This window comes from Capra hircus, chromosome 2 (assembly GCF_001704415.2).
Source record: "Capra hircus breed San Clemente chromosome 2, ASM170441v1, whole genome shotgun sequence".
Classification (NCBI taxonomy): Eukaryota; Metazoa; Chordata; class Mammalia; order Artiodactyla; family Bovidae; genus Capra; species Capra hircus.
In genome coordinates, this window is record NC_030809.1 from 7,563,978 (window position 1) to 7,635,691 (window position 71,714).

General features: G+C 47.0%; 1 protein-coding gene across 2 annotated transcripts; it reads left to right on the plus strand.

Moving 5' to 3' along the window:
- NCMAP (non-compact myelin associated protein) lies at positions 1,103–50,672 on the plus strand. 2 transcript variants are annotated; one of them, XM_018055915.1, is made up of 4 exons: positions 1,103–1,148; positions 40,433–40,523; positions 45,080–45,164; positions 49,539–50,672. In XM_018055915.1, the coding sequence occupies exons 2-4, from the start codon at positions 40,442–40,444 to the stop codon at positions 49,678–49,680; spliced, it is 309 nt and encodes a 102-aa protein (XP_017911404.1). In that variant the 5' UTR covers positions 1,103–1,148; positions 40,433–40,441; the 3' UTR covers positions 49,681–50,672. The 2 variants fall into 2 exon arrangements, with proteins under 2 accessions (XP_017911404.1, XP_013827845.1); XM_013972391.2 differs by lacking the exon at positions 1,103–1,148 and adding an exon at positions 36,278–36,386.

The following is a 71,714-nucleotide window of genomic DNA, read 5'->3' on the forward strand; positions in this document are numbered from 1 at the left end:
AAGCGACTTAGCAACAACAGCAGCATACAGGTACAGCCACTACTGAGACTAGTACGGAGGTTCCTTAAAACACTAAAAACGGAACTACCATATGATCCAGCAATTGCACTTGTAGGCATAAACCCAGAGAAATCATGCTTGAGGAGGTGCCTGCACGCTAGTGTTCACTGTAGCACCATTTACAATAGCCAGGACATGGAAGTAACCTATATGTCCATGGTAGAGGAATGGGTAAAGACATGGCTTGTATATTGCTCAGCCATTAAAAAAAGAAAAGAACAAAATTACTGCCATTTGCAGCAACATGGATGGACCTAGAGACTGTCTTACTGAGTGAAGTCAGACTCAGAAAGACAAATATATGATTCAGCTTAATGTGTGATCTGAAAAAAAGGATACAAATGAACTTATTTACAAACCACAGGTAGAGTCACAGGTGTAGAGAACAAACCAGGGGCTGGGGGAGTGGGGAGGGATAAATTGGGAGATTGGAATTGACATTTACACACTGCTGTATATAAAATACATGGCACTAGCATAGATAGAGTAGATGCTAATGAGAATCTATTGTATAGAATAGGGAACTCTATTCAGTACTCCGTAATGGCCTATATTCCAAAACAACCTAAATAAAGGGCGGATGTATCTATTTGTGTAATTGATCCACTTGGCTATATAAGTAAAAGTAACACAACTTCGTAAATCAACTATACGCCAAAAAAAAAAAAAAATTAAGGCTACAAATACTATTAAAAAAAAAAAAAAGACACCTAACAAACTCCCTGCAGTTCACATCTAGCTAGCCTGGCATATTTGTAAAGCTCCTTCTTTTCGGCCCTGGCTGAAGTGGCCTTGGTGGACCGAGGGGCTGGGGTGGGCGAACTGGAACCCCAAGAAGGACCTGGGCAGGAAGAAGCTGAGGACACGGCCGGGAAGCGCCGCCCAGCCAGTGCCCCGGGCCTGGCGCCCCTGGGGCGGCCCCCAAGGCAGGGACCGAGGGGGCAACGGGGCCCCTCCCGGGATCACCTGCGCGCGATGGGGCGGGGCCGGGGGCGGGATCCCGGGGCAGCCCGAGCCGCGGCGGCTTCTGCGGCGCTGGCGGGAGGCGGAGCGGGGCGGCGGCCGGAGCGCGGGGCTCCCCCGAACAGGTAGGAGGAGCGGGAAGCGGGGGACCCCGAGTCTCCGGGGGCACGGGCGGTCCGGCTCGGGCGCGGCGGGTCACAATCCACCTGCCGGCCTCGATCCTCGGAGGGGAGCCGGGAGAGGGGATGTGAGGGGTCCCCAAGTCCCACCCACCCCCGTCCCCCTTCGTTGGAGGAGGTGCCTGGGGTCTGCGCCCGGAAGGCGGTGGTTTGTGGTCCGAGTGGAGAGGGAGGTCGGTTGTCTTCTTCGGGCTTTGGAAGTGGGGATGGGGCAGGCGACGCAAGCTCGACCCTCGCAGAGAAGCCTGCGTTTGGGGCGTGTTATTCCGAGCATCCGGCAGGCAAGTCGTTTCCTTGTCCCACCTCCCTCACTAAGCCTTTGGCAGAGGGACCGAGACTCCCCGGAAGAAAAGAGACCCGGCCAGCCAGGAGGTAGAAGAGATTTTAAACCGCTCAGGACCTCTGTTGGCTTCATCTGTGAAATGGGCGTCTGGAAGGGTCGGCCCTGTGCGGAAGCCCCTCTTGGAGGAGGATCTATGACAACCCACGGCTAGGAGGAAGAACCCAGGGTTCTGGTTCAGATCAGCCAACTCCGCAGCTCCGGAGAAAGGAGGCGGGGACGCGTTCTGTGGTCTGGGTACCTGTCAGGAGGAGGACATGGGTGTGTCATATACTAGGCGGGCTTCGAGGGATCTAGGAATCCCTCTAGTCTGGGAGGAGGGTCGGGAAGGTTCCTTGGAGGAAGTGGGATTGAGTGGCGCTAGTGGTGAAGAATCCGCCAGCCAGTGCAGGAGCTGCGGGAGACAGGCTCAGTCGCTGCATGGGGAAGATCCCCTGGAGAAGACTGCCTGGGAAATGCCATAGACGGAGGAGCCTGGCAGGCTACAGTCCATGGGGTCGCAAAGAGTCAGACACGACTGAGGGACGAAACAACAGCCGTGAAGAAAGAAAGCATAGTGCTAAGAGCTGCTGCTTTGCAATCAGTCAGCCTGGGCTTTGGAATCCCTGCTTTGCTCCTTAAGTGTTAGTCGCTCAGTCGTGCCTGATTCTTTGCGACCCCATGGACTGCAGCCCACCAGGTTCCTCTGTCCATGAGATTTTCCAGGCAAGGATACTGGAGTGGGTTGCCATTTCCTTCTCCAGGGGATCTTCCCAACCCAGGGATCGAACCTGGGCCTCCTGCACTACAGGCAAATTCTTTACTGCCTGATCTACAAGGGAGTCTTGGGCAGGACTTTGCATTTCTCTGCGGTTTGCTTTACTCCGTAAACAAGGCAATTTCTTTGACAGATTATCAGATAGTCCATATAAAGTGCTTAGGACAAGCTCTGTATATTATAGGCACTCAGTAAAAATGAGCTGTTAATTTCCACTAGGCTTCTTGGGGTCAGGGGCCATGCCTCTTTGGTTCACCATTATATGGTGCCCCATGGACAGAGGAGCCTGGCGGGCTCCAGTCCCTGGGGTCACAAAAGAGCTGGACACAACTTAGAGACTAAACAACAACAAAAACAGTAGGTCTCACCGCACATTTGTTGAATGAATGGACGATGAGTGAGTATGTAGTACTGCAGTTGGTGTGTGGCAAGTAGTCAATAAATAGTGAATTTAGAGATGGCCAGACCCTAACAGATGGGTATGGATAGGAGACGGTGGTCTAGGTGGATAGAGCAGTGTAACAGACTAAGATAAGCCCAGAGCAACAGATTTGGGGCACCCCTTCTTGAGGGGGGCAAGGGAGTAACATGATTAGCTCAGCCAGAGCGCAGAGTAGGGGAAGGCACACAGAATGCTGGAATCCTGACCTGGCGGCCACATGGAAGTAGATGGAGCAGCTGGAACTCTAGGTAGGTCAGATGCCTTTCTCGCGTCCTCTAAGTGTCCATCCCCAAGTTGCAGGGGTCAGGGGTGCCAAGAGGCAGCAAAGGACGGTGTGTGCCTGATGAGAACGGAAGAGGAAACGGGAAAGGGGCTCCCGTGGCCCCCTCGTGGCAGCGGGACCTTCCTCACCTGGTCCTGCTGTGTCCTGGCTGCTGGTGACGTAGCTGAAGGGGGCAGTGTGGGGCCAGGTGGGCCGACCCCCCCGGGTGTGCGTGCTCAGCCAGGCTCGTGGGGAGCTGGGCCAGGGGATCGTGCTGGGTCTCTGGGGAAATCTGCTCTAGTGGAATCAAAGCTTATCCCCACAGCTGGTTCTCACGTCCTTCGTCTCCTCTTGTGGACCGTGGCCACTGCCGTCTCAGGCCGGGAGGGAGCTGTGTCCTCGAGGTGGAACCACTCTTAGTCAAGTGAGGAGCCTACAGCCTGTCTGACGTCCTGGCAGGCAGCCTGTTGAGGGTTCCATCTCCCTGCGGTGACTAGGAAAGCAGAGATCTGAAGGGGAGGTGAGAGATTTGGGCAAACACATCAAGAGGACATGGGAGGCACTGTATCTCTCTGAAGAGCCAAGTTCAAAGCGTTTCCTCTAAGCGCTTCCATAATTGCTCATAATCATTCAATATCTGTGTTTCCCACTGACTTGTAAACTCAGGGAATAAGCCTGCCTCCTTTCTCACCATGCCCCACCTACAACAGTGCCCCGCACATAGCAGGCATTCAGTGGAAGTCTGTGGAATGCATGAACCCAGGCTGAGGACTGGGGCTCTTGGCTTTGAGAGGAGAGCTTTGATTTTCCAGGGAGAGCATCTCTTTACAGAAGTGATGTAGACACCCCAAGTTCTCCCCTCCTACCCACCCCCTCACCGCCACCCTCGTCTCCCATCCAATCCCCACCTCCTAGCTTGAAAGGCGTGTCCCCCATCACATGTTCTGAGCCTCTGCCTTCTCTCCTGCCACCATCAGGGTCTTTTCTCAGGGAAGAATCCCCTGCTGGTAGAATTTACACCTGAGAGACAGGCCTGGACACTGTGCTGCTCCTCCCAGCATGATAGTCAGCCCCCTAAAGACCCCCTAGGCTCTGAGAGGAGGAAAGCAACATCCAGTCTGATCCCTATCCTGCAGGATCACAGGGTGTAGGAGCTACAGTTCAGTTCAGTTCAGTAGCTCAGTTGTGTCCGACTCTTTGTGACCCCATGGACTGAAGCACAAAAGGCCTCCCTGTCGATCACCTACTCCTGGAGTTTACTCAAATTCATGTCCATTGAGTCAGTGATGCCATCCAACCATCTCATCCTCTGTCACCCCCTTCCCTCCCACCTTCCAGCTTTCCAAGCATCAGGGCCTTTTCAAATGAGTCAGTTCTTCACATCAGGTGGCCAAAGTTTTGGAGTTTCAGCCTCAGCATCAGTCCTTCTGATGAATATTCAGGACTGATTTCCTTTAGGTTGGACTGGTTGGATCCCCTTGCAGTCCAAGGGACTCTCAAGAGTCTTCTCCAACACCACAGTTCAAAAGCATCAGTTCTTTGGCACTCAGCTTTCTTTATAGTCCAACTCTCACACCCATACATGACTCCTGGAAAAACCATAGCTTTGACTAGACGGACCTTTGTTGGCAAAGTAATGTCTCTGCTTTTTAATATGCTGTCTAGGTTGGTCATAATTTTTCTTCCAAGGAGTAAGCGTCTTTTAATGTCATGGCTGCCGTCACCACCTGCAGTGATTTTGGAGCCCAAAAAGATAAAGTCTGTCACTGTTTCCACTGTTTCCCCATCTACTTGTGATGAACTGATGGGACCAGATGTCATAATCTTAAGTTTTCTGAATGTTGAGATTTAGGCCAACTTTTTCACTCTCCTCTTTCACTTTCATCAAGAGGTTCTTTAGTTCTTCTTTGCTTCCTGCCATAAGGGTGGTGTCATCTGCATATCTGAGGTTATTGATATTTCTCCCGGCAAACTTGATTCCAGCTTGCGCTTCATCCAGCCTGGCATTTCACATGATGTACTCTGCATATAAGTTAAATAAGCAGGGTGACACTATATAGCCTTGACATACTCCTTTTCCTATATGGAACCAGTCTGTTGTTCCATGTCCAGTTCTAACTGTTGCTTCTTGACCTGCATACAGATTTCTCAAGAGGCAGGTCAGGTGGTCTGGTATTCCCATCTCTTTCAGAATTTTCCACAGTTTGTTGTGATCCACGCAGTCAAAGGCTTTGGCATAGTCAGTAATGCAGAAGTAGATGCCACAGGGACCCTTAAAGGTAATAGAGGCTCCTTCAGGTGAGGACACTGGAGTGCAGAAAAGATGAGATACACCCGGTGAAGAACTGTTAGGGGAGACCTCAAGCCTCCTTATCCAAGTGCTTTGTCACTACAGTGATCGGGGAGATTCTCTGGGAATGTGAATACTACAACACTTCCCTTTACTTTCCAGTCTTGCAATAAAATAGAATGGAAAGTTAAAAAAGGAAAGGTAAAGTGGATTTTTAAGTTGCCCAGTAAACGCTTTTAATTAAAAAGAAGAAAAAAAAACCCCTCATATATATTGAAAATAAAGACCCCAAATTATATATGTTCAATTTACTTTTTAAAAGATATGTTTGGTATTGAAGAAAAATAATCCAAAGCAGGAGCCTCTCTAACCTGGGCCAGGTATTGCTGGCCAAGCAGTGCCTGTGCTGGGGTGTACCCTGCAGGCTACCATACCAGGGCCTCTGCAGGCAGCCCAGAACCAGTGGTGGGTTTGTTTCTCCTGGACCACCTCCAAGCACAGAGCGCACTGCCCTATCGATTTCTGCATCTCCATCCATCCGGCCTCCTGATGCAGTCGTTGGCGTCTGGGTTTCTGATATCCCACTCTTTGCTTTGGGATCTGGCAGGGTGGATCCTGCTTTGTCTTCTTTCAAAGGAGTTCCTCATCAGGACGATAAGTCCTCCGTGGGCAGGAGGAGGCAGGAAGGGAGAAAGGGGACCAAGCCAAGGCCAGAGCCTGCCAGTCAGCAGGTCTCCGTGGATTCCTCAGCAGGGCTGGGTGTCAGTACAGTTGAGGGGTAGGACCAGAGCGTGGCAGCTGGGCTGGAACCTCTCCTGTGGTTTGAAGCTCCCGGGGGTGTTGGCTGCAGTTTGGCCTAAGGAAGGGAAAGGGGGTGTGGCGATCTCTAAAGACAGGAGAGGCCTGTTCTTCAGCCAGCTGCCAGGCCTGTGGTGAGGGGCCTCCCGCCTGGGTCGGACACTCCTGAGCAGTTGGGGCCCTCAGCAGGGCTGCCAGGTCCTATGACACCCCGTGGACGGCTCGAGGAGGTGGAGGGGGCAGTGTTGGAAGCTCCTGGCATGTCAGGGGTCCATGCAGACCCTGGATGGCCAGGGCAGCCTCAGCCAGCAGGGAGGATGGGGTGCAGAGCTGGGAAGGAGGCCTCGGTTTTCGAGCTATGGGATTTTGTTCAAGCCACATCACCTCCCTGAGGTTCAGTTTCCCAATTTATTAAAGGGGATGCTATCCAAGGCCCTTACTTATAAAGATGAGTTTCCCTTCCCCTTCAGAGAAGCTTGTGTCTTGGTACCTATTGAGTCAGCTGTTCGGGCCAACGAGCATCAGGGTGGTTCAGTTCTTCCACAGTTCGCACATCATTCATTCATTCACTCAGTCACTCACTCATTCGTCAAGACTAACACCTGCCTCTGGCTTGTGCTGAAAGTTCAGAGAGACCTCTCTTTCCTGCTCTATGTCTGGTTTCTTGCAGAGCTCCCAGCACATGGGGCCTGGCCTTCTGCAGCTTCCACCTTTTCCTCCACCGGGGATCATCTCTTTCAGTCTGCTGTACAATAAAAAGCAATAGTGTGGGACTTCCCTGGCGGTCCAGTGGTTAAGTCACTGTGCTTCCAATGTAGGGGGGCATGGGTTTGATCCCTGGTTGGGGAACTAAGTTCCCACATGTCCTGTGGCACAGCCAAAAAAAATTAACCCTACGAGGACTTCCTTGGTGGTTCACAAGTGGTTAAGACTCTACTCTCCCAATGCAGGGGGCCTGGGTTTGATCCTTGGTTGGGGAACTAAGATCCCACATGCTGCACTGCATGGCCAAAAAATAAATAAAAATAAATGAATAAAAAATTAAAAATGCAATTGTGTAACTTGTTCCCCCAGCTGCTGTCCCTGATCCCCTAACTCTCCTTCAGATATTCCTAAGGTTTTAGCCTTCAGGTCTCAGAGAGAAATAAATGGTCAATGGTTAATGCCTGCTTGCTGTGGGTTTACTGGGGCCCACACAGCACTAAATGCTCCTCGTGCCTCAGTCCCTCTCCTACCCACGGCAGCCCAGGAAGTGAGTAGTTTCCCCTCGCTCCCTGCTGAGGGTCACAGAGGGCTGGCGGTCGCAGAGCTAACCCAGGACGCCAGTTTGCCTTCATGGGCCCCTTCCTCCATAACAAATATTCAGTTATCTTAATAACTGTATTGGTACATTAAAACATTTTCTTCATCCTAAAAGTTCCTGTTTTCTTCTGATTTTGAAAGAAATAAGAAACATTTTTTGTGAGCCCCCAAAAGTCCTGTGAGCCCTAGGCACTTGGTCTCCTGGGTCCTGGAGAGACACAGGCCCTGAGGCTAGGCAGAAGCTAGGCTGAGATTCTAGGAAGTCCTAACCTCCTCCCTGTACTGCCCTTCAGCAATTAAGAAAAAAAAAAAGAACAGGCAAGAAACTGCAGAAAAGGGACTAATTAGCCAAACTCCTAATGCCTGTGGCGGTATTAGTAGTCCTTTCTGGAAAATGTCACTTGGTTTATTTCCTCACCTCCCCCTCAACTCCTAACCCCTTTCTCACTATTTCTTGACCAAAACTTTTTTCCAAGAGCCAAGTCCGCTCTGTCCTCTTTTGTGGAATCTGTAGATGCCCTACGTTGGTCTTTGCTCCGGTCTCAGACCTTAACGGTAAGTGGTTTGCCCAGAGGACAAAAGAGGATTTATTTATTGTACAGAAGCAGCTCCATGTTCCTACCTAATCCCCAGAAATGATGTCACTGATCATAGTAATAATAACAATAGCAATTCATATTTTTGAGAGCGCTGAGTGTGCTGGGCATCTGCTAATCATTTGTAATCACTTGGCATGAACTGTCTCCTGAAAACCTAACCCTATGGGAGAGTGGGGAGAAAATGAGATAGCTTGTCAGTCCTCCAGAAGAAAAGGTGGCAGAATGTGAATCTCGAATCAAGGCTGACAAATTCAGCTATCCTTATGCATGAGGTATGTCGATTAAAGAAAAGCAAGATGCTATTTTTATCATCTCCATTTTGCAGATGAAGAAACTGAGGCTTAGAAAGACTAAGTGAGATGCTCAAAAGGCAGGACGAGGATGGGGGCCTTAGTAGGGAACTGGGCTGAGTCTGTTAGTCTGTTGTCAGAGTGTGAACCCCGTGAGGGCAGGGACCATACCCCACGGTCTCCCCCATCATCTGGCACAGTGCCGTGGTACACACGCTTCCAGTGTGGAATGAGTGACTGGCCTCTGCACTGTCCTCTAATGACACTTACCCGCTTTGGGTCCCTGCTGCTCGTCTTGGGAGAGTCACTGCTTCCTGTCCCTGTAGTGCCGAGGTTGGCAGCTACAGCCCTGGGGGAGTCTGTTGTTGTTTCAGTCGCTGAGACATGTCCGACTGTTTTGTCACCCCATGGACTGCAACCCACCAGGCTCCTCTGTCCGTGGGGTTTCCCAGGCAAGAATGCTGGAGTGGGTTGCTATTTCCTTCTCCAGGGGATCTTCTTGACCCAGGGATCGAATCTTGAGTCTCCTACGCTGGCAGGCAAGTTCTTGACCACTGAGCACCACGGAAGCCCTTGGAGCAGCTCCAAGCCCTGCTGAGATGAGGAATCAGTCAAATCAGACCAAGGCTCAGGCATTCACTTGCCCATCGATGCTCTTCCAACCCCAGCCCCCACCCCAGTCTGTAGAATCCCACCGAAGGAGTTGACCTCCTACCAAGGCTGCTGCTGCCTGGAACTCAGAGATGAAGCCTGGCAGACACACAGGCAGCGTGCCAGCCAGAAGAGAGTGGCTGACGGAGTCTGTGTCTCTCTGCCCCTGGGCTCATTTTTTCTTTTCCAAGTGCCTCTGGCTCTTCCACAGGGCACATTACCAGGCTGAGAGCAAGTACCCCCAGGGGAACTTGAATTCACTCACCAAAATAATTAGATGCCTAAGAAGTACAACAACTGTTATAAAAGACAGTAAATCCAGCAGCATATGTCATCTGGAGCAGAATGATGAGGGAGATGGACCAAGATCTTGAAGCAAAGCATGATAATTTTGTTAATATTTAAAAAGATTAGGGAAGAGCTTTGCAGAATAATACAAGGACAAGAAGTCCTAGGAGGCAACGAAAGCACAAGATTAGCCGTGAAACTTGCCGTTGTTGTTGGTTAGTTGCCAAGTGGTGTCCCACTCCTTTGCTACCCCATGGACTGCAGCCCCCAGGGTCCTCTGTCAGTGGGATTTTCTAGGCGAGAAGACTGGAATGGATTGCCATTTCCTCCTCCAGGGGATCTTCCTGACCAGGGATCAAACTGTGATGCCTGCTCGGCAGGCGGACTCTTTACCCCTGCACCACCAGGGAAGCCCATGGAAGATACACTAGTTAAAATAAAGGACACACCTGGCAGAAGTCCTAGCCTCCCCTCTACTTGGCCTCAGGTCAGAAGCGCCACAGAGGAAGGCGCTCTGTTCTCACGGTCTGTAAACAGAACAGAGCTCTGCAATCCAGCTGGACCCTGTGCCCCAGCGACGAAAGAGACATTGCCGTCTTTCAGCCTGTTCCGTTCTCCACTTCTTTCTTCAGAAATGGTCACATTGCCTCGTTATATGTTTTGGGCCAATATGGCTGTCAAATCAACTCTGAATCAGGCTCTGGCAACAAAAGAAAATAAAACAAATTTGTGGTAAAAAAAAAAAGGACACAATAGATGGTTAAAATATCAGGTTGGATACAATTAAATTAACATTTCCCAGGTGGTGCTAGTGGCAAAGAGCCTGCCTGCCAATGCAGGAGACATGAGAGACGTACGTGGGTTCGATCCCTGGGTCAGGAAGATCCCTTGGAGGAGGGCATGGGAACCCACGTCAGTATTCCTCATGGACAGAGAATCCTGGCCAGGCTATGGTCCATAGGGTCACAAAGAGTCGGACACAACTGAAGTGTTAGCACGCATACGTGCAGTAAAGAGGAGAATCAGATTGAGAACTGTCCCAGAAGGAAGCAGGAAAAAATAAAGAGATAACAAATGAAAAAGAAAATCCAAGAGGGGAGGAGAGTAGAAGTAGGTGTCCTGAAAGGAGAGGAGACGAAAAAATGGAGAATAAGGGAGAACTGAAGAAATAATAGAGATTAAACGTTCCAGGATTAAAGGAAAATGAATGAAATCAGACTGAAAGGACTCATGGAGTCGCCAACAGCAGAAAAATCCACACAAAATATCATGATAAAATCGAAAATCTGCAATACAAAGAAGAAGGGCAGAGAGAAATAGCCTCCCTTACAAAGCACCAAGATTTAGACTGATGTTATACATCTCAATAACAACACTTGATCAAGGAAGTCAAGGAATAATGTTATTATAAGAATTGAAAGAAGACAACCCTTTCAATCCAGAATTTTAAAGGCCAAATCATCATTCAAACATGAGGTCATACTAAAAATATTCTTAGACAAATAAAGCCTTAGAAGGTGGAATACACAAAGACCCACATTGAAAATACTCTGAAGGAACTACTTGAATAATAAAAGAAACAAACCCAGGAGCTGCTGCAGGAGCTGTCAGAAGTCAGGGTGTTTAAGTCTGGGGTCAATGCAAGAAACAGAAATAGAACTCAACAGTTTTGGTAGGAAGGGATTTTATGCACCCGATTCTTTTAAGATCTTAGAAAGGCTGGAGGCTTCCAAAACACTGCAGACTGGAGAGCTCTGGCACCTGCCATAGTCAGGAAGGTGAAGGAATCACGAAGCTTCATGGAAGTACTGAATTGAAGGATACATGACCACGGTCATGTGATCCAGGGATCCAGACGCTTGTCTGCTGTAACTGCCTGGATTCTGAATCTCAGAGTCTGACTACAACACCCACTCCATGTTTTAAACAGAAGACCTGCCGTGGGCCTAGACATTTCAGGAAGTAACACTGTCCAGCTAGAATGACATTGATCTGTTTCATCGAATTTATTTTGTTGCTTTCTATTGATGGCAAGTTTTCCATTTTCAGAAACAATAGAACATTTCTGTTTACAGGTTATTTTTTAATGTTTTAAAAGAAAAGTCGGTCCAGGGATCTCAAGCCATCATGATTGGTGCAAACAATTATTATAAGTAATCAGAGGTGGAAGAGGTGTCCTGGGGAGAAGACAGTCGGGTGTCATGACCAAGGAAGGTTTAGACTGGGGTAGCATTGGGAAGATGGCACTGGAGAAAAGGCCAATTTCCTGATTATCTGTCCCTGTGTAGCCAACTGCTGCAAGACTTAGTGGCTTGATGGCTCCATGGGTTGAGCAGACTCAGTGGAGAGGTCCTTGCTTGGGGTCTGACACGTGGTTTCTGCCTGACATTCACATCTCAAGGCTCAGCTGGTCTGGGTGTCTGTGGTGGCTCACTCATGTGGCAGCTTAGTGACACGTGGCTGTCAATTGGGAGTACAGCTGGAGCTGTCAACTAGCATATCTACCCATGACCTCTGCACAAGCTTGGGGCTTCTCAGAGCATGTCAGCTGGGTTCCAAGAAGGAGCGAGCATTCTGAGACGCAGGAAGCAGAAGCTTCCCTGAAGGGCTTTAACCCCAACAGCCATTGTTGCTTCTGCCATATCCTAGTGATCCCAGCAGTCATGGGGCCCACCTAGATTCAAGGGAGTGGAGAAACAGACTCCATCTCTTCAGTGGGGAGATAACTGTGTAGCTAGTAATAGCTTCCCAGTGTGGGAGGCACAGGTGAGGCATGGGTAAGTTTAAGGAGACAGGAAGTTGCTCATTCCCTGCCTAGGGTTGGGAAGAAAGGGAGGAGACAGGTGCTGGTGGATAAAACTGGAAAAGGTTCATGGAAGATTTTGGATGATAAAACAAAGAATGATGGCTTTATTCTGTGACCAGCCAGAAGTAGATGGATGGTATTGGAATAAAAGAGAGACACCATGCAGAAGGCCAAGGTCTCAGCCATTTTTTCTCCAACAAAGGATCCTTAGGGAAGACAGCTAGTAGCTTCTGTTCATTTACAGTAGAATATCCCAGCAGCATGAAGGAGTGGAAAACACACACACACACACACACTGCCCTCAATCCACTAAGCACTTGTTAGACAATTATTGTATGGCAGGTGCATGGCCAGACCAGGCACTGTGGAGAGAAGTCTGCGATTCAGAAACCGCTGGGCTATCCTGCAAATACTGGTGTTTCTACATTCATTCTATAGCTTCTAGTTCTCCTCTTGGACTCCTCGTGGACCCCAAATCCTTTGCTAGGACAATGAAAAGGCAAAAAGATAGGACACTGAAAGATGAATTCTCCAGGTGGGTAGGTGCCCAGTATGCTACTGGAGATCAGTGGAGAACTAACTCCAGAAAGAATGAAGAGATGGAGCCAAAGCGAAAACAACACCCAGTTGAGGATGTGACTGGTGATGCAAGTAAAGTCCGATGCTGTAAAGAGCAATATTGCATAGAAACCTGGAATGTTAGGTCCATAAATCAAGGCAAATTGGAAGTGGTCAAACAGGAGATGGCAAGAGTGAACATCGACATTTTAGGAATCAGTGAACTAAAATGGACTAGAATGGGTGAATTTAATTCGGATGACCATTATATCCACTACTGTGGGCAGGAATTCCTTAAAAGAAGTGGAGTAGCCATCATGGTCAACAAAAGAGTCCCAAATGCAGTACTTGGATGCAATCTCAAAAACGACAGAATGATCTCTGTTGATTTCCAAGCCAAACCATTCAATATCACAGTAATCCAAGTCTATGCCCCAACCAGCAATGCTGAAGAAGCTGAAGTTGAATGGTTCTATGAAGACCTACAAGACCTTCTAGAACTAACACCCAAAAAAGATGTCCTTTTCATTATAAGGGACTGGAATGCCAAAGTAGGAAGTCAAGAGATACCTGGAGTAACAGCAAATTTGGCTTTGGAGTACAAAACAAAGCGGGTCAAAGGCTAACAGAATTTTGCCAAGAGAACACAATGGTCGTAGCAAACACCCTCTTCCAACAACACAAGAGAAGACTCTACACATGAACGTCATCAGATGGTCAATACTGACTTCAGACTGATTATATTCTTTGCAGCCAAAGATGGAGAAGCTCTATACAGTAAGCAAAAACAAGACTGGGAGCAGATTGTGGCTCAGATCATGAACTCCTTATTGCCAGATTCAGACTTAATTTGAAGAAAGTAGGGAAAACCACTAGACCATTCAGGTATGACCTAAATCATATCTCTTATGATTATACAGTGGAAGTGACAAATAGACTCAAGGGAATAGATCTAATAGACAGAATGCCTAAAGAACTATGGACAGAGGTTCATGACATTGTACAGGAGGCAAGGATCAAGACCAGCCTCAAGAAAAAGGCAAAATGGTTGTCTGAGAAGGCCTTAGAAATGGCTGAGGAAAGAAGAGAACCAAAAGGCAAAGGACAAAAGCAAAGATATACTCATTTGAATGCAGAGTTCCGGAGAATAGCAAGGAGAGATAAGAAAGCCTTCCTCAGTGATCAATGCAAAGAAATAGAGGAAAACAACAGAATGGGAAAGACTAGAGATCTCTTCAACAAAATTAGATATACCAAGGGAACATTTCATGCAACGATGAGCACAATAAAGGACAAAAATGATAGGGACCTAACAGAAGCAGAAGATATTAAGAAGAGGTGGCAAAAATACACAGAAGAACTATACAAAAAAGATCTTCATGACCCAGATAACCACAATGGTGTGATCACTTACCTAGAGCCAGACATCCTGGAATGTGAAGTCAAGTGGGCCTTAGGAAGCATCACTGCGAGCAAAGCTAGTGGAGGTGATGGAATTCCAGCTGAGCTACTTCAAATCCTAAAAGATGATGCTGTCAAAGTGCTGCACTCAGCATGCCAGCAAATTTGGAAAATTCCGCAATGGCCACAGGACTGGAAAAGGTCAGTTTTCATTCTAATCCCAAAGGAAGGCAATGCCAAAGAATGTTCAAACTACCACACAATGGCACTCATCTCACATGCTAGCAAAATTCTCCAAGCCAGGCTTCAGGCGAACTGAAGCCAGGTGAACTGTGAACTTCCAGATGGCCAAGCTGGTTTTAGAAAAGGCAGAGGAACCAGAGATCAAATTGCCCACATCTATTGGATCATCGAAAAAGCAAGAGAATTCCAGAAAAACATCTACTTCTGCTTTATTGACTATGCCAAAGCCTTTGACTGCATGGATCACAATAAACTGTGGAAAATTCTGAAACAGGTGGGAATACCAGACCACCTGACCTGCCTCCTAAGAAATCCGTATGCAGGTCATGAAGCAACAGTTAGAATTGGACATGGAACAACAGACTGGTTCCAAATCGGGAAAGGAGTACGTCAAGCCTGTATATTGTCGCCCTGCTTATTGAACTTACATGCAGAGCACATCATGCAAAATGCCGGGCTAGATGAACCACAAGCTGGAATCAAGTTTGCTGGGAGAAATATCAATCACCTCAGATATGCAGATGACACCACCCTTATGGCAGAAAGCAAAGAAGAACTAAAGAGCCTCTTGATGAAAGTGAAAGAGGAGGGTGAAAAAGTTGGCCTATACTTCAACATTCAGAAAACTAAGATCATGGCATCTGGTCACATCACTTCACGGCAAATAGATGGGGAAACAGTGAGAGACTTTATTTTGGGGGGCTCCAAAATCACTGCAGATGGTGACTGCAGCTATGAAATGAAAAGATGCTTTCTCCTTGGAAGAAAAGCTGTGACCAACCTAGACAGCATATTAAAAAGCAAAGACATTACTTTGCCAACAAAGGTCCTTCTGGTCAAAGCTATGGTTTTTCCAGTAGTCATGTATGGATGTGAGAGTTGGGCTATAAAGAAAGCTAAGCACTGAAGTATTGATGCTTTTGAACTGTGGTGTTGGAGAAGACTCTTGAGAGTCCCTTGGACTGCAAGGAGATCCAACCAGTCCATCCTAAAGGAAATCAGTCCTGAATATTCATTGGAAGGACTGATGCTGAAGCTGAAACTCCAAAACTTTGGCCACTTGATGTAAAGAACTGACTCAAGACCCTGATGCTGGGAAAGATTGAAAGCGAGCGGAGAAGGGGACACCAGAGGATGAGATGGTTGGATGGCATCACAGACTCGACGGAAATGAGTTTGAGTAAACTCTGGGAGTTGGGGATGGACAGGGAAGCCTGGTGTGCTGCAGTCCATGGGGTCGCAAAGAGTCGGACACTATTGAGTGACTGAACTGAACTGAGGACAAGTGTCCTGAGTTTTGACTAAAAAATTATGGTGCGAGTGCAAGTGCAATTATTTAGCCTTATTGTATAAATAAATCCGGCATTTGTGAGGGTTTTGCTTGCATAAGGCGTTTAGCAATGCTTTTCAAGCCTCTAGGAGAGTGACTGATGCTTGTTGTTTTCCAGTTGCTAAGTCGTGTCTGACTCTTTGTGACCCCATGGACTGTAGCATACCAGTCTCCTCTGTCCTTCACTGTCTCCCAGAGTTTGCTCCAATTCATGTCCATTGAGTTGGTGATGTTATCTAACCAGCTCATCCTCTGCCACCCCCTTCTCCTTTGGCCTTCAGTTTTTCCCAGCATCAGGGTCTTTTCCAATGAATTGGCCTTCACATCAAGTGGCCAAAGTATTGGAGCTTCAGCCTGAGGCATAGTGGGCATTAATAAATACTAGTTTCCCCCTCCAGGATCTGTCCAAAGTCTCCCCTGGATCTCAAGTAGGTCAATCTTTTCTGAGAATCCCCAGCACCTCATAGGTACTTTGCTTATAGCACTTATCACATGAAAGTGTTATAATTAGCAAACAGGTCTGTCTTCCCTTCTATTTTAGGAGCTCCTTGGGAAATGAATTCATGAACACATAGAGGCTGCATGGAAGAGATGAGTCCGATTATTGTTAGGAATCATTATCTCATTTGATTATTGCAACCAGGAAAGAGACAGGAATCACCAAGTCTAGTTTACAGATGAGGAAACAGGCTCAGAGAGCTTAAGTCACAAGCCTAAAGACACTCAGGTTAGGATTCAAGCCCATCGTTGTTCAGTTATCAAGTCGTGTCTGACTCTTTGCAACCCCATGGACTGCAGCGTGCCAAGCCTCCCTGTCCCTCACTCTCTTCCGGAGTTTGCCCAAGGTCATGTCCATTGCATCCGGGATGCCATCCATCTCACCCTCTGTCTCCCTCTTCTCCTTCAAGCTCATGTCTAACTGTAAACCCCCGCCTCTGTTGCCTTCACCACAGCACCATGTCACAGGAAGGGGAGGACTTTCCAGGAGAGGGACAAATCCTGTGGGGTTGTGGGGAACTCAGTAGTCCCAGAGAACCAAGGTTAGGGGTCTGTGGGTGCCAAGAGGGAATGGGGGAGGAGACAGGAGAGAGATGGGAAGGGCTTCAAATGCCAGGCCGGGATGTAGGGAGCAGGCTGGAAAGACCTTCCCCGAGGGTCCCAGCATTCCCCAGATCACACCGTGATCTCTCCTCCCAGCTCACTAGTCGCCTGATGTCCACGTCCTCCCAGTCAGGACTGGGCCTGGAACACAGGTCTCCTGACTCGCAGCCCTGAACTCACCTCCCCCAGCTTCCTCCTTGTCACGGCCTCCCTTTCAGGCTGTGGTGTTTGCTCAGAACCCAAGCCCAGGGCAGAGAGCAGAGAAATATTTATTTATGTCACCGCCAACCCTGCCTCCTGGAGGCCCCCAAGGGCTCCCTCACAGAGAAGTTCAGTTATATAACCCCGAGTTGACACAGCAGGAAGGAGAAGGACATAAATTTTAATTACTCATTTTTCCGCAGTCTCGGACGCGCTTTGGATAGCTTGACACTTTGGATACCTCTCTTCTGCCTCATCGTACTGACCTGGGGCCTCCAGGGGGACCTTGGTGGTTCTCAGTCAGCCGATTTTAGCCTCATTTTGGGTGAGCCTGGGACTTTGAGGAGACCTTCCTAGAGGCTGGAGAAGGGAGAGAAATGAGATCTCAAAGGGCTGCTTTATTCCAAGCACTCTGCCAGGGGCTTTATATTCATAACCTTGTTTTTGCCTCATGAAGAAGGTCCTGTTTATTACCTCCATGGTGCGGGAAAGGCATGGAGGCTCAGACAGGTTCAGTAACTTCCCAAAAGGTGCTCGGCAGAGCCAGGTCAGGAGCTCTGAGGCTCCTAGTTTTCAAACAGCTCACGTGGAATCTGCGACGTAGGGATTCTGGAGAGAGTAAAGTGTGCTAGCATCTGCCTGTGCAGGAAATTCTTTCATAGCTTAATCCCAAACATCCCTCACATTCACTCTCCACTCTGACCTTCCCTGAACACTCAGCTCTGCTGTGTGGGGACCCTCACAGCCCCGCCCCACTCGCTGCCCCAACCCCTCCCCGGTCTGACACTTCCCTTTCTAAAGTGTTCATCCTCACCCCCATCTCCCAGTCTTCATGCCCACTGTTCTCCCCAGCTACAGTGTCCCTTCTCCTTTCTCCACCTGACAAAATCCTAGTAAAATAACAACAATAGTGCACCTTCATAGAGCAGAAGGTGTGGAGTGGAGTGGTTAAAACAATGAACTCTGAAAAGAGTTAACAGAATGAAACTCCAGCTAGTTTCATCACTTTTGCAGGCTGTGTGACCTCAGGCAAGTTAGTTAACCTTTCTGCACTACCGTTTCTTCACTTGTAAGATGGAGATAGTGATACCCAGCTGACCTGGAAGAAGGAGAAAAAATGGGATGAAATGAGTTCTAAAAATAAAAAAGATACAAATAAAAGCTTCTTTGTAAATTTCTTAGAAAAGTTCTTGGCACCGAGTAAGTGATCAAATGCTCTTTCTGATGGTCAACCCTTTGAAATCTGGAGCAGACTCTGAAGTCGGGTTGCTTGAGTACACAGCTCACCTTGGTTGGTGACCTTAGACCAGTTAGTTAATCTCTCTGGGCCATGGTTTCCTCTGTAAAAAAAAAAATTCAACAGCAATGTGCTTTCCACTTAGGGTGGAGGAGACAGTCAAGTAGACTTAGAGTGCCAGAGGCCTTGGCACTTAGTGACAGGTAAATACGGGGGTTCAGATACAGATCTCCAAGCCCTTATTTAATTAAACCCTTGTTTAATGTTAATTAAACCCTTGTTTAGCTTCCCTGGTGGCTCAGATGGTAAAGAATCTGCCTGCCATGCAGGAGACCCGGGTTTGATCCCTGGGTTGGGAAGATCCCCTGGAGAATGGAATGGCTACCCACTCCAGTATTCCTGCCCGGAGAATTCCATGGACAAAGCAGTCCATGGGGTCACAGAGTCAGACACAGTGACTAACACTTGTTTAATGACCACATGGCGCCACTCAGCTTTTCCCTCTCTGTGTAACTTGCCCTTTCTTCTCATCCCCTGCTCAGCACCCTCGCCCACACTGGGCTCCATAGCATTCACAGCCTGTCTGTGTCTTAGTGTCTCATTACTGGTGGCCCCTTGTAGTGGAAAGACTCAAGCCCTATGACCTGTGCTTGGTCCTTGCTCGATGCTTTGGTTCAGCCAGCAGTTATTAAACACCAAGTGCTGTGAGGGTGCACAGCATGGGAATTTGAAGTGATGTTTGAGTTGAAGTATCAGAAGTGCCAGGAGGTGAGGAAAGAGGGCTCTGGCGTATGCAAAGGTCCGGTGGCCACAACGGGACAGAGTGACAGGGCAGAATTCAGACAGGGAGGAGACTGGAGGGGTCTGCAGAATCCAGATCCTGTACAGAGGACTTGCTGACCATCGTAAAATTCTCGTGTGAAGTAGAATGGGGTTTTGAAAGATCACTGCAGCTGCTGTGGAGGACTGCAGGGACCCAGAGCAGAGGCAGCCCTGGCCCACTGGGCAGCGACGGCAGCATCCAGGTGAGAGAAGACAGAAGCCTGGACCCCAGCAGGGATAGGGGTGCTCGAGGAGACTGGTAAGGAGATGTGTAGGAAATGAAGGTAGATCTGAAAGGGCTTGGTGGTGGGCGTGGCAGACTGCTGACAGGCGGTGACCTTAGTGGGCTTCTGGCCTCAGAGGCTACGTGGATGGCAGCGACATTTCCTGCCTTGGGGAACTCTGGAAGAGACTAGATTCTGTGACGCGCTGGGGCATGACCAAGCCCAAGAGCTGCCCAGGCCCTCAGGAGGGGGAAAGCAGACGTATAATGATGATCATGATGGTGACCACAGTGGCTAACTGAGTGCAGGATCTGAACCCAGCGGTCCAGCTCCAGAACCTTTGCTGTAACACCCTGCACCATGTAGCCAACAGCCATCATCTTCATTTTCCTTTTGTTTTTTTTTTCCTTTTGGCTGTGCTGGGTCTTCGTTGTGGACATGGGTTTAGTTGCCCTGAAGCATGTGGGATCTTTTTTTAAAATTAATTTATTTATTTTAATTGGAGGATAATTACTTTACAATACTATGCTGGTTTTGCCACACATCGACATGAATCAGCCACAGATACACATGTGTCCCCCCATCCTGAGCCTCCCTCCCACCTCCCTCCCTACCCCATCCCTCTGGGTTGTCCCAGAGCGCCGGTTTTGAGTGCCCTGCTTCATGCATTGAACTTGCGCTGGTCGTCTATTTTACATATGGTAATATACATGTTTCAGTGCTATTCTCTCAAATCATCCCACCCTTGCCTTCTCCCACAGAGTCCAAAAGTCTGCTCCTTAACATCTGTGTTTCTTTTGTTGCCTTGCATATAGGATTGTCGTTACTGTCTTTCTAAATTCCATATGTATGCATTAATATACAGTATTTGTGTTTCTCTTTCTGACTTCACTCTGTATAATAGGCTCCAGTTTCATCCACCTCGTTAGAGCTGACTCAAATGTGTTCCTTTATAGCTGAGTAATATTCCACTGTGTATATGCACCACAGCTTCCTTATCCATTCATCTGCCGATGGACATCTGGGTGGCTTCCATGTCCTGGCTGTTGTAAACAGTGCCACGGTGAACACTGGAGTACATGTGTCTCTTTCAGTTCTGGTTTCCTCTGTATGTGTGCCCAGCAGTGGGATTGCTGGGCCGTATGGCAGTTCGGTTCCCAGTTTTTTAAGGAATCACCACTCTGTTTTCCGTAGTGGCTGTACCAATTTGCATTCCAGCATGTGGGATTTTAATTCCCAGATCAGGGATGGAACCCGAGTCCCCTGCATTGGAAGGTGGATTCTTGACCACCAGGAAAGTCCCATCTTCATTATCTAAGTGCCTACTAAGTGCCAAGGACTGTACTGCGCACTGGGATGTCATCTCTGAACAGCAAAGACAAGTGCCTGCTCTCACAGATCTTAGGGTCTGGAGGGTTGGATGGGTCCCAAACGAGATAGTTTCTGCTGGTGGTTGATGTAATAAGGTTAAAGAGTGAGACAGTTCCAGGGGTTGGGGAAAGTGAGCATCTTAGAGTGATGACATTTAAATTGACACACTGGTAAAATTGCACGGTCACAGTTAACAGTTCAGATCCCCAGCAGGGATTGGGGGTAGGAGTGAACAAACTGTATGAGGTAATTTTTTTTAACTGAAACATTTGACATAAGTGCTTAAAGTGTTGGAAGGTTTGGGCTTTGAAGTATAAATAGGAGTTCACCAGGTAGACAGGATTAAGAGTCATTTTACAGAGAAGCATGAATATGAGCAGCAGCATGTAACGCTGTGGGATATATGTGAGTTATTGTTCAGTCGTTCGGTCGTGTCAGTCTTTGGGATCCCATGGACTGCAGCACGCCAGGCTTCCCTGTCCTTCTCCATCTCCCAGAGCTTGCTCAAGCTCATGTCCCTTGAGTCAGTGATGCCATCCAACCATCTCATCCTCTATGGTCTCCTTCCCTTCCTGCCTTCAATCTTTCCCAGCATCAGGGTCTTTTCTAATGAGTCAACCCTTCCCATCAGGTGGCCAAAGTATTGGAGCTTCAGCTTCAGCGTCAGTCCTTCCAATGAATATTCAGGGTTGATTTCCTTTAGGATGGACTGGTTGGATCTCCTTGCAGTCCAAGGGACTCTCAACAGTGTGTAGATCACAAGTATAGTTCATGAGCTCCATGTGAGCAAATGCCAGGCCTGTATCGTTTCCTCATTGCCTCTAGTGTTTAGCATATAGCAGATGATTAGTGAATATTTACTGAATGAATACATGCATGAAGAAGTGAACAAATGGGGACTCCCCTGGTGGTCCACTGGTTAAGCTTCCACACTTTCACTGCCAAGGTCCCAGGTTCAATCCCTGGTTGGGGAACTAAAGGAACAGATGAATAAGCTAATGTGGGTAGGAGAGGCAGCAAAGAAAGGACAGAGTATAAATGAGTGTTGTTCAGTGCATTAAAAGCCACATACATAATTTTAAATGTGGCTACGTTAAAAAAGTAAAAAGAAACATTAAATTTTGATAACATATTCTATTTGACCCAATGTATGCGAAGGGCCTATGACTCATTGGGGAAGACTGAAGGCAAAAGGAGAAAGGGGTGACAGAGGATGAGATGGTTAGATAGCATCACCGACTCAATGGACATGAATTTGAGCAAACTCCAGGAGATAGTGGAGGACACAGGAGCCTGGCGTGCCGCAGTCCGTGGGGTCCAAACCGTGGGACACAACCTAGCGCCTGAACAGTAACAACAATCCCAATATTATCAAACATCTAATTGATATTTTTTAACTTACTAAGATAAGCAAGATGTAAATTACTTAGCTCTTTTACTATGTGCTAAGTCTTTGAGGTCCCAAGTGAAGTCGCTCAGTCGTGTTCCACTCTTTGCGACCCCATGGACTGTAGCCTACCAGGCTCCTCCCTCCATGGGATTCTCTAGGCAAGAGTACTGGAGTGGGTTGCCATTCCCTTCTCCCGGGGATCTTCCTGACCCAGGGGTCGAACCCGGGTCTCCTGCATTCCAGGCAGACGCTTTAACCTCTGAGCCACCAGGGAAGCCCATGTTACATGTACAACACATCTCAATTCAGACCAGCCACATTTCAAGGACTCCATAGCCACCTGAAGCCAGTGGCTACCACATTTTTGAGCACGGGTCTACATGCTGAGGGCTTTGGACTTCATTCATCTGAGCTGGTGAAATGTCACTCACGGTCTAGGCAGAGGTGACCAGGGTCAGATTTGTTTCTAGAAAGCTTGCTCTCTGGGGTGGCCGTGAAGCTTTTTTCTTTTTCTTTTATCCTGGTTGTGCTATGTGGCATGTAGGATCTCAGTTCCTTGCCCTGGGATCAAACCTGTGCCTTCTGCATTGGGAGCAGAGTCTTAACCACTGGACTGCCAGGGAAGTCTCTAGCTGATGGTTTTCGAGTGGAGTGGGCCCTCTCCAACCTGTCCACTCTGGGTAGAAAGGTCACACTCAGGGCGTACCCCATCCCCTGGCTGTGGTGTGACTGGGTGGAGACAGGCGCCCTGCTCCCAGCAGAAATCTCCCACCTCTGGCGAACGTCAGGGCTGGAGCCCCCAGCGTGCAATCCTCCTCGGTGGCTCTGAGCTCCTCTTTCAGGGGAGGTGCTCCCTGAACAGCACGGGATCTGCCGCCGTGTGTGCAGAAACAGGTGCAGCCCTCCAGTTCAGTGATAAAGTGCCTGCAGGCATGTCTTGCAGTAGCCCCGCCTGGCAGAGTTTCTTGCCAGCTCAAGAAATAAACACGGAGGCAAAAGCTGGCACGCTGGCCCTGCCTCCTTCCCCTGCTCTGCCCACCACCCCCAGGAGGTGTCCCTGGCACACTCAACCCCTGACACACCGTCACACCCTTCCCGGCACTGCTCTCCTGCTCATTTTCGTATTTTCCTGGACCCCAGACTCACACTGCCTTGCCATGTTCTGCACGCCGTCCAAGCCTCTTCCATGTTCCCATTGAGTCTTCAAAGATGGCAGGGTAGGTACCAGGAGGCCCCTGGTTTGGGAAGTTGAAGACTGGATCCTTACCCTGCTCTGTGACTTTGGGTAAATTGCTTGACCTCTCTGAGCCTCAGTTTCCTTGGCTATCAAGCAGAATGGGTGCAATGAGGGGCGAAGGAGATTATGAATGTGAAGCCCCAAGGACAGTGCTAGACACCGCTGCTGCTGCTAAGTCGCTTCAGTCGTGGCCGACTCTGTGCGACCCCATAGATGGCAGCCCACCAGGCTCCCTGGTCCCTGGGATTCTCCAGGCAAGAACACTGGAGTGGGTTACCATTGCCTTCTCCAATGCATGAAAGTGAAAAGTTAGAGTGAAGTCGCTCAGTCCTGTCCGAATCTTAGCGACCCCATGGACTGCAGCCTACCAGACTCCTCTGTCCATGGGATTTTCCAGGCAAGAGTATTGGAGTGGGGTGCCATTGCCTTCTCTGGCTAGACACAGAGACAGTCCCAGAAGGGAGCAGTGGTGACTGTGAGTGGCAAGTGCCCATCACCCCCAACCCCAGCTCCTTGAAAGCCAGGCTGACCTACACACCCAGGGCCTCTGGACTCTCCCTGCCGCCACACCTGCTGAGCTCCTGGAGCCTGTCAGCCATGGGCAACAGGGCTCATATGGCTTTGAAACAAAGATAAGGGCAAAAACAAACGCCCGTGGGCTCAGCTCTAGGGGGTGGGGTGTAGGCGTCAGTGACCCACTAGAGCTGCTTCAGAGATGGCACTGGGGGCCCTTCCCGGGACAGGGCAGCCCTGCCAGGACCCTGACCCAACACCAGGCCGACTTACCCACTGGGCAGAGCAGACACAAGGCCATCTAAATGTTTTAATTTCTTTTAAAATCGAGAGGGGGATGGGAATCCATTTTAGGGCAGAAGCAAATCTCACTTCAGAAAAAATAAAATGTTTTAGGCCCATGAACCTTTATTACGGTGGAAACAGCCTGCAAAAGCCACACCGCAGCCCTGACCGCGTCTTCATTCATTCAACCGCATATCCTGGGCAGGGTACTTCCTGTTGGTTCTTATTTGATCCTTATGGTCTTGTCTGGCGGCACACACATCATTTTTCTCCCTGAGATGAGGAAGATGAGGCTCCTGGAGGGTAAATAAGTTGCCTACAACTTAGACGTGACAAAGGTGGGATTTGAACCCAGGTCTGCCTGAGTCCAAATGCTTTTCTTCCCTAGACCACGCCATTTGCAAGTTCATCATCTTATTTGATTTACAGCATAAGGTGGGATAATCAGCCCCAAGTTTTTTTTTTTTTTTTGGCTGCACCATTCAGCTATGGGATCTTGGTTCTCTGATCAGGGATTGAACCCACATCCACAGCAGTAAAAGTGTGGGCGCCTCGCCACTGGACTGCCAGGGAATTTCCAACCCCATTTTATTTTCTAAGGTTTTTTTTTTTTTTTAATGTGGACCATTCTTAAAGTCTTTATTGAATGTGTTACAATATTGCTTCTGTTTGATGTTCTGTTTTTTGGCCACAAGGCATGAGGGATCTTAGTTCCTCTACCGGGGCATCCAACTCACACCCGCACCAGAGAAGTCATCTGACCCCATATGAAAGTGGAGGAAACTGAGGCCTGAGGTGAAGGGGACCCCCTTGCTCACCGGGTCCTTTCCTTGTAGTCAGTGAAGGTGGGGAATGAGCCCCCCGTGCCGCGCCCCTCCCTACGTATGGCCCCTATCCGGTCCAAAGCCCTTTCCTGCACCCCTCACGGTGCCACCCGCTACCCTCACTGTGGGCACCCTGTCCACGTGGCTCGCCTGCCCTTCTTCCCACCTCCCTCCTCCTGTCCGGTTTCCCAGCCCATAGAGGAGCTGCCCACATCCCACCTCCTAGCAAAGCTGCCACCTGAGAGTGGGGGAGAGGAGAGCTCGAAGGTTCAGAGGCAAACCTGGGTCCCCCAGACAAACGCCCCTCTGTATCTCGGGCCGTGGTGACTGGCTGCGGGCCAGCGCTCCCTGCGGACGGGCGGCTTGAATGGCCGGGATTGTTCCCGCAACTCCTGTCCCCGTCTGCTGCCCAGCGCCTGCCAGCTCCCCCACCACCACCCGCACAGACAGGAAAGGGGAGGGCCGTTCCTTCTGGAATGGAAGGTGTGGGAGGCAGGCGAGCCCTGGAGGGGGGGCGGCGGGCTGTGTCCTGGACCAAGCTGGGGAGGCGGGAGAGTCACAGGATGGAGGGAGCATGAGAGAGAGGTCACCGTCCCAGCCCGCGCCCTTTGCAGGAGGGCAAACTGAGGTGCAGATAGGACAGGTGACTTGCCCAAGGTCCCACAGCACGGCAGTAACAGAGGTAAGACTCAAACCCTGGACTCCTAACTTCCAGCCCAGGGTCCCTGCCCTCCCGCATCAGGCCTCACGCTGGGGTGTGGGTGGTGAGCCTGCTGAACCGGTGGGCTGGTGAGCGCCACAGCCTGGGACATTGAGCCTCAAAGGAAGAGTGTCATGTAAGGGCTGCACAGCGCCAGGTTTCCCCTCGTTCTGTAGTCAAGGGCAGATGCTGCAGACAGCGCTCACCCCTAACCCCTTCAGGACAGAGACTGGGAGGTCAGCCAAGCCCTCGCGAAAGGTGGAGGAGAGACGGCGAATCAAAGGGAGACCTCGGAAAAGTCAACATCAGGGGTAACCTCAGATTATTGGGTTTTGTAGGACGGCACTGGCCTGGGTTCTTAAATAAGAAGAAGCTAGCTGGGGCACTGGGGGTCAGGGCACCTGGTTCTGAAGAGACTTGGGTTTGGTTTCTTCTCTGCACTCCCAAGCCCAGTTTATTTTCCTTCGGAGGTTCACAGTGGCCTGCCGACGGTCTACCCACTCAGTTATATCTCTGTGTTCTTGCTTCAGTGGCGGCAATGAAAAGTAACGCAGAAGCCTCAGCTGGTGTGCTTTAGAAATGTAGCAGTTGCCAGGCAGGGGGGCCGAGGGCAAAGCCGAGGGGGGAACACTGGGCCAGGTGGGACCTCATTGTGCTCACCGGCCAGGGTTCCTTCTGGTTGTCTTTGGTTCTTGCTATTGTTGTTACTGATCTTGTCTTGAATGAATCAGAAAGGAGTTCTGGAAAGAGTAGCCAGTGAATGACCAACGCACCTTCCTGTCTGTGTGCCCCGGGCCCCTCGCTGGCCCCTAGCTTTCTCGTTTGTAAAGAGAGTTTTCAGGGCGGCTTCCACCAAGTCCACTGATCACAGGCGCTGCCTCCTAGGATCACCACAGAAGGTGTGCAGAACCAGGGAAGGAAAGCTTGTGGGAAGGGGAGTGGAAGGGAGGTGCCTTTTGGAGGAGTTGGATTTTCCATCATAAGTTCTTCCCCCAAACTCTCCAACAGAAGAGTGCATCTCCTTTCACTCTGGACAAACACATAGAAAATCGACCAGTTTCACTTTTTTCTTGGCTGGCAGAATTCTCCTGCACCTCCCTCCACCTCCTAGTCAGACTGGCTACCCCTGGCATCACCCAGGCGCCCCCTGGTCCCTGGGTCCTTTGAGTGTCTCACACAGTTCACTCCTCCGCTTTCACGGGGCAGATCCTCCAGGAAAAGGTGCATGGGGCAGGCTGGATTTTTTGTGTGAAGCTGCTTGTGCCCCTAAATGTTGTTCTTCTACCCTTCCACTCAATATTTAGTTTGGCTTCTGTCCACTTCTAGGCTGCAGATAATTTTCCCTTAGAATTTTGGAGAGTTAGCTCAGAGCTTCAGGACTGCTGCTGTCAAATCCACGGACGTTCCGGTTTCATCTGAGTGTTGATCCTTTTCTGGATATTTGGCCTTGCTATTTTTTATAACTGATAGATGTGTGGGACACTGTCTTTACACCCTGCGTTCTGGGAGGCAATGATGATGAGCCCCGTTGTGCATCTTTTTAATTCACTTTCCTGGTGGGTCCACAGTCTTCTCATTCATGTCATTCATTTCTGGGACATTTCCAGGTATTCTTTGATATTGCATCCCCTTGATTTTTGTCCCACTTAATCACTTCTGAAATTCTTATCATTAGAATGTTGGACCTCCGGGAGGAATTTGTTTTTGCCTCTTTTCTCTCTCAGTCTTTTTTGGTTCCACTTTATGAGACATGTTCTCACCTGTCTTCGAACGCTTCTCTTGAACTTTTACATTTTGGGGTCATATTTTAAATTCCTAGCACTCTTTCTGTTCTTCGAATATTCTTTTCTTATAGCATTCTGTTCTTGTTTTACAGATGTAGTATCTCATCTTTCTGAGGATGCTGACGTTTTCTTATGCCCGCTGCATTGTCTCTGTTTGCTATCCTTTTTATGTTATTTTATTGGCAGGGAAGACCAAAGGAAGGGAGGGATTTGAGCTGCAAATTCCTCTTTCCAGCCCCATTTCATACCCTGGCTTTTGGTAGTATCCACAGAATCTTTCTGGGGTTTATTCTCTGCTTTCAGCTTTTGTTGGCTTCCCCAGTCTGCAGGTTTGAGCCTCAGTCTTCGCCAGGCTGCTAAGTCACACTCAGCCTTCAGCTTTCCCAGCTTTCAAACCTGGACTGGACTCTCTCCAATGTGGCTGTCATCTCTGCTTTCCCTTTGACCTCGTGGAGTCATATGTCTGAATTCCTTTTCTGCCATTTGTGGGGTGTGGGGTGAGTTTCAAGAGGAAGCAAAGATAATTATATTCCATCTGCTCTGTTTTTTTTAGTTTGTAATTTTGATTAAAAGACGCTTACTCCTTGGAAGGAAAATTATGACCAACCTAGAGAGTGTATTAAAAAGCAGAGACATTACTTTGCCAACAAAGGTCCATCTAGTCAAGGCTATGGTTTTTCTAGTGGTCATGTATGGACGTGAAAGTTGGACCATAAAGAAAGCTGAGTGCTGAAGAATTGATGCTTTTGAACTGTGGTGTTGGAGAAGACTCTTGAGAGTCCCTTGGACTGCAAGGAGATCCAACCAGTCTATCCTAAAGGAGATCAGTCCTGGGTGTTCTTTGGAGGGACTGATGTTGAAGCTGAAACTCCAATAGTTTGGCCACCTCATGCGAAGAGCTGACTCATTTGAAAAGACCCTAATGCTGGGAAAGATTGAGGGCAGGAGAAGTGGACGACAGAGGATGAGATGGTTGGATGGCATCACCGACACAATGGACATGGGTTTGGGTGGACTCCGGGAGTTGGTGATGGACAGGGAGGCCTGGTGTGCTGTAGTTCATGGGGTCACAAAGAGTCAGACACCACTGAGCGACTGAACTGAACTGAATTGATGGGACCAAACTGGGCAAATAAATCCCACCAATGGGATCGAATCCTGGCAGGCACAGGCTAGAGCAGAGTGGTCCTTCAGGACAGGGTGAGCTGCAGATGTATTTGTAGTTAGGTTGGAAGTAGGTGCTGAGATGTGAACTTAGCTCGTGCGGCAGGGGCAGAATCAGGTCTGCCCACTTGCCTCTTGAGCCCGCTTCCCATGCCCCTGCCCTGCCTGCCCAGTGTGTCTAGAACCCCCTCTCTGCTCCTCTCACAGCAGCTCTCCTGTACTCAGCGTACCTGGTACCTGCTACTCCCTGGGCGTGTCTGATCAACCTCTGCATCTCCTGCAGCACCTGGCCTGTGGGATATGTCGATTCAGGCAGGACGGGGCTGAGGAAACAGGTGTGAATTGAAGTCCAACAGATATGGGTCTGAATCCTATCTGTGAGGCTAAGTAATGGCCCCCTCAAAGATATCCGCATCCTGATCCCCAGGTGGCCAAAAAACAAACAAAAAAAAAGAGGAGCATGGTCCTGCCAATGTTTTGATTTTAGCCCAGTGAGACTGATTTTAGGCTTTGGACCTCTAAACAATAAGAAAATAAGTTTGTGTTATTTTTAAAATTTTATGTACTTCCGGCTGCTCTGGGTCTTTGTTGCTTTGCAAGGACTTTCTCTAACTGTGGCGACCAGAAGCTGCTCTTTGTTGCCGTGCGCAGGCTTCTCACTGCAGTTGCTTCTCTTGTTTTGGAGCACAAGCTCTAGGCGCTCAGACTCTCTAGTTGTAGTTCCTCGGCATGGGGAATCTTCCCGGACTGGGGATCGAACCTGTGTCCCCAGCATTGGCAGGTGGGTTCCTATCCACTGCTCCACCAGGAAAGTCCAAATTTGTGTTATAAGTTGTAACTTTGTTACAGCGGCCGTAGGAAAGTAAAGCATCCTAGCTCCGCTATATACTAGCACTGAGACTTTGGATGGGTCACTTAACCTTTCTGAACCTCAGGGCTTTTTTATCTGGAAAATAGTGATAATGTAGGTGAGAAAGAGAGTGAAGTCGCTCAGTTGTGTCTGACTCTTTGCGACCCAATGGACTGTAGCCCACCAGGCTCCTCCATCCATGGAATTTTCTAGGCAAGAGTACTGGAGTGGGTTGCCATTTCCTTCTCCAGGGTATCTTCCCGACCCGGGGATCGAACCTGGGTCTCCATCATGGCAGGCAGACGTTTTTATTGTCTGAGCCACCAGGGAATCCTAATATAGCTAATAGGTGAGAAGATAAATACAAGTATTTAGAGTGGTAACTGACACACGGTAGTCACTTGCTAAATGACAGCTGCTGTGTTTGTGGCCACCATCGTCATCACCCTCACCCTTGATGTTACTGGTGGTCTACCCACAGATGTCAGTATAGATTGGACATGTTCCTGTTTGTCTAGACCTTTTTGAATAGAAAGGATAGGAAGCTGTTATGAGACAGGCCTATAGCTCTCCTTCAGTAGTTCTCAACCAGGGGCGATTTTGCCTCCCAGAAGACACTGGAAAACGTCTGGAGACATTTTTGGTTGTCATAGGTGGAGGATGCTACTGGCATCTGGTTGTGAAGGCCAGTCCTACAATGCACAAGATGCCTCCAACAAAGAATGCTGTGGCCCAAGGGTATACAGTGCCAAGGTTGAGAAACCCTGCCATTCTCTGAGGTTCTGTGGTACTTCCTGGGCTCAAAATACCAACACGTAGTGTGTCGCTGTTCGCACTGTTAGCGACGCCAGTTGTCTCGCTGTATCTCACTTATGTGCACTGTTCACTGAACCCTTGGTAGACAAGGTGCAAGCGGGGAAGCTGGAAGAAAACTCAAGGAGCTGTAGGAATTGCTGATGGGTTTATTCTCTCCTGGCTGGCACAGCGGCCATAGCAGCAGACATGCTACATTCTCTCCTCCCCTGGCAGCAAGTATCTCGTGATGCGCATGCACAGTGCTTTAATGCTCTCGGCTCTTCAGTTCAGTTCAGTTAGTCGCTCAGTCGTTTCTGACTCTTTGCGACCCCGTGAATCGCAGCACGCCAGGCCTCCCTGTCCATCACCAACTCCCGGAGTTCACTCAGACTCACGTCCATCGAGTCGGTGATGCCATCCAGCCATCTCAGCCTCTGTCATCCCCTTCTCCTCCTGCCCCCAATCCCTCTCAGCATCAGAGTCTTTTCCAATGAGTCAACTCTTCTCATGAGGTGGCCAAAGTACTGGAGTTTCAGCTTCAGCAACATTCCCTCTAAAGAAATGCCAGGGCTGATCTCCTTTAGAATGGACTGGTTGGATCTCCTTGCAGTCCAAGGGACTCTCAAGAGTCTTCTCCAACACCACAGTTCAAAAGCATCAATTCTTTGGTGCTCAGTTTTCTTCATAGTCCGACTCTCACATCCATACATGACCACTGGAAAAACCATAGCCTTGACTAGATGGACCTTCGTTGGCAAAGCAATGTCTCTGCTTTTGAATATGCTATCTAGGTTGGTCATAACTTTCCTTGGTGAGAGAGCCTGAACATGCCATCTTGGCTAATTTGCTCTCTCCCCACACATAGTAAAAATACTGAGCAGAGTCCTGCCCCGGCAGGGCCACTGACCCTCTGAGTAGCCCCAGGAAAATCAGTTACCTCCTGGAAGACTAGGCAGCCACCCCAGTTTGGAAGTAGATCTGAATTTGAGATTCAGCATTTCCACTCATTTGCTCTAAGACTTTAGGCAAGTCGCTTAACCTCTCTGAGCCTCCATTCCTTTTCAGGAGAGTGGAGATTAAAGACCCACCTTGTCATATCGATTAAGTGAGAAAACACGTGACTGCATAGCGCCTGACGCTTCATTAGCATCCCCTTAAATGTTAGTTTCCTTTCCTTCCTGATCAGAATGTTGGAGTCGAATTATTTTCCTCTGACATATTCCACATGCCATCAACTCTTTACCCTTGTGCCTTTTTTCCCTTGGGGACAGTGGGACACCTGAAGATTTATATAGAAGCTCAGCTATATTTGAGGACCCTTGGAAGCTGGCCCTTGGCTTGAGCCCAAAGACTGAGGGGTAAATGGAAGGCACAGGTCACATTCTGGCTGTTGGTCAGTCTCAACCAGGACGCCCACTGGTCTCCTCCTCCCACTGACTCCTGGCACACCCTATGCCTCCCATTTGGCACCAGGCATAAGTCTGCCTTGTGACCACTTTCGTCTGGGATTTCTATCTGCAATTTTGTACATGAAACTTAGACTTGCAGGTCTTGGGTGGGAAGCTCCTCGAGGCATCTTTCTATACAATGTGGGCCACAAAAATCAGAAACACAGAATGTTCACACCTGAAATTGACAGGTGGGTAAAATAAAACTTAATAGATGTGGTAGACCTAGAACCCAGACTTCCCGATCCACAGGCCACTGCCTTTTCCAAAGGACTTCAATATGATGTTACTCAGCCACCTCCCAATGATCAAGGCTGGACCAGGCATGAGGGGGATGACCCCCACTAACTACTGATAGAAGGAAATTTTCTTAAAAGAGATAGTCTCACCCTCTTCGCCTGAGCTGTAGAGACATGATCCCCACGGCCCCTCTTTGAATCGTCTCAGAGCTGTGTACATGGTGGGTGCTGGTGGAATGAATGACGGAAGGTGGACAGAACAGGTAGGAGAATGAATGTGAGCACAGTGGGTGGGTGGGTGGGGTGGGTGGATGGGAGGATGGAAGAGCAGATGGATAAATGGAACAAGAAATGGGCTTCTTAATTTCTGAGAACCAACAGCAAGGAACATATTCAGTATGTAATTGTGGGTTGGGGGGGGGGACTAAGTTCAGGGTAGCATTATGCCAACTCAGCCCCCACCTTTGGGAGCTCTGACACACAAGGGGACAGAGCCAAGTACAGGCAGAACAATTAGAGTAGGGGGAGATGACATGGAACCCAGCAGGAATGGAGGGTGGAAGAGAGAGCCAGTCTGGATTCAGGCAGACTGGGATCACCACGTACTCAACAAAGCATTTGGAGGTTCCTAAGGGGCCAACATGCAATCTGCTGCCAAGTCAAATCCCTCTGTAGAGTTCTTCTTGTCTTATTCCAGTCTCAACTACCTTCCAGGAAGGATTCCTGCCTTCCGTCCTGAATTGTACACACCATCTTCCCTCATCCAATATCCCCCGAGTCAATAGCTACAAAGAAAGACGAGCTTTAGGAAGACACAGGTTCTTGAGATCAGCTATGAATGGCTGGTCCATACCCTAGAACCACAGGTTGGAAAGGCCATTAGAGATCATCTCCAAACTAGGCCATTTTGCAGGTGGGAAAATCAAGGTCTAGGGAAGATGATGACTTTCCAAAGTGTTACGGCAAGTGAGTAATAAAAGGAAACCCATGTCTCCTGATTCTCACCCCAGGTTAAGAATTCTAGAATGCTTTTTCCCTGCACACCCAGCAGCCCCCAGGCCCTACCAGTCCTATTAGGACTTTTGCCTGCTTGGGGTTGGTTTCACTCTTTCCTCTGTCTCTACCCTCGGTGGAGATGGAGGAGAAGGTCAGTGTTCTGGATGTTCTGCTGAGTCTCTCCTCAGATCCCTTCCTTGGGATATCAGCCTTCACAGTCTGGCTCCCTGACTTCTTTGTTCATACTTGAGCTTGACCAAGCACAGCAAACACTATATCAGATGGAGAACTGGGGGCTCCAAGAAGAGCAGGGGGAACACAGACTGGGAGACAGGAGGGAAAAGAGAAGAGGAGCTCAGATGAGCATTCACCGACCACCCACCGTCCAGCAGGCACTGTTCATTCTTGTTCCGTTGCTCAGTATCTGACTCTTTGCAGCCCCATGCACTGCAGCACACCAGGCTTCCCTGTCCTTCACTATCTCCTGGAGTTTGCTCAAAGTCATGTCCATGGAGTCAGTGATGCCATCCAACCAGCTTATCCTCTGTCACCCCCTTCTCCTCCTGCAGGCACTGTGCTGGGCAGGTATAACATCTCATTTATCCTCAGAACCCCACAAGATAGGGAATGTTTTATAAATGAGACTGTTTTTCCTGTTTTATAAATGAGAATGCTGAGGCCTAGAGAAGTGGCTTGGCTTGTAGAGTTGGTCAGCAGGGATCCCAAGATTAAAACCCAGGACTCCCTGACCCCAAAGCCCCTGCCAGGTCCGGAGCTCCCAGACCACGTGCTTTGTCACAGTAACATCAAGAGTTCTCAAACCATCACCAGGAGCTGGAGTTTCTCTCCTAAGGGCCCAATCAACGAGGTCAAGGCTAACAGAAATCAGCGCAAAGTCCTGCACATAAGTTCGAAAAGACGACTGCACAAGAGTGTCCTGGAGGTCTGGTTACTAGACCACAGCTCATCATAGGATCACCAAGTGTAATACAGCTGCCATTGCCTTTTAGTTCCAAAGGACTCTGAGTGTAGAAAGTCCTAGGCTTTGACTGACCATAAACAAGCATGAGATAAATCAAGAAAAGTTTTGGGGGTGGTGTCTCAACAGGGTGTGTGGAGCAGTGGGCTGTGGCTGCCTGAAAAGCTAATGAGCTATTGGTTTGCATTAATCCAGTGTAATATCAATAGTTTTGTGCCCAGTCCCTGTGCTAAATGTATCACATGTTTTATCTCATTTAATTCTCACATGACCCCATGGAGTCTATAATTCTTGTTTTACAGATCAGAAAATTAAGACGTGAAGAAGTTGACCAAGGTCACGCAGCTAGTAAATAACTGAATTCAAGCTCAGGTCTGGTCATTGTCAAGAAAAATGACAGTTCAGGTCCCCTTTGGAGTCAAGCATCCGCTTTGGGGTATTTTATTTAAGGAAGATACTGACACGTAGAGAAACGAGGAACCTATTCATGAGGGATACTAAAGACTGTTTGAAGAAGCTGAGAATATTTATCCTGGAGAATAAAATCATCAGAGGACATGTAGTTGCTGTTTTCAAGGGCAGAAAGCATCTCTACTTAGAAACAGGTTGGATTCATGGGATATTTGTACATTCTCAGTCATGTCTAACACTTGGCAACCCCGTGGACTGAAAGCCACCAGGCTCCTCTGTCCATGGAATTTTTCAGGCAACAATACTGGAGCAGGTAACCATTTCCTATGCCAGGGGATCTATCAAACCCAGGGGCTGAACCCCGGTCACCTGCATTGGCAGGCGAGTCTTTGCCACTGAGCCGCCTGGGAAGCCCCTCTGGACATTTACCAGCCATTTGCTTGTTAAGTTCAAAGGGGCATATTACAGCCAACTGCTGTTGCCACCTACTGGTGGAAGGTAAAAATGACATGCTGATTTCAGCTACCATCACGGTTGCATTCATAGAACCCTAACTTTCTGTATGTAGAAGGGCTTTTAAACATAACCATTGTCGTGTGTAAAAGGTAACAGGTTACCTCTGTCGGAAGAGAATTAGGACCAATGGGTTAAAATCACGAGGGAAGAGATTTTGGTTCCAAAATAAAAGGTACTTTTCTGACAATTAAAGCATCCAACTAACCTAAGGGACAGCTTGGGAGTAGTTAGGTTTTTGTCTGTGGAAGAAACCAAGTCACGCTGAATCTCCCATCTCGCAGATGAATGAGAGAAATCAGTCCCAGTGTCTTGGCAGGTCTCAGCACTCATGGCTTCCCTATTCTGAGTTACAGTTGGCCATTTGGGTAGGGGTCTGCCAGGCTTGATAGCATATGGGTTTTCTTATGCAGGGAGGAACGTCTAGGCTAGGCCAGACAGAAGGAGGATACCTTGGAGGCAGAGCAGAAGGGAGGGGGATATTCTGGACAGGTGGGGTCTGGCAACAGTGATCCTCGAGTTATGACCTTATGGACTTCCTTGGTGGCTCAGATGGTAAAGCATCCGCCTAAAATGTGGGAGACCCGGCTTCAGTCCCTGGGTTGGGAAGATCTCCTGGAGAAGGAAATAGCAACCCACTCCAGTATTCTTGCCTGGAAAATCCCACGGATGGAAGAGCCTGGTGGGCTACAGTCCATGGGGTCACAAAGAGTCGGACACGACTGAGCGACTTCACTCACTATGACCTATACTTGACCAAGGAACAGAAAAGGATGGTTCAGTGAGTAAATGGTCATGACTCTCCCATCTCTTCCCAAACTGACCTCCCACATGGGGCCATGTGTAAACAACCCAAGGAAACAACATCTCCTTGTAGATTCTGTAAATGTGATTAAGGCTCTGCTGGAGACAAAGGTTCAGAGTATAGGCAAGGTCAGGGACCAGTCTGGGTCAGGGTTAGATCAAGAGCTCTGCCCTCTCTCTCTTCCACAGCCTGTGAGAGTCTTCTCATTAAAGCCCTACATTGATTTGGATCCCAGATGCTGGCCATTACACCTTATTCATTCTCTGGGGATCAGTCTAGTAAGAGTTTATGGAGAAGGGGTGATGAAATTAGACAAACCCTAGCTTGCATCCTAGCATAGCTACATATTAGCCTTGTGAAATTAGATTGCTATCTTCTCTGATCTGAGTCTCAGTTTCCCCATCTGTAGAATGGGCACAGTGACTATATTCTCCTAATCAGACAGATATGAGGATTCAATGAGACCTCTCACATAAATCACTGAGTACAGTGCCTGGGCCACATGGTATATTATTATTATTAAATTAACCTCTCTCCATAAAGATCAGCCTCACCTCCCTGTACACTCCCCCATTTTCTGTGGCCATGGGCCCTGGTCATGGACATATTTGATACTGACATCTCCCTGCTGGACCTCACTTGGTTAACAAGAATCACAGGGGCCCCACACATGAAAACACCCACACCCTTGGCTATCAACGCTCCACCACCCTCCCTCCCACCTTCTCTGATGTGGTAGGAACAGAGATGTAATTGAGAGCCCTTGGCCCTTAGATGAGGCAAGATATGCTCTGGGATTACTCATTCTTCTCTCAGAAAGAGGAGCAGCCGGGCCCATCTGAAAGGGAGTCCCTCCTGGAACCCGGCACCCAGGAGGTCACCCTGAAGGACCTGCGGAGGAGCCTGCGCCCTGGTGGCCCTGGGCGGCTCCGTTACTGGTCAGTATGTGTCTGTGTGCACCCGTGCGGGTTCCTGCAGTGACTGGTCTGGAGCCCCTGCCCCCACCCCGGGTGTGTGCCAGGGTCGGGTGGTGCGGAGGGAAGGATACAGGCTTTGAAGTTTGCGGTGCTGGGTTCGTTTGCCCAGCCTGCAGCATTCAGGCCATATGGAAAGTCTCAGGGTCCTCATTTGAAACAAGGGGAAAGGAAGACCTAGTTTACATGGCGTTCGCTAATTAAATCAGAGGATGGATAAAAAAATATCTGGCACAAGGTCTTCGCACATGGTGGACACTCAGATGATGGCTTCGGTCAATTCTGTGCTTGTTGGTTTAACGGGGAATGAGTCCATGACAGGGTTTAGTTTATCTAGTGATCATGCCATCTCTCTCTCCTTAGGTGACCTTTGGTCAACAGCCGCGTATTTGCCTCTTTTTTCTATTTTTGAAAGGAGTTGTGGATAATTCCCTAGTGGTCTAGTGGTTAGGACTCGGTGGTTTCACTGTCATGGGCCTGGGTTTAATCCCTGATTGGGGAACTTAGATCCTGCAACCCACAAGGTGCAGCCAAAAAAAAAGGGAATTGTGAGAAAGCATTACTGGTGAGTGTTCTCAGCTTGATATTGGTGGAGACAGAAGCAGAGAGTTTAGGCAAATGCATATTAAGTCTTTATGTGCCAAGATAGGGTGTGAGTGTTGCGGGAGGGAGCAGTTCGGCTACCTCTCCCTGGGAGTAGGAGTTGGGGGTGGAAGGTTGGGGGAGACTTTTACTCCATGTTCTCTTATTGGTCCATACTTGTTTTTATAGAAAGAATTTTTTTTTCCTGTTTTGAGCCCCTGTCTCTAATTAGTTCGGACTTCCCTGGTGGCTCAGATGGTAAAAGCATCTGCCTACAGTGCGGCAGACCTGGGTTCGATCCCTAGGTCAGGAAGATCCCCTGGAGAAGGAAATGGCACCCCACTCCCGTACTCTTGCCTGGAAAATCCCATGGACGGAGGAGCCTGGTGGGCTACACAGACCATGTGGTCGCAAAGAGTCGGACACGACTGAGTGACTTCACTTTCACTTTCTCTAATTAGTTCAGCCAATATTCACTAATACCCACTGAAATCCTAAGGGATACCCTTTATTGAGCACTTAAAAGCACTTTCCATACTTAACCTTGAACCCTCAGTTCCCTTGGGAAAAGCTGCCTCCTTTTACGAAGAGCAAACCCAGCTAGGAGAAGTTCAACCACTCACCCAGGTCCTACCACCCACAAAGGTGAGGAGAGCCAGACTCTTTTTATCTGAAGGAGGCAGAAAGATGTGGGAAAAAAGCCAAAAGCAGTTTCTAACTCAAGGGCCTGACAATGAACATGGAAAGTTGGCTGCCAGGCACAGGCCATTTCGGTGCAGCTTTGCCAAGTGCTGCTGTGGGAGAGCAGAGGGCAGAGGGGTTGATTCCGTCTGGTGGGAAGTTTTCCTGGAGGTGACTGGGCTGAATCTGGAAGGTTCCTTTTGGAGGGGGAGTGGGCAGCGGAGCATGGCTGGCAACCCAGGCCTGTCTAAGGTGGTTGGGAGACAGGAAGTTCAGCCAGGCCAGAAGGTTGGCCAGTGTGGGGATGTCAGACAGTGCTGCAGAGGGGTCCTTCAGGGAGCCTGAGTCATCCAAGTCCTGAGAATCTGGTTCAGGGGAGGAAGGGACAAACAAAGTGGGGCTTGGGTCTGTGACTGAGGCAGGACTTCAAGGCTTAAAGGAGGGGCGGAGACGGTGAAGGCAGAGTCCATCCTGTGGATCAGCAGGCCTGGCCACACGGGGTCATTCTGCGGTTGAGAATGGGAGGGCTGGCTGGGAACAGGTCGTCGCCTCCAGAGCCACCAGCCTGGCTGCAGGTGACCCCGATGGAAGGGGTGCTGGCCCCTGTTTCCATCACAAGCTGGCACAGGTAGGGGACCTGGGGGGAGCCACAGCCTGGGGCCGCCGCTCAGAGACAGCAAAGACCAGGAGTGACGTGGGAAGACGGAGTGGCCCATTGTCCCAACAATTTGACAGAGGTTGGTGTGGGGAGCCAAGAGGCTGAGAAGGAGGTTGGAAACAGCCAGTGAAGGGCTTTCACTGCCAGACATTCAGGTGTGGGTACAGGGGAGATGACTTGTTTTTTGAGCCTGGGAATGCCATGATCAAACCTAGGGTCTCTCTCACCAGAATGTGAGCTTCTGGAGGCAAGGAGTTGGCCTTTGGGCCAAGTTCCACATCTCCCTAGCTGGGAGACCGTGGTTGAGTCACTCAGCCACACCGAGCCTCAGTTAGCTTCCCAGCAGCAAAATGCAATGATTGAGAGCATTAAATGAGCTGACAGATGTCACATATGAGGGCACCTACGGCAGCCTTGTGCAGAGAAGACACCCTCTTTGCTTGGAGGGTTTTGTGCAACTTCAGTTGCCCCTCGCCCCACCCCCAGCCCAAACCATGCCCATCCTTCAAGGCCCATTCAGATTAATCTCCTTGAAGTCACTCTTCACAACCCAATAGCTCATCTCACTGACTGCTTAATAATCATATATCATAGTCAGTGTTTTTAGCTGCTTCCCCCAACCCCATCTTACACTGTAAAGATTTTAAAACCGGGAATAGCATTTCAGGCACTGTCATAGCGTGGTCAAAGTCTCACTAGCACGGGCAATAGATGCCCTGGGTTCAGTTCTCCTGGATAACTTGGGGCTCCATGTGGTATTGGGGGGCTTCAGTTTCATCAGTAAAATGGCAACAATCACCTTCCTCACACATTTTCCAGATCAGTTTAGATACTCGGTGTGAAACATAGTCAGGAAGAGTTGAATAAATATTGTTGAATGAATTGAAACTGCTTTGAAAAATGGAATCTTTAAAAATGTCAAACCTTATTTTTAACTCCCCATTGTTCATTGTTCAGTTGCCAAGTTGTGTCCAACTCTTTGCAGCCCCATGGACTGCAGAACACCAGCCTTCCCTGTCCTCCACTATTTCCCGGAGTTTGCTCATGTTCAGATCCATTAAATTGGTGTTGCTATCCAACCATATCATCCTCTGCCAGCTTCTCTTTTTGTCTTCAATCTTTCCCAGCATCAGGGTCTTTTCCAATGAGTTGGAACTCCCATGCTGCTGCTGCTGTTGCTAAGTCGCGTCAGTCGTGTCCGACTCTGTGTGACCCCATAGACAGCAGCCCACCAGGCTCCCCTGTCCCTGGGATTCTCCAGGCAAGAACCCTGGAGTGGGCTGCTATTTCCTTCTCCAGTGCATGAAAATGAAAAGTGAAAATGAAGTCGCTCAGCTGTGTCCGACTCTTAGCGACCCCATGGACTGCAGCCTACCAGATTCCTCTGTCCATGGGATTTTCCAGGCAAGAGTACTGGAGTGGGTTGCCGTTGCCTTCTCCGTGGACCCCCCATAGTATATAGTAAAAGGCCTGATGTTTACTTGCTGCTAAGAGAAACTTGCCGCCAAAGGTCCGTCTAGTCAAGGCTATGGTTTTTCCAGTAGTCATGTATGGATGTGAGAGCTGGACTATAAAGAAAGCTGAGCGCCGAAGAATTGATGCTTTTAAACTGTGGTGTTGGAGAAGACTCTTGAGAGTCTCTTGGACTGCAAGGAGATCCAACCAGTCCATCATAAAGGAAATCAGTCCTGAATATTCATTGGAAGGACTGATGCTGAAGCTGAAACTCCAATACTTTGGCCACCTGATGCGAAGAGCTGACTCATTTGAAAAGACCCTTATGCTGGGAAATATTGAAGGTGGGGGGAAAAGGGGACGACAGAGGATGAGATGGTTGGATGGCATCACCAACTCAATGGGCATGAATTTGAGTAAACTCCGGGAGTTGGTGATGGACAGGGAGGCCTGGCTTGCTGCAGTCCATGGGGTCGCAAAGAGTCAAACACAACTGAGCAACTGAACTGAACTGACTGAAGAGAAACTACATGCTTAAATATTTCCTCCAGTCACCCAGATGAAGACCAAAAGAGGCATCACACAGGGATTATAAAATAACTGGTTTTAACCAAAATTTCATCTTCCTTTTCAGCACATCGAGATGACCACAGCCACCCCTTTGGGGGGTAACACCATCTTCTCACTGAACATGACCACCAGAGGAGAAGACTTTCTGTACAAGAGTAAGGTCAACTTGGCTTGGGGCCAGGGGATCGAGGGCGGGACAGGATCTGTCTTCAGCTCCTGGTGTCAAGGTCAAGAGCGTGGCCTCTGCAGACAAAGTGCTTGGGTCTCAATAATGCCGTTTGCCAACTGCATGAACCTGAGCACATGACTTCACTGCTCTGGGCTTGTTTCATCATCTGTGTTGCTGTGGTTATTTACTTGCTAACTCGTGTCTGACTCTTTTGTGACCCTGTGGACCATAGCCTGCCAGGCTTCTCTGTCCATGGGATTTCCCAGTCAAGAATACTGTAGTGGATTGCCCTTTCCTTCCCCAGGGAATCTTTCTGACCCAGGGATCAAACCCAAGTCTCCTGCATTGGCAGGCAGATTCTTTACCCCTGAGCCGCCAGGGAAGCCCTTCCTCATCTGTACGATGGGAGGATTAATGATCTGCCGCACAGGTAGGTGTGAGGGCTACAAGTGATGATCCATTTGAAGAATTTAGGATAGCCTCCATGCCTATGAACCATGTTGTTTAGTCACTAAGCCGTGGCCTGATGGACTGTGGCTTACCAGGTTCCTCCGTCCATGGGCTTTCCCAGTCAAGAATACTGTAGTGGATTGCCATTTCCTTCTCCAGGGAATCTTCCTGACCCAGGGATCGAACCCATATCTCCTGCATTGGCAGGTGGATTCTTTACCCCTGAGCCACCAGGGAAGCCCACCTAAGTACTTAATGAGTATTATTATTATTATTATTATTACTACTACTATTACTTTTATTTTCATTATGGAGTTTGGGGGCTTAGAGGGCAGTGGGAATTTGAATCTCTTGTAAGATAGCCCTGCATGGGACTTCCCTGGTGGTCCAGTGCTTAAAAATCCACCTTCCAATGCAGGTAATGGGGCCCAGTCCCTGGTCAGAGAACTAAGATTCCACATGCCATGGGGCAACCTAAGCTCATATGCCACAACTAAGATGTAACGCAGCCAAATTAAAAAAAAATTTTTTTTAATGGCCTTATGAGTCACCTTAAAATGACTTTTAAAAGGCCCTTATAAGTCACCTTAAAATGCAACTACTTTCATATTTTCTTTGGAAAGCAAAAACATCCTGTCAATTTGCAAAGAAGTCAATGAATGTAGGTGGGAAGAGCTAGTCCTGGAGAGACCTTTGCCAGGAACAAGAGGCCCCCAGAAGGAGAAAAGTGAGAACCACTCTTCAGAAAACCAACTGATTGTATTAGGTGGAGTTTGGGTCCACTTTGTACGTGCGTGTGTGCTAAGTCATTTCTCTCATGTCTGACTCTTTGCCACCCTGTGGACTGTGCTCTGCCAGGCTCCTCTGTCCATGGGATTCTCCAGGCAAGAATGCTGGAGTGGGTCGCCATGCCCTCCTCCAGGGGATCTTCCCGGCCCAGGGATTGAACCCACATCTCTTTCATCTCCTGCATTGGCAGGCAGAGTCTTTACCACTATCGCCACCTGGGAAGCCCCTCTCTTTGGTTCATACCTCTGAGGATGGAACAGGCCTCCCAACACACATGGGGCAGTGATGAACAGTGATAATCGGCTCCAGACTGTGGTACTGGCAGGAAGCTGGATTCATGGCAGGGTGTGTCTCTTACATGGAGACCCAGAGAGAGTCACTCTTGGGACGGGGTCTCATGTGTTAGCCTGCTCTTTGCTGGGTGCAGAGACCTACAGAGGCCTGCTGAGGAATGTCTCAAAACAGTTCTAAAGGGAAATGCAAAGAAGATAGAATTACTGTCAGCAAGGTGGGAATAATACTGTTTCATGGTTCTCAACTGGGCAATTTTGCCCCCTAAGTAGAATTGCCAGAATGAACAAATAAAAGTACAAGTTACCAATTAAATTTGAATATAAGATAAACAATTAATAGATTTTTAGAATAATGGACATATCGTGTAATATTTCAGATGCTTTTTGAAATTTTTCATTATTTATCAGATATTCTAATATACATGGGTATCCTATATTATATCTGACAGCTCTACCACCAGGGATATTTGGCAATGCCTGAAGACGTATTTGGTTATTCCAACTTGGGGTGTGTGGGGAGAAGTGCTCCTGGTATCTAGTGAGTATAAGCCAGGGATACTGCCGAACACCCTACAGTACAGAGGTGTTTTGTCCCCATGACAAAGAATTATCCAGACACTGGTTGAAAAACCCACTGGACTCCCCAGGAAGGAAAGGAAAACTCCATGATGGATTTCCCACAACCTCCTTTTGTCCCTCCCAGTCTTTCTTCCTATGAATAATTGCACAGGTCTTTTTTTTGTTTAAGTAAACTTTTTTTTGGCCATGCTGTGGGAGGCATGCGGGATCCTAATTCCTCGACCAGGGATCACACCTTTGCCCCCTGCAGTGGAAGCGCAGAGTCTTAACCACTAGACTTTCAGGAAGAAAGTCCAAAAGTAAACTTTTTATAAAAGCATTGCTGCTGTTAAGTCGCTTCAGTCGTGTCTGACTCTGTACGACCCCATAGATGGCAGCCCACCAGGCTCCCCCGTCCCTGGGATTCTCCAGGCAAGAACACTGGAGTGGGTTGCCATCACCTTCTCCAATGCATAAAAGTGAAAAGTGAAAGTGAAGTCGCTCAGTCATGTCCGACTCTTCCTGACCCCATGGACTGCAGCCCACCAGGCTCCTCTGTCCATGGGATTTGCCAGGTAAGAGTACTGGAGTGGGGTGCCATTGCCTTCTCTGATAAAAGCATTACATACATGCAAACAGCTGGATGAATTTCCACAGAGTGCACACAGCTGTGTAACCAGCACCCAGATGAAGGAGCAGACCACCATCAGTGTCCCAGAAGTTCCAGTGCTCCTTGCAAGCATTAGCCCCCGCCCACTCAAGGGAACCCACTTTTTTCTAATTTCTACCACCGTAGATTAATTCTACCCTGGTTTTGAACTTTGTATACATGGAATCATGTATCTGTATGTTTTGTATCTGACTTCTTTTGCTTAACGTTATGTTTGTGTGTACATATTTTAATGGTTGCAATATAATGTGTATATATGTATACGTGGGTATGTGTATAGTATCATATTCTATTTTCCGCTTTTACATCATCATAAGTGTTCCATGTACCAGAGTATTCATAATCATTATTTTAATTACTGTATAATACTTCAAGGAATAAGTATACCATATCTTTTTAACCTTTTGCATATTTAGAATATTCAGAATGTAATAGGCATTTTCATTTATACAGCTTTTTCTTTATTGGGGATTACTGCCTATGATCAATTATCCAAAATCGAATAGATTGGTTTAAAGTGTGAAGCTTTTTTATGATGCTTGATACTTTCAATATCAATTCTGGCAAAGATATTGATCTTGAACCTAAAATTAGAAATTGACATTAGGACTGGGTGCTGATATTGAAAGTAGAATCTGAGATATTAAGCTACAAGGACATTCATTATAGCCTTGTTTTTAATAGTGTAAAATTGAATGCAACATAAATATCCTCAGTAAAGAACTGGCAAATAAATTATGACCAGCCAAACAATGGAGTACTATACAGCCTTCAAAAGTCATGAAGAAAAACATATACCTGTATAGCAATATAATCAGGATATTTTGTTATAAAACAGTTTGTGGAACATGGTTCCATTTTTATCAAATACATATTTTTCCATATTTATAAATATTTTCTTAAGATAGATTTTCAGACTTAGGATTATTAAATTATTCAAAAGGTATGGATATTTAATATGTATATATGCAAAAATATGATCACATTGGTGAATGTATACATATGTAGACTCTCAGTGGTTCTCGGGGCAAGGAGGTCTTATCCTCCCCTCCTTTTTGGCTTGTGTTTGTTTATATTACCAAATTATCTACAGGGGCTTCTCTGGCAGTCCAGTGGTTAAGACTTCACACTTTGAATGCAAAAGCATGGATTCAATCCCTGGCCAGGGAACTAATATCCTACATGCCGTATGGTACAGTCAAATATATATATAAATATACAAAAATTGCATATTACTCTTGTATGATCAAAAAGAAGCAAGGATGTTTTGTTTCATGCAAGCAGTTTGAAGTATGTTGGGGATGATAAAAGCGGGACTGGACCTACAGCAGAATTCTGGCAGGTAGTGTGCTGAGGGCCCTCACACACACAGGGGTAGAGGCGCTCTGCTGCTCTAGAGCGATTCTCCCCTGGGGTCCGCAGTGAGTGTTCCAGCAGTGAGTGTGGCGTTCTCTCCTCTCCTTGACCCAGGGAGGGCGCAGGGTGCCGCCATGTGGGTCCCGCTCCCATCTTCTGAATCCTTCTTTGGACTCCGTTTGCACGCTAGCCTGGGCTTCCCTGGTGGTTCAGACTGTAGAGACTCTGCCTGCCATGCTGGAGACCCAGGCTCGATCCTTGGGTCGAGAAGATCCTCTGGAGAAGGGAATGGTTACCCACTCCAGTATTCCTGCCTGGAAATTCCCTGGTGTGCTACAGTCCATGGGGTCACCAAGAGCTGCACATGAGTGAGCAACTAACACTTTCACTGCGCACTGGCCATCTCCACTCCTCTCTTCCTCGTAGGTTCTGGAGCCATCATTGCTGCTGTTGTGGTGGTTGTCATCATCATCTTCACCGTGGTTCTGATCTTACTGAAGATGTACAACAGGTACGGGATGCCCTGGGCTTTAGAACCATCTGGTCCCTTCAGCGATGCTAGAATGAATGGAAGCTAATGTTTGTAGTTGCCTGTTATGTGCACAGCAGTATCTTTGAGTCCATTTTCAAATGCTCTTACCTTTTGTGGGGTCCTTTTTTGATGTTTAGTCTACTGGAAGAATAAACTTGCCTGGTGGCTTGGACGGTAAAGCGTCTGCCTGTGATGTGGGAGACCCAGGTTTGATCCCTGGGTCGGGAAGATCCCCTGGAGAAGGAAATGGCAACCCACTCCAGTACTCTTGCCTGGAAAATTCCATGGATGGAGGAGCCTGGTAAGCTACAGTCCATGGGGTTGCAAAGTCAGACATAACTGAGCGACTTCACTTTCACTTTCACTACTGGAAGAACTTCACAGTGACCGTAGATTTTTATATTTGGAGAAGTATTTTCGATATACAATAATGATAATGACTTCTTTTTTTTTTTTTTTTTTGGCCACGCTGTATGACATACATGATCTTAGCCTAACCAGGGATCAAACCCGTGCCTCCTGCATTGGGAGCATAGAGTCTTAACCACTGGACTGCCAGGGAAGTCCCATGATAATGATCTTGAGCTCTGTGATAAACTCATGTGTAATTTACAGATAGTGAAGTGGTGTTTCAATCCTCTTCTGTTGGAGAGCCCTCTGTGAGGTTATACTGAGTGGCCCATGTAAGTACTTGGTGTGACGAACACTGAAATGTACATACGTGTGACTTTATTTTCTGGCATCAAATAAGAGGAAATAATATAAATTGATTGCAAAAAGAATAAATGTTGTGTCATCACCTCTAGTCACAACTTTGCTAGAAGGTTGTTCTTTTGAGGGAAGAAATCAAAATAAAAAGACTGCATTCAATTACATCATAGAAGACCTAGAAGCCATTAAAAAAAAAAAGATTTTGTAGAAATGTATTTACTGATAAGAAAAACTGTTTACAACATATTGTCAAAATTTGCAAGGCAGTAGGTATATCATGATCATATACACTGGTTGCGCACACACACCCAGGAAAAGTTCAAATAATACACAGCAAGGTATTAACAACCGGTGTGTCTGCATAATGGAATTGCTAGTAGGTTAGTTGGTAGGTTGGCTTTTGCTCGGTCAGGGGGTGTGCGTCTTGATATCTGCATTGTTTTTATAATGACAATGTTATTTGTAAAGGGAGCTAACATATATTGATCTCCTACTATAAGTGAAAGTCACTCAGTCATGTCCAACTCTTTGTGACCCCATGGACTATACACTTCATAGAATTCTCCAGGTCAGAATACTGGAGTGGGTAACCTTCCTTCTCCAGGGGATCTTCCCAGCCCAGGGATTGAACCCAGGTCTCCTGTATTGCAGGCGGATTCTTTACCAGCTGAGCCACCAGGGAAGCTTACTATGTGCTGGGACAATTCTAAGCTCTTTACATGTGTTAACTCAGTTAGTCTTCATAACAGTGTCAGAAAGTGGGTATTCTATATCCCCAGTTGTATACGTTTGAAACAGGCAGGGAAAGATTAAATGACATGTCCAAGTTTACTCAACCCTAGTTGATAGAGTTGGGATTCGAACTCATCCATCTTGTTTCAGAGAAAATATTCCCACCAGTACACATATAATAATAATAATAATAATATTTCATATGTTAAAAAATATTTACAATTTGGGAATATTTCAAACCAAGTTGCATCCAACCCCACGGTCTACCTATCATTCTTCTCTATCATTGCTGGAACTCTGAGCCCCTTTCTAGGTAAAAATCGAGATGGAGGCTCCGCTCAGCCCATCCTATTTACAATGATGCCTGAGCTGGGAACTGAGACACCTGGATTTGGTCTTAAGTCTGTCAAAAGCAGTCAAGTTACGGAAGCTCTCCGTGCCTTGATTTTATCATCTTTAGAGTGGAAATGTCTCTAAATAGGCATTGCTCCAAAGAAAACACACAGATGGCCACACTCAACATGACTGAATATTAGAGAAATGCAAATCGAAGCTATAATGAGGTCGAGTTACAGATGTGTTAAATATACTTAGGATTGCCAGTTAGTGAGGAGAGAGGGACAAATTGGAAGATTGGGATTGACATAAATACTATTCTATATAAAAGAGATAATTAATAAAACCCCACTGTATAGCATATGGAGCTCTGCTCAGTACTCTGTAATGACCTATATGGGAAAAGAATCTAAAAGAGAGTGGGTATATGTATATATATAGCTGATTCACTTTGCTGTACAGCTAAAATTAACACAATATTGTAAGACAACTATATTCCAATAAAAATGTGAAAAAAAACCACACCTATAATGAGGTATCACCTCATACTGATCATTATAGTTTAGTGGTCCCATTTGTATTTTTGAATATCTTTAATTAAAAGTACTTTTAAGGAAAAATAGCAATTTCCCTTTAAAAATGTGCTGGCCCAGTACCACGTGGTGTTGCTTCCTCCAGGCACTGTAAGTTAAACTCTGCTGCTGCTGCTAAGTTGCTTCAGTCGTGTCCGACTCTGTGCAACCCCGTAGACGGCAGCCCATCAGGCTCCCCTGTCCCTGGGATTCTCCAGGCAAGAACACTGGAGTGGGTTGCCATTTCCTTCTCCAATGCATGAAAGTGAAAAATGGAAGTGAAGTCACTCAGTCGTGTCTGACTCCCAGCGACCCCATGGACTGCAGCCTACCAGGCTCCTCTGTCCATGGGATTTTCCAGGCAAGAGTACTGGAGTGGGGTGCCATCGCCTTCTCTGAAGTTAAACTCTACATAGATTAAATTGGACAAGAGAAACATGTTCAGTGTGTGGAATGAAAAAATACACATATATTTTTTAGAAAAAAAAATTTTTTTAATCTGCAAATAATAAATGCTAGAGAGGGTGTGGAGAAAAGGGAACCCTCCTGCACTGTGGGTGGGAATGCAAATGGTGCAGCCACTGTGGAGAACAGTATGGAGGTTTCTTTAAAATCTGAAAGTGAGAGTAACCATGCATGAGTGCTAAGTTGCTTCAGTTGTGTCCAGCTCTTTGCAACCCCATGAACTACCAGGCTCCTCTGTCCATGGGATTCTCCAGGCAAGAAAACTAGAGTGGGTTGCCATTTCTATCTGTTCAGTTCAGTCGCTCAGTCATGTCCAATCATTTGCAACCCCACAGACTGCAGCACACCAGGCTTCCCTGTCCACCATGAACTCCTGGACCTTGCTCAAACTCATGTCCATCGAGTCGGTGAATCCATCCAACCATCTCATCCTCTGTCATCCCTTTCTCCTCCTGCCTTCAATCTTTCCCAGCATCAGGGTCTTTTCCAATGAGTCAGTTCTTCACATCAAGTGGCCAAACTATTGGAGTTTCAGCTTCAGCATCAGTCCTTCTAATGAGTATTCAGGGCTGATGTTCATATGAACTAGCAGTTCCACTCCTGGGCATATATCCAGAGAAAAACCATACTTCAAAAAGACACATGTGCCCCAATGTTCATAGCAGCGCTACTTAACAACAGCGAGACATACAAACAGCCTAAATGTCCACCAGCAGATGAATGGATGAGGAAGAAATGGTACGCGCACAGAATGGAATATACCCATCCACGAAAAAGAATGGAATAATGCTATTTGCAGGACATGAATGCACCTAGAGGTTATCTTACTAAGTGAAGTAAGTCAGAAAGAGACAAATATCACATGATATCATTTATATAAGGACTTCCCTGTAGCTCAAACGGTAAAGAATCTGCTTGCAGTGCAGGAGACCAGAGTTTGATCCCTGGGTCAGGAAGATCCTCTGGAGAAGGGAATGGCAATCCAATGCAGTATTCTTGCCTGGCGAATCCCATGGACAGAGGAGCCTGGCAGGCTACAGTCCATGGGGTCGCAAAGAGTTGGACACGACTGAATGACTAACACACACATATCACTTGCATATGGGATCTAAAATCTGATACAAATGAACTTATTTATAAAACAGAAACAGAGGCTTTCCCTAAGTGTAGCTAAGACGCCACACTTCCAATGCAGGATGTGCCCATCTGATCCCTGGTCAGGGATTCTTTTTGGCAGTGTGGCCAAAAATGAAATAAGTAAATAAGATAAAAGTGAAACAGACTCACAGACATAAAAAACAAACCTATGGTTACCAAAGGGAAAAGGTGGGGGTTGGGGGAGAGGAATAAATTAGGAGTTTGGGGTTAGCAGATACTATATATAAAATAGATAAACAAGGTCCTACTGTATAGCACAGGAAACTATATTCAGTATCAGTATCTACATTAATCTCCTCGCTGGAGCTGTGGTTACAGAGCCTGTTCCGCAGGGCACACAACGAGGAAGACTCAGCCCTGTGTGGGTATCTCATTACAGGAAAATGAGGACGAGACGGGAGCTGGAACCCAAGGGCCCCAAGCCAGCTTCCCCTTCTGCCCTGGGCGCAAACAGCAACAGCAGCCAACAGCCTGCATCGGTGACCTTCAGCCCTGTTGATGTCCACATGGAGACTCGGTGACTCCCACGCTAGTGCTGTCTCGGCCACTGTCCAAAGAGCGTTCGGTCAAGACCAAGAAGCACATTTTTCCTCTGGCAGCTTCACGATGAGTCCCTTCTGATCAGGTTGAGGGGGGCATCTCTTACTCCATCCCTTATGCTTCTGGCGACCCCCAGCCCCATCCTGCCAGGCCCCAGCCCAGCTTCATCCGTGTCCCTGCCACCACCCTTCCTAAAAGCTCTGCTAACATTGGGAATCCACTGATGTGGGTTTAGCTGTCTCCTCTAAACGCAACAGCTAGACAGACAGACAGGTAGGCAGGCAAGCAGATAGCCCAGGCCTCTTCTAATTAGGAGTCAGGAGTCAGGAGTCAGGGCGTGCTCCTGAGAGTGTCTGCTGAGGTCATATCAGAGGAAGGGCCCTATCCATAGCTTTGCAGCCCAAAATACTTGATCCCATAATCAGGCACAGGGGAACTAACTGGGACTAACTAACCAAAACTTAACTTGTTCATATATAACTTGTTCTAGGACTAAATGAACGCTAGCTAGCTTCTGACACCTGATCTGCATATTTCTCCATCTTTAAGAAAGGTTACAGAAAAAACTGAATTCTCCAAAGGTGTCTACTCTACATCTTTAGTAAAGAGTCAAAGTCAAGGACACAGGATGACCTTAGGAAAACATGGGAAGAATGGCCTCTGGGATGAAAGCGTATTGGAGTGTCCACGCCAAGAATGAGCCTGGAGACTGGCCAGGGTGAGGGCCTTTCCCACCCCAGGGGGTGGTGTGGCTGGGTTAACCTGGACTCGGGCTCATTTCTTGGCTTCCCTCTATCTGGATTCTGAGCAGTCCTCACTCTCCAGTTACCACCTTCCCTCCAAGGTCAGGTATTTAGAGACTGATTAGATTACAACTCTATTTATGTTACCACTACCCTTCCTTGGAGAAGGCAATGGCACCCCACTCCAGTACTCTTGCCTCGAAAATCCCATGGACGGAGAAGCCTGGTAGGCTGCAGTCTGTGGGGTCGCTAAGAGTCGGACACGACTGAGTGACTTTACTTTGACTTTTCACTTTCATGCATTGGAGAAAGAAATGGCAACCCATTCCAGTATTCTTGCCTGGAGAATCCCAGGGATAGGGGAGCCTGGTGGGCTGCCGTCTGTGGGGTCGCACAGAGTCGGACACGACTGAAGCGACTTAGCAGCAGTAGCAGCTACCCTTCCTTGTCACTTTATAGAGATTCTGGATATATTCAAAGTACCGTATTCACAAACCATTCCCCTGGACAGAACTTATCTCTTTGACTCCTTAGCCAGGAGAAGAGTTGAAAAGGGAAAGAATTTGGGATTAAAGTGACCTGTTTTCTAAGCCCCACTTCCTGGTCGTGAGACCTTGGGAGAGTGACTTGACTCCTCCCTATTCTGTTTCCTAACATGAAGTGGAATAATGTCTGCCCCACTGGGTGACTATAACAAGTCACTCAGGTGGTGCCTGGCACCCAACAGATGCTTTCCAAATGGGAACCACCATTATTATCATGAATTTCTTCCATTGCAAGATATACATTTGTTCCCATTTTAATGATTCTGAAGTCAGAATATGTTTTAAAATTGATGGGTCCATTAACAAAGTTGTATTTTTTTCCCTCTCAAAAATCTGTTTTTTAACCAATTGTACATTTTATAATTGACAACATCTTGGAAACAAGATAATAAACCTGTATTCTGTTACAGAAAGTGACACACTCTGACACTTAATCTTAAATTCTGGAGTCTCTCCTTGTAGTCAGATACCCCTTTTGAGGGAAAACTGAGGATCTTGGAGGTAGGAAGACTATACAGCTCCTGTCATCCCACTATAAAAATGCTCACTTCAGTGTGTCTGGAAAGGGACTTTCCTGGCAGTCCAGTGGTTAATACTTCACTCTCCCAGTGCAGGGGGGGGCATAGGTTTGATCCCTGGTCAGAGAACTACAATCCCTGAGGGCCATGTGGCCAAACAGACACAGACACACATACATACACACACAGACACACAAGAATATGTCTGGAAAAACACTGGCAAATTCTTTCTTCCCAGACATCTCTTCTCCACCCTGTGTTTAAATATCCACCAGACACTTCGCAAGGAGCTTTCATGTAAGTTTTCTCCTGGGATTTATCTTTCCCAGTTACCCTGGGAGATATTATTTTTTCCATTTGCCATTGAGAATTTCAAACTCAAAGAGTAAAAGTACTTGCCGAAAGCCTCACAGCTACAGTTGCAAAGACAAGACTCAGATCCAGTTCTCTTTGACTCCAACGTCCATTTTTGTGCTGTGTCACATTCTTCCCTAACATCCTGGCTCAAAGAATATGGATTCTTCTGTGAGTTCAGCAAGAGGAGGACAGGCTTATTCACGTGTCTGAGTGGAGGTCAGGGTCTCGCTTCCACAACAAAAGTGGAGTAAATTCACTTTGGTAGCTTCTTTGGGCTTCTGTACCCAAGGGGGCCTTTTCCAAGTCCATCCAAGCTCTAAGGAGTCCTGCTTCATTCCCCCTACCACTTAGTCTCAAGGAGCAAGGCATGAGATGCCTCAAAGCAGGGCAAAGCCATTTAAGGCTCAAGCCCACACAGATGTGTTTCCCCAAAGTACTTTGCTTTAAAAAAAAAAAAAAGTTAGACCATAAAGAAGGCTAAGCACCAAAGAACTGATTCTTTCAAACTGTGGTGTTGGAGAAGACTCTTGAGAGTCCTTGGACTGCAAGGAGATCCAACCAGTCCATTCTGAAGGAGCTCAGTCCTGGGTGTTCATTGGAAGGACTGATGCTGAAGCTGAAACTCCAGTACTTTGGCCACCTGATGTGAAGAGCTGATTCATTGGAAAAGACCCTGATGCTGGGGAAGATTGAAGGGAAGAGAAGGGGACCTCAGACGATGAGATGGCTGGATGGCATCACTGACTCAATGGACATGAATCTGAGCAAACACCGGGAGACAGTGAAGGGCTGTGTGCTGCAGTCTATGGAGCTGCAGAGGGTCAGACACGACTTAGCAGCTGAACAAGAAAACCAGCTCTAAAACCAAACTCTTCTGCCCACAGTGGAATCTTCCAAGAAAGAAAAGCATATTCCTCTAGTATAAATGAAAGCTTGGAAATGGAAAAGGAAGGTAGAGAGGTGAAGGGGAGGCAAAGGAAAAGGGATTGTTGTGTTTTGGTTTTCACTGATGAACTCAAGAAACGTCCTTAGGGCTCCTGTGAGCCAGTTGAGGAGCTACTACACACAGTAAGCATGGTGCCTGCTCTCAGGGAGGCTGCAGCTGGCCTCCTGAGACAGGCATCTTGCAACACAGTTGCATTTTGTTTCTGACAGGTGCCTTTCCGCACTGAGCAGATGGTGCCTTATTTGGCCACTGAATCAATGAAAGATATTAAATGCTTACATGTCTAAAAATAAAAAAATGTTTAAATCAAATATTTGTTGAGTTGATTTCAATTCGGAGCTAACAAATGCCATTTCTGGAAACTTCCTCTCCTTGACAATGTAAACAGGATCCTGAGGGAAGGCCAGAGCTGTTTCAAACATTGCACTCTCAGTTCTAAAGGATGGTGGAAAAGATGGACTGTTCTGTGAGCCAGAAAACTTGTTAACTTCATTAAATATTACGAAGGGAATTCCATTTCACAGTAGGCTGAGATGCCGAAGTCTGGAGACCGCTAGGAGTGGAGGAGACATTAGAATGGAATCCAAATCACCAATAATGATGTTTATCATGAATTAAGCTCTTCTGTGTGCCAGGCATAGGATGAGTCCCTTCTACCCACTAGCTCCTTTAGCCATTATAGCTCCCATGCAAAGGGTGAGCATTATTTCTATTTTTTTGGATGAGGAAACAGGTGCAAGTGAAACAGGAAGGAAGGGGGCAGGGCACAACCTTTAAAAGAACAGTATAGTCCAAGGACACGAGGTAAACTTATCAGAACGAAATAGGTTCAAGATGGTGGATTTGTCAACTTCCACTAAACCTGGAGCCTCAGTGTGCATTCGTTATAACACATCAGCAAGCTAAATGACACACTCAAAGGTGCCACGACAATTCCCAGGCAGACTGTAAAGGTCAAAAAGTGGTCGATGGTCCAATTCCTGGAAATCTCCACCCCTTCCCCAAAACAGCTGGAACACTTCTTCCACACGTTAGCCTATGAAATTACCCAGCCCATAAAAGCTAGCGTATTTCGATGCCACTCTAGCCTTCTGAGATGACTCACATCCTCTGTGCGGAATCTGTTCCTCTCTCTCTAAATAAATCCACTTCTTACCTATTACTTTGGCTCTCATTGAATTCTTTCTGCCATGAGACATCAAGAACCTGAGCTTCTTTAAGTCCTAAAACCAGGTGTGTGATCTCAGTTGGAAGATCATGGATTTTGGCTGGATTTGAGCCCCCGCACATGAATTCAAGTCCTAAGCTGAGGTGAACAGTCTCAATATCATTGACATTTGTCCTTTGGGTGATGTTGAGTTCATTTGGCTGGTCTAATGATTAAATCGACACAAGACAGATTAACAGGAGAAAAAGATTAATTCATATGCACAGAGGTCAGAAATGAGACCTCTGAATTGAACAAAGCAGGATGTTTATGCAATATCATTTTTGGTTCATCGTGAGGGGATTCCTTGGTGGCTCAGATGATAAAGAGTCTGTCTGCAATGCAGGAGACCCTGGCTTGAACCCTGGGTCAGGAAGATCCCCTGGATAAGAAAATGGCAACCCACTCCAGTATTCTTAACCTGGAAAATCCCATGGACAGAGGAGCATGGTGGGCTACAGTCCATGGGGTCACAAAAGAGTCAGACATGAGATGTGACTGAGCGACTAAACAACAGCAACAAGAATGAAACAAAGAGGCTTGGGCTTAGAGTAACAGATGAGTGAAGAAGTGACAACATTTGTTTATACAGACTTATTAGCCTTGAATTCCCTAACTCTGCTGATAAGGATGCTCTCTCTCTTCCTGGTACAGGGAGGATACCTTCACATGGGAGAGTTATTTCCCACTATCAAGGAGAGAAAGGGCTGTTAGGTTTTTATAAGTATCATTTTTTTTTTCCACCAGCTGTTTCTCAAGCAACCTTAATTCAAAATAATCAAGATGCCATTGTGGTGTAGCTTGGGGCAGGCTACTCTGAGCACCAACAGTGACCATTCTTATGTTTGGGAAATCGTCTACTTAAAAAGAGGCATCAGGCCACCTCCTGTTGTAAAAGCTCGAAAGGCCAGACACTCATTTTCTCAGAGTCCCTTGCAGCTAGGGGGAGGTCACATGACCTAGGCTCTGCTAATCAGACACTCCTGCCGTGGACTTCGAATCCAGAGTTGGTAGCATCAAGGGATAGGAACTGTGCAGAATCTGCTCCGGTGGCAGGTGCTGGCACCCTACACAGGGGCAGCCACGTCGGGGATTCAAGCCGCCACAGCAGGCATTTTCTTTTTTTCTTTGTTTTATTGATTAATTAATTTTAGTTTTGGCTGTGCTGGGTCTTCGTTGCTGTGTGTGGGCTTTCTCTAGTTGCAGCGATCGGGAGCTCCTTTTCATTGCGATGCGTGGGCTTCTCCTTGTGGTTTCTTTTGTTGAAGAGCATAGACCCTAGGTGCACAGGCTTCAGTATTTGTGGTGCACGGGCTTAGCTGGCCCAAGGCATGTGGAATCTTAGTTCCCAGAAGGGAGATCAAACCCATGTTCCCTGCATAGAATGCCCTGAACAGGCAGATTCTCAACAACTGGACCACCAGGAAAGTCCCGGGGGGCATCTTGGAGTCCAGCCGCAGTGCCCACTGGAGCTGGCTGTGTGAGCTCTACCTGACCACCACAGCCATGGGATCTGTGCCGGACTGGTTCTGTAGTGTAATTTTAAGCATTATGCTGGGCATTATGCCTCTGAGCCTGCTTCTGGCCTTCTAGGAATTCTGGCAACTACCTGACTCCTTTTTCTGCTTAAATAAGAGTCACTTCCTGCTGCTTGTGGCTAAGTACCGTGTGGCTGTGGGGGACTTGTCTATGGCCACCCGCATGGGAAGTGGCTGGCACTAGAACCCAGGTCCCCAAAGCTCTCGCTCTTTCCATGCAGATGCTTCCAGGTGTGGGATCAAAGGATCCCAAAGTGCTATGAGATCATAGAGGAGGTTTAGTTACCATCAATTCCTCTTAACCCAGAGACTGTGTGACTTTTTGAATGCTATTGAGGGAGTATTTTAAAAGTACATGGAAGAATAGGTAGGTTTTTTTTTAAATTTTTTAATTGAAATATCCCCCACACACACATACGATGTGTGTATGCAGCTCAAAAAATGTTCACAAATTGAGCACATTTGTGTAACTGGTATGCAAATGAAGAAGTAAAGTATTCCCAGCACCCTGGCACCTCCCACCCTACTCACCTCCCACAAGGGGTACCCACTATCCTATACCCACTATCCTACCTGTACCACCAGAGAACACCTGTGTCTGTAAGTAGGATTATAGTGTAGACTCTTGTTTCTGAATTGTTTTGCACAGCATGGTGTTTATAATACATGTTCATCCTGTCACCTGTAGTTGAAGAGCATCAATTCTCATTGTGGTAGTATTTCATCATGTGACAAAAATTAAGTTTAATTTTTTTTCTTTTTTCTTTTTTTTGGCCTTACCATGCAACATGTGGGATTTTAGCTCCATGCCCCTAATCCCACTCATCGGAAAAGCAGAGTCTTAATCACTGGATCACCAGGGAAGTCCCTCATTGTGCTTTTTAACCTGTTTATTTTTAATTGGAGGATAACTGCTTTACAACAGTGTGTTGGTTTCTGCCATGTATCAACATGTCAGTACAGTTTTAACTTGCATTCCCTGATGATGAGTGGAACTGATCACTTTCATGTTTATTGGCCATTTCAATTTCATTAGATTTCCTCTTTTACAAAGTTGCCTTTCCATTTGTCCATCCATTGTTTGTATTTGGTTGTTTCCTTTTTTATCATTGAGTTGCTGGAGTTGAACATCTGTTCTGGATATAAGTCCTCTGTCATCTTATGGCTTGCCTTTTTAAAAACTAACAGTATATATATATATATACTGTTATACTATATATATATATAGTATATATATATATATACTGTTATACTATATATATATAGTATATATATATAGTATATAGTATACTATATAGTATATATAGTATATAGTATAGTATACTATATAGTATATATATGTATATATACTATATATATATAGTATAATATATATATTGCATTCCATCAAGTTCACCCTTTTAAAGCATGCACTTCAGTGGCTTTTGGTGTTTTCACAGAGTTGGGCAGCCATCGCCGCTATCAGATTCCAGAAGAGGGTTGAGTTCACCTATTCCTTCTCTGTGGCTCACATTCACAGGCACTGGAGAGACAAAGAGGGTGGGATAGATGTGGCCCCTGACATCACCGAACTTCCTGTGTAGCAAGAAAGACAATTAAACAAACACCTGCAATATGGAACAATTATTCTCGTGATAGAAGGAAGTTCAGGGTGTTATGGAAGCCTCTTGTCTGGCACCTAGCTCAGCCCAGAGGTTGGCACATAGGGAAGAAGTTTCCTCGGTTGAAACAACATCTATGTGAAGAGAGAAAGACTGAGTGGGAGTCAGCAGGGGAGGGTAGGAGGAGAGGAAGAGACGAAGAGGAAAGTCCTGCAGGAGAAAGAAACTGCAGCTGAGCAGGTGTTCAGGGAAGCAGTGGGAGATGGGTGAGGGAAAGAGACGAGAGGTTCCAGGATGAAGGATCTTCAGGGCTTTGCTGTCTTAAAGGCAATGTGGAGCCATGGAAGGTGCTGGAGCATGGAAGTGAGCAGATCAGAGCTGTGCTTTCAGGAGATGGATCCTGCTACAGTGTGCAGAATGGGTTGGTGTGGGAGAGACCAGAGGCTGGGAGGACAATTTTGAGTCTATTGCAAGAAGTAACAGGAGCGTCTGTTAATTTTTAAATGCCTTTTCTAAATAACCCTCGAATTATGAAGTTTTGTTTTTTTCCTTGTTTTTAAGTAGCTATTTGTGGGTGTGCAGTAACCCAACAAAAATGTCTCCAGGAATCGTCTCGAGCCCACTGGATGGTAGCACACAGCGGGGCATTGTCTCAGCTCTGTAGCCCTTTGTCCTCAGACACCCATTCCCTGCACAAAAAATTTCCTGGCAAACAGACGAATTACTGTGGTTCAGCAGATACTACTGTCCTGGACTCTGATGGTCTGCCCACGTTCGGGAGGAGCAGGTAAAAACAAAAATGACCTTCAGGTCTCTAGTGACATAAAATCCTCAGTCTGATCACAGCCCAGGTATTAGCAGAAAGGGCCCCTTCCCAGCTCAAACTCAGTCTCTTGAATTGAATGGTACCTGGGAGCCCAGATGCTCTTTAAAGATGCTGCAGTGTCTTAATTGATCTCAGAGAAACAGAGAAACCAATTCATTCATTCTATCTAGCTTTTCAGTTCTTGTCTTAGGAGGCATATGGAGTAAAAGAGACAGAAAACATTAATGTCTGAGGATTCACAGCACTGAATGGAAGAACTGTGAACTGGGCAGTTTGCAGTGTATAGTAAAGAACAGGAGGGGAAAAGAGGGTGTTGTTTTGTTTTGTTTCGTTCTGTGTGTTTGCTTCTCCACCCTGCCTGGCGTCCTGCAGAGACAGCGCCACCATTCTCTCCAGATTATAGCTCTGTCATCCTCCACTTTGTGTTTTCCACTTCACCCTGGCCTGCCGCAGTCCATGGGGTCCCAAAGAGTGGGACACAACTTAACAACAGTAGCAACTTCACCCTGAATCCCCACCCCTGCTTTTCTTCTTCACCATAGACACTCCTTTTAATTTTTAAAATTTATCTCATTGGAAACAAATGAGCAAAAATGTTCCATTGATCACACAAGTCCCTCCTGGCACTGGGCCATATCTCTACTTTCCCTGATAGCAAAACTCTTCCAAAGTGCTGTGAACAGTCTTGGGAACAATGCAGGTGAGGACAGAGAGAAATGGTGGAGCGACCCATAGAAGAGGGCCTGAGTGGAATAAGGCCGACCCCACACAGGTATAGAGCTGAAGGCTAAGTGGGGTCACTGTCTCTGTCCCTCCGATCAGCTCGGTGGTTGGATGCCCGGGGGTCTGCACTGGGTGGCCTTGGGGCTGCTGGTGGCTAGACATGAGGGTCAGGGAGACCTGCATGAGGACTTCCCTGGTCACAGCTAGACACCCCGGTGTGGCTTTCCACCCAGGACACTCACAGGAGCATCAGCGCGGGCACACCCACGTCATGACCATGGAGGATTTGCCCCACGCCCCCGCTGGCCACTCCCATGACCACCTCTCCCACAGAGCACGTGGACATGACCATGAGCACAGCCTGTGCACTGGGGCCACAGCGCTGATCTCTGCTCTGCACCTGCATCTTCTTCCCCTTCCTTATCCCCAAGGAGTCCAGTTTCCCCCAGCATTGCTCTCCACCCCCGATCTTACTCGGTTTTGCTTGGGGTGGGCGCCGGGGAGCTGTCTTCCGGCACCATGGCCTTCCCCCTGCCCTGAAACCTCATCCCCACCACCCTCTGGAGCACCACGGGAGGTCCTTGCTGTGTCTCGAGACAACGGGTCCTCAGGGGAACCGTCGCCTCTTTGTGAGACGTGTTAGAAGGATCAGCGCACGCTCTGGATCACACGCGGAAGTCACAGGCGTGGAAGACACGGGGGAGTCCTCTGAAGGAGCAGCAGAGCTCAGAGGAAGAAGAAAAGGAAGCGGGAGCTGGGTGGTCTCAGATGAGGAGAGGGAGGAGCACAAGACTCGAAGATGGGCCCGCAGACCCCGCAGCCCCAGAGGACAAATCAGGTTCAGACCTGCAAGCATTAGGCTGAACCTGGATGCCCAGGGGCACCAACTTCGCAGATGGTCTGGAAGTCCAGGACTGACCACAGCGGATTGTCCTGCTGCAGGAAGTGCCCCCATGGAGTCGAGAACTTTGCCTTCTTGCTCCAGTCTGGAAATAGGGGCTCCGGTGGGTACAGCCTGTGCCCTCCTCACTCGAGGAGGGGCCTGGGCAGTAACGTGCTGGTGGTTCGGATCCTAGCTGGGCTCTGCCACTCACCGCGTTATCTAGGGAGCGACTTTGCCCTGTGTGCGGGCGGCCTGAGCTGTTGAAGGAGGCATCGCCATTGCAGTCACTTCGGAATATGCCGGGACAGGTTGGCATGATGGTGCTGACAGTCCATTCAGGTGAGAGTTGGGATAAACCGCCCCAAACTTCTAGCCTCCAATTCCTCTAGGTCAGGGGTCTGTGGAGGCTGGGGGACCTGGCCAGGCACCTCTGCTAAAGGAAGGAGCCTTATCTGAGGGAAGCAGTGGCTTTGGTACGAGGACCATTAGAGTCTGGCAGTCTTACAGGGCCTGTAGAGATGAAATTGAGAGGCCAGAGGGACGGTGCCTTTGGGCACGGGCTGGCCATGTTGTTGGATTTGGGGGGCAGGGTACCTGGGGCCACGAAGAAGGCTGGAAGAGAGAGAGGGGATGGCAGCCCACTCCGTGTGCCCCCCGACCTGTTCTCAGATGGCCAAGCTGCCACACACAGGCTTTTCCAAGGTCTGCATCTCTTTTCCCTCCTGATGGTGCAGCCTCCAGGGAAAGCCAGAGCCCTGGAGACAGAGGGAAGCAGAAGGAGCTGAGGATAAACATCAGTTAAACTTGGGACTTTCCTGATGGTCCAGTGGCTAAGACTCTGTGCTCCCAATGCCAGGGGCCCAGGTTCCATCCCTGATCAGGGAACTAGATTCCACCTGCCGCAACAAAGTTCCCATGTCTCTACTAAAGAACCTGAATGCTGCAACAAAGATTGAAGATCCTGCAAGGCCGCACCTGAGACCAGGTGCAGCCAAATAAATTAATAAATATTTTTTAAAAACCTTTGACCTGATCCGGGAGTGACTGGGGAGGTAAGGGATTAGCTGCTAATCTCATGACCTGATTTGTATATGAATGTGTGTGTGTGAGTGAGTGTGTTTTTCTGTTCTTTTTATATCACCGTTTGAATGGAGAGCAGGGGTGGTAAGTGGAAATAGAGTTCTCGAGTCTTCCAAGCCCCCCCACCACCGCCACACATACACACACAAAGTGCTGTCTCTACTTGCTTTACCGACTTCTTTTCCTGGTCTCTCCAGAGCTCTTTCTAGTGAGGCTTTTAATTCCATCATTGCAATAAGTTAACTTTACCAAAACTCTTTAGTGCTGCCTCATTTTATTAACTTATCAGTAGAATTCAGTTCAGTTCAGTTCAGTCGCTCAGTGGTGTCCAACTCTTAGCAACCCCATGGACTGCAGCACGCTAGGCCTCCCTGTCCGTCACCAATTCCTGGAGTTTACTCAAACTTATGTCCATTGAGTCAGTGACACCATCCAACCATCTCATCCTCTGTCGTCCTCTTCTCCTCCTGCCTTCAGTCTTTTGCAGGATCACAGTCTTTTCCAATAAGTCAGTTCTTCACATCAGGTGGCCAAACTATTGGAGTTTCAGCTTCAGCATCAGTCTTTCCAATGAATATTCAGGACTGATTTCTTTAGGATGGACTGGTTAGAACTCCTTGCTATCCAAGGGACTCTCATGAGTCTTCTCCAACACCACAGTTCAAAAGCATCAATTCTTTGGTGCTTAGCTTTCTTTATAGTCCAACCCTCACATCCATACATGACTACTGAAAAAACCATAGCTTTGACTAGATAGACCTTTGTTGGCGAAGTAGTGTTTCTGCTTTTTAATATGCTGTCTAGGTTGGTCATAACCTTAAAAGGCACAAGTGTCTTTTAATTTCATGGTTGCAGTCACCACCTGCAGTGATTTGGAGCCCCCAAAAATAAAGTCTGTCACTGTTTTCCAATCTATTTCCCATGAAGAAATAGGACCAGATGTCATGATCTTAGTTTTCTGAATGTTGAGTTTTAAGCCAGCTTTTTTACTCTCCTCTTTCACTTTCATCAAGAGGCTCTTTAGTTCTTCTTCAATTTCTGCTGTAAGAATGGTGTCATCTCCATATCTGAGGCTATTGATATTTCTCCGGGCAATCTTGATTCCAGCTTGTGCTTCATCCAGTCCAGCATTTCTCATGATTTACTCTGCATATAAGTTAAATAAACACGGTGACAATATATAGTGTTGATGTACGCCTTTCCTGATTTGGAACCAGTCTGCTGTTTCATATACAGTTCTAACTGCTGCTTCTTGACCTGCATACGGATTTCTCAGGAGGCAGGTAAGGTGCTCTGGTATTCCCATCTCTTTCAGAATTTTCCAAAGTTTATTGTGATCCACACAGTCGAACGCTTTGGCATAATCAAAAAGCAAAAGTAGATGTTTTTCTGGAACTCTCTTGCTTTTTCGATAATCCAACAGATGTTGGCAATTTGATCTCTGGTTCCTCTGCCTTTTCTAAAACCAGCTTAAACATCTGGAAGTTCACAGTTCATGTACTGTTGAAGCCTGGCTTGGAGAATTTTGAGCATTTCTTTGCTAGAGTGTGAGATGAGTGCAATTGTGCAGTAGTTTGAACATTCTCTGGCATTGCCTTTCTTTGGGATTGGAATGAAAACTGAGCTTTTCCAGTCCTGTGGCCACTGCTGAGTTTTCCAAATTTGCTGACATATTGAATGCAGCACTTTCACAGCGTCATCTTTCAGGATTTGAAATAGCTCAACTGGAATTCCATCGCTTCCACTAGCTTTGTTTGCAGTGATGCTAAGTAAAGCCCACTTGACTTTGCATTCCAGGATGTCTGACTCTAGGTGAGTGATCACACCATTGTGATTATTTGGGTCGTGAAGATCTTTTTGGTTTCATTCTTCTGTGTATTCTTGCCACCTCCCTTAATATTTTCTGCTTCTGTTAGGTCCATACCATTTTGCTCCTTTACTGTGCTCATTTTTGCATGAAATGTTCCTTGGTATCTCTAATTTTCTTGAAGAGATCTCTAGTCTTTCCCATTCTGTTGTTTTCCTCTATTTCTTTGCATTGATCACTGAGGAAGGCTTTCTTATATTTCCTTGCTATTCTTTAGAACTCTGCACTCAAATGGGTATACCTTTCTTTTTCTCCTTTGCCTTTAGCTTCTCTTCTTTTCTCAGCTATTTGTAAGGCCTCCTCAGCCAAGCGCTTTGCCTTTTTGCATTTCTTTTTCTTGGGGATGGTCTTGATCCCTGCCTCCTGTACAATGTCATGAACCCCCGTCCATAGTTCTTCAGACACTCTGTCTATCAGATCTAACCCTTTGAATCTATTTGTCCCTTCCAGTGTACAGTTGTAAGGGATTTGATTTAGGTCATACCTGAATGATCTAGTGGTTTTCTCTACTTTCTTCAGTTTAAGTCTGAATTTGACAATTAAGGAGTTCATGATCTGAGCCATAGTCAGCTCCCAGTCTTGTTTCTGCTGAATGTATAGAGCTTCTTCATCTTTGGCTGCAAAGAATATAATCAATCTGATTTCAGAATTGACCATCTGGTGATGTCCATGTGTAGCATCTTCTATTGTGTTGTTGGAAGAGGGTGTTTGCTATCTATGACCAGTACATTCTCTTGGCAGAACTCTATTACCCTTTGCCCTGCTTCATTCTGTACTCCAAGGCCAAGTTTTCCCATTACTCCCAGTATTTCTTGACGTTCTACTTTTGCATTCCAGCCCCCTATAATGAAAAAGACATCTTTTTTGGGTGTTAGTTCTAGAAGGTCTTGTAGGTCTTCATAGACCTACTTCATAGACCTGAAGTTCAACTTCAGCTTCTTCAGCATTACTGGTTGGGGCACAGACTTGGATTACCGTGGTATTGAATGGTTTGCTTTGGAAACAAACAGAGATCATTCTGTCGATTTTGAGATTTCCTTCAAGTACTGCATTTTGGACTCTTTTGTTGACTATGAGGGCTACTCAATTTCTTCTAAAGAATTCTTGCCCACAGTAGTAGATATAATGGTCATCTGAGTTAAATTCACCCATTCCAGTCCATTTTAGTTCACTCATTCCTAAAATGCTGACATTCACTCTTGCCATCTCCTGTTTGACCACTTCCAATTTGCCTTGATTCATGGACCTAACATTCCAGGTTCCTACGCAATATTGCTCTTTACAGCATTGGACTTTTCTTCCATCACCAGCCACATCCACAACTGGATGTTGTTTTTGCTTTGACTCCATTTCTTCATTCTTTCTGGAGTTATTTCTGCACTGATCTCCAGTAGCATATTGGGCACCTACTGACCTGGGGAGTTCATCTTTCAGTGTCCTATCTTTTTGCCTTTTCATACTGTTCATGGGGTTCTCAAGGCAAGAATATTGAAGCGGTTTGCTATTCCCTTCTCCAGGGGACCACATTTTGTCAGAACTCTCCACCCTGATCTGTCCGTCTTGAGTGGCCCTACATGGCATGTCTTATCCTTTCATTGAGTTAGACAAGGTTGTGGTCCATGTGATCAGCTTGGTTAGTTTTCTGTGATTGTGGTTTTCAGCCTGTCTGCCCTCTGATGGAGAAGGATAAAAGGCTTATGGAAGCTTCCCGATGGAAGAGACTGACTGAAGGGGAAACTGGGTCTTGCTCTGACGGGTGTGGCCATGCTCAGTATATTTTTAATCCCATTTTCTGTTCATGGGCGGGGCTGTGTTCCCTCCCTGTTATTTGACCTGAGGCCAAACTATGGTGGAGGTAATGAAGATAATGGTGACTGCTTCAAAAGGTCCCATGCCCACACTGATACATTCATGCCCCAAATGTATAGCCTCTGATTCCTCTAGGTCAGGGGTCTGTGGAGGCTGGGGGACCTGGCCAGGCACCTCTGCTAAAGGAAGGAGCCTTATCTGAGGGAAGCAGTGGCTTTGGTACGAGGACCATTAGAGTCTGGCAGTCTTACAGGGCCTGTAGAGATGAAATTGAGAGGCCAGAGGGACGGTGCCTTTGGGCACGGGCTGGCCATGTTGTTGGATTTGGGGGGCAGGGTACCTGGGGCCACGAAGAAGGCTGGAAGAGAGAGAGGGGATGGCAGCCCACTCCGTGTGCCCCCCGACCTGTTCTCAGATGGCCAAGCTGCCACACACAGGCTTTTCCAAGGTCTGCATCTCTTTTCCCTCCTGATGGTGCAGCCTCCAGGGAAAGCCAGAGCCCTGGAGACAGAGGGAAGCAGAAGGAGCTGAGGATAAACATCAGTTAAACTTGGGACTTTCCTGATGGTCCAGTGGCTAAGACTCTGTGCTCCCAATGCCAGGGGCCCAGGTTCCATCCCTGATCAGGGAACTAGATTCCACCTGCCGCAACAAAGTTCCCATGTCTCTACTAAAGAACCTGAATGCTGCAACAAAGATTGAAGATCCTGCAAGGCCGCACCTGAGACCAGTTCAGTTCAGTTCAGTCGCTCAGCCGTGTCCGACTGTTTGCAACCCTATGATTTGCAGCACACCAGGCCTCCCTGTCTATCACCAACTCCCAGAGTCCACCCAAACCCATGTCCATTGAGTCGGTGATGCCATCCAACCATCTCATCCTCTGTTGTCCCTTTCTCCTCCTGCCCTCAATCTTTCCCAGTATCAGGGTCTTTTCAAATGAGTCAGCTTTTTGCATCAGGTGGCCAAAGTATTGGAGTTTCAGCTTCAACATCAGTCCTTTCAGTGAACACCCAGGACTGGTCTCCTTTAGGATGGACAGGTTGGATCTCCTTGCGATCCAAGAGACTGTCAAAAGCCTTCTCCAACACCACAGTTCAAAAGCATCAATTCTTCAGCACTCAGCTTTCTTTATAGTCCAACTCTCGCATCCATACATGACTACTGGAAAAACCATAGCCTTGACTAGACAGACATTTGTTGACCAAGTAATGTCTCCACTTTATAATATGCTGTCAAGGCTGGTCATAACTTTCCTTCCAAGGAGTAAGCGTCTTTTAATTTCATGGCTGCAATCACCATCTGCTGTGATTTTGGAGCCCAGAGATATAGAGTCAGCCACTGTTTCCACTGTTTCCCTATCTATCTGCCATGAAGTGATGGGACCAGATGCCATGATCTTAGTTTTCTGAATGTTGAGCTTTAAGCCAACTTTTTCACTCTCCTCTTTCACTTTCATCAAGAGGCTCTTTAGTTCTTCTTCACTTTCTGCCATAAGAGTGGTGTCATCTGCATATCTGAGGTTATTGATATTTCTTCCGGCAATCTTGATTCCAGCTTGTGCTTCTTCCAGCCCAGCATTTCTCATGATGTACTCTGCATATAAGTTAAATAAGCAGGGTGACAATATACAGTCTTGAGGTACTCCTTTTCCTATATGGAACCAGTCTGTTGTTCCATGTCCAGTTCTAACTGTTGCTTCCTGACCTGCATATAGGTTTCTCAAGAGGCAGGTCAGGTGGTCTGATATTCCCATGTCTTTCAGAATTTTCCACAGTTTATTGTGATCCACACAGTCAAAGGTTTTGACGTAGTCAAAAAAGCAGAAATAGATGATTTTCTGGAACTCTTTTGCTTTTTCCATGATCCAGTGGATGTTGGCAATTTGATTTCTGGTTCTTCTGTCTTTTCTAAAACCAGCTTGAACATCAGGGAGTTCACAGTTCACGTATTACTGAAGCCTGGCTTGGAGAATTTTAAGCATCACTTTACTAGAATGTGAGATGAGTGCAATTGTGCGGTAGTTGGAGCTTTCTTTGGCACCTAAGACCAGGTGCAGCCAAATAAATTAATAAATATTTTTTAAAAACCTTTGACCTGCTCCAGGAGTGACTGGGGAGGTAAGGGATTAGTTGCTAATCTCATGACCTGATCTGTATATGAGTGTGTGTATGTGAGTGAGTGTGTGTGTTTGTATTCTTTTTATATCACTGTTTGAATGGAGAGCAGAGGTGGTAACTCGAAGTAGAGTTCTCAAGTGTTCCAACACCCACTACACACACACACACAAAGTGCTATCTCTACTTGCTTTACCCACTTCTCCTGATCTCTCTAAAGCCCTTTCTAGTGAGGCTTTTAATTTCATCATTGCATTAAGTTAACTTTACCAAAACTATTTAGTCCTGGCCCATTTTATCAACTTATCAGTAGAATTGGGCACAGTCTATTGCTCTTACCTTCTGGAAATGCTTTCTTGTTTGCCTTCCAGAACCTTCCTCTCTTGGTTCTTTTCCAACCTCAGCGACCATTTCTTTCCAGCCCGCTTTGCTGGCTCCTCACCACCTTCCCTCCTTCTAAATAAAGAATTGTCTCTGCGCTTGATCTCAGTTTCTCTTGCTCATCCCTTGGTGACTTCATTTAATTCCTTCACCTTTTGTGTAGGGTATGATTAATATAAATTAATTAAATACAAACCTATTATATTGAAATTATTAATGACATCAGTCAAGATGCTCCTATTCTTATTTTTTCTGCATTTTATAAAATATTCTCAGAGAAATGTTAGTGTGTCTCACTATGATTATATGTTTTCTTTTCCCTTATACTTTTCTTCTAATTTTTGTTTTAGGTATCTTTGTGTCTTTGTTGTTAAAGTGTCTAATGGTTTAAGATGTCTACCTTCTTTGTGAATTGTACCTTTTATCATTAAAAATATTCATCTTTGTTTCATTTAAAAATAAATAAATAAACTTTTTTTAAAAATCCCCTGATTTAGAGACTTCCCTCCTGGTCCCGCGGCTGAGACTCTTCACTCCCCATGCAGAGGGCCCAGGTCCCATCCCTGATTAGGGAACTGGACCCCACATGCTGCGGTTGGGAGTTTGTGTGCTACAGCTGGGGACCCTGTGTGCCCCAGCTAAAGGCCCCACATGTCTCAAGGATGCTCGAGGGTCCCAGGTGCCGCAACGAAGACCTGGTGCAGTCAAATAAATAAATACTAAAAAAAGAAGAAGTGAGATACAAGAGTGCATACTGTATCCAAAAATAATAACCCCATGTTTTAAATACCTTCTATCTACTGCAGCTTCCTAAAGTGTGACCTCAGACCTCTCCCCTGAATTCTATTCTAGACAAATGGGCGATAGACCCCTAGGATCTCCACTTTGATGTTTAATGGGCATCCTGAACATCCAAACCAAACTCCTGTTTTTTTCACCTAAACTTACTCTCCTCCCCAATCTTTCTCCCAATCTTCCAAGTGCCCAGGCCAAAACCCTCAAGAACATCCGTGGTACCTCCAGTTTCCTCAACACCCATTCGCTCATAAATTGTCTACTCTTTTTAAAAATCCTCTCTCTTCTCCCAGTTTACAGCTGGTCCTTTTACTCTTGGTGTTATCTGTTGATGAACAAATGTTTTTCATTTAATGTAGTCAAATTTGTTTCTTTTATGCTTAGCACTTCTGAAAATATTTTGTTTGAGGTATTTATTCCCCATCCCTAGTCCTTCAAGATATTCTCTGGTAGCTTTTCATTTTTTCTCTAAAGATCGGCCTTCCACACCTCTCGTTCCACCCTCTTCTAAACCACCGTCACCTTGTCCTGGATCACTGTAATCCCTCATTAATGCTTCCCCAGTCTTAGCTCTGCACAAAAACCATGGTGATTCCTTAAAAATTAGCCAGATCATTTCACTCCTCCCCTAAAAGCCTCTCATTTTGCTCCAAGCAAAACCCGAAGTGCATACCACAGCCTGTAAAGTCCTGTGTGACCTCGCCTACCACACCTCTCACTTCCTATAACTCACTTTCTCATTCCACTCTGACCATGCACTGGCCTCCTTAATGTTTCTAAAACAAACGCACTCCCACATGAGGACCTTTGCACATGCTGTTCTCTGCCCAGAGTTCTCCTCCCCCACGTGGCCAGTCTTGTTCCTTCTCTTACAGTTTCCCTTACCACAGAGGACTTCCATGGCCACCCTGTATTACAAAATAGCACATATCTGGCTTCTCTGGTGGAACAGTGGATAAGAATCTGCCTTGTAACGCAGGCTGGACCCCTGGTCCATGAAGATTTCACGTGCCACGGAGCAACTAAGCCCATGCGCCACAACCACTGAGCCCAAGTGCCACAACTAGTGAGGCCCAAGTGCTCTACAGCCCGTGCTCCGCAACAAGAGAAGCCACAGCGAAGAGTAGCCCCTGCTCGCCGCAACTAGAGAAAGCCCACATGCAGCAACAAAGAACTGTGCGACCAAAAATAAATAGCGAAAAATACAGTGAGTCTCTTAAAAAAGATACCATGTCTCCGGCATCCGTGATCTCCATCTTGTGTTTCTCGTTGATTTTTATCATCTCATTTCTTCTAGTAGAATATAAGTTCTATAAAACCCCAATTTTCTTAGTTTGCTACTATATCCTCAATGTCAGGAGTGGTGCCTGACACATAATAAGTATTGAAGAATGCTATTGAATACGTGATGGAGTGAATGAATGTGTCTTGAAAAATATAGTGTTCATTTAAGAATAAATGTTTTCAATGTACATAAGTTTACAAAAATGTGGTATAGGTATTCTGCTTCGTACCTTCTCACTGAACATATTTATGATACAGCCATACTGCTGAACGTAAATCCGGTTCATCATTTCTAACCACTGTATCAGTTCAGTCGCTCAGTCGTGTCCGACTCTTTGCGACCCCATGAACTGCAGCACGCCAGGCCTCCCTGTCCATCACCAACTCCTGGAGTTCACTCAGACTCACGTCCATCGCGTCCCTGATGCCATCCAGCCATCTCATCCTCGGTCGTCCCCTTCTCCTCCTGCCCGCAATCCCTCCCAGCATCAGAGTCTTTTCCAATGAGTCCACTCTTCGCATGAGGTGGCCAAAGTACTGGAGTTTCAGCTTCAGCATCATTCCCTCCAAAGAAATCCCAGGGCTGATCTCCTTCAGAATGGACTGGTTGGATCTCCTTGCAGTCCAAGGGACTCTCAAGAGTCTTCTCCAACACCACAGTTCAAAAGCATCAATTCTTCAGCACTCAGCCTTCTTCACAGTCCAACTCTCACATCCATACATGACCACAGGAAAAACCATAGCCTTGACTAGATGGACCTTAGTCGGCAAAGTAATGTCCCTGCTTTTGAATATGCTATCTAGATTGGTCATAACTTTTCTTCCAAGGAGTAAGCGTCTTTTAATTTCATGGCTGCAGTCACCATCTGCAGTGATTTTGGAGACCAAAAAAATAAAGTCTGACACTGTTTCCACTGTTTCCCCATCTATTTCCCATGAAGTGATGGGACCGGATGCCATGATCTTCGTTTTCTGAATGTTGAGCTTTTGGCCAACTTTTTCACTCTCCGCTTTCACTTTCATCACAGTCAAAGGCTTTGGCGTAGTCAATAAAGCAGAAATAGATGTTTTTCTGGAACTCTCTTGCTTTTTCCATGATCCAGCCGATGTTGGCAATTTGATCTCTGTATAGTGTGCCATCAAAGGCCACATTTTCTCATCTGTCTCCTTAATGGTGGACGCACAGTTTGCCTCCAGCTTCAACTACATACACAACATGAAACTTTATTGTCATTTGTATTCATTAAGTCATGTCTGACTCTTCTTTTTTTACTATTATGTTTTTGTGTGGGTCCAGGTCTTTTGTGACCCCAAGAACTGTAGTCTGTCAGGCTCCTGTGTTCATGGGATTTCCTAGGCAAGAATACTGGAGTGAGTGGCCATTTCCTTCTCCAGGGGATCTTCCCAATGCAGGGACTGAGCATACGTCTCCTGAATTGGTAGGCAGATTCTTTTCCACTGAGGCACCAGGTAAGCCCTCTTCTGAAACTTGCTGCTGCTGCTAAGTCACATCAGTCGTGTCCGACTCTGTGCGACCCCATAGACGGCAGCCCAACAGGCTCCTCTTTCCCTGGGATTCTCCAGGCAAGAACACTGGAGTGGGTTGCCATTTCCTTCTCCAATGCGTGAAAGTGAAAAGTGAAAGTGAAGTCGTTCAGTCGTGTCCGACTCTTAGTGACCCCATGGACTGTAGCCTACCAGGCTCCTCCGTCCATGGGATTCTCCAGGCAAGGGTACTGGAGTGGGTGGCCATTGCCTTCTCCCTTCTGAAACTTACACCTTATTAATATGTGTGAAAGGTCTTTTTGGTATTTGGGGGGTGGGGAGTGGAAGGAGTGAGATGGTATATGCATATATACTCAGGAGTAGAATTGGTGAGTCACAGGACAAACATAGATATACTTATCTATGTACAGCATTTTGGGACAAAGCACACATAATTTATGCCTCCCTCCATCAGCAATTTGTGGAAAATTCTGTTTTCTCCGTATCTTTACTGGCTGTTTGAATTGCCTTGAGTTTCTACTTTTTGGCATTATGACAGATATAAAATATTATCTAAGTGTTGTTTTCATTTGGATATCTCTGATTACTAGCTAAGAGCTCATAGAGTTTTAAGTTCTGACTTTTGCAATATTTGGGGTTTTTTTGTTTATTTTTGTTTTGCTTTGTTTTTTGAGGGGAGAGAGGGGAGGAAGGGGAGAAATCACTATTTAGATACTGATAAAATTTATTAAGTCGTATATTCTCCTTTATTCCCCATATCTCATCGCTTTCTCCTGGATTCAGTTCTCTTCTTGCTCTGTGTTTGCTTTAGGAGGGATATCAAAGAAGGTCTTTCATGGCAACATTCCTGAGGTCTTGAATAAATATTTATTTTCCTGGAGTATTTAAATGACAGTATAACTAGAGATAAAATTCTTGTTCCAAAGTTCTTTGCCTTCAGCACTTTGAAAATATGAGTCTTTTGCATCCCAGCTATTAGGGAGTTCAATGATACAATATGGCCAGAAATTTTTCTCTGCCACATTGTGCTGTATTTGTAAAATACCGAGTGAAATGTGTGAATGTGGGGGCTTCCCTGGTGGCTCAGATGGTAAAGCGTCTGCCTGCAATGAGGGAGACCCAGGTTCAATCCCAGGGTCAGGAAGATCCCCTGGAGAAGGAAATGGTAACCCACTCCAGCACTCTTGACTGAAAAATTCCATGGACAGAGGAGCCTGGTAGGTTACAGTCCATGGGCTCACAAAGAGTTGGACACGACTCTTTCTTTTCTAAGTGAAATATGGAACATTTTT

Coding starts and splice junctions, on each gene's coding strand:
- NCMAP (XM_018055915.1), top strand. CDS start 40,442: ATGACCACAGCCACCCCTTTGGGGGGTAACACCATCTTCTCACTGAAC. Junction 40,524..45,079: donor AGAAGACTTTCTGTACAAGA/GTAAGGTCAACT, acceptor TCTTCCTCGTAG/GTTCTGGAGCCATCATTGCT. Junction 45,165..49,538: donor TTACTGAAGATGTACAACAG/GTACGGGATGCC, acceptor ATCTCATTACAG/GAAAATGAGGACGAGACGGG.